Source organism: Phyllobates terribilis, unplaced genomic scaffold, assembly GCF_046119375.1.
Source record: "Phyllobates terribilis strain yellow unplaced genomic scaffold, ASM4611937v1 Scaffold_33__1_contigs__length_13283291, whole genome shotgun sequence".
Lineage (NCBI taxonomy): Eukaryota > Metazoa > Chordata > Amphibia > Anura > Dendrobatidae > Phyllobates > Phyllobates terribilis.
In genome coordinates, this window is record NW_027362793.1 from 5,819,413 (window position 1) to 5,891,501 (window position 72,089).

The 72,089-nt window shown below is 43.5% G+C and overlaps 1 protein-coding gene and 1 pseudogene across 1 annotated transcript; both read left to right on the top strand.

Annotated features, from left to right (window-relative positions):
- The first annotated feature begins 3,974 nt into the window (after positions 1-3,974).
- Positions 3,975-33,256, top strand: LOC141180580 (olfactory receptor 2A14-like). The gene is made up of 3 exons (XM_073660676.1): positions 3,975-4,154; positions 4,256-4,319; positions 32,322-33,256. The coding sequence occupies exons 1-3, from the start codon at positions 3,975-3,977 to the stop codon at positions 33,254-33,256; spliced, it is 1,179 nt and encodes a 392-aa protein (XP_073516777.1).
- A 260-nt stretch (positions 33,257-33,516) lies between these two features.
- Positions 33,517-43,636, top strand: LOC141180581 (olfactory receptor 2A14-like; annotated as a pseudogene).
- Positions 43,637-72,089: the final 28,453 nt, after the last annotated feature.

The following is a 72,089-nucleotide window of genomic DNA, read 5'->3' on the forward strand; positions in this document are numbered from 1 at the left end:
TTGGACAACCAAGGAGTACAGGCGAGAGAAACACAACTTCAATCCAGCAGAGGCAGGGGAACACTGTCAAAGTTCTGGGAGAGTTTTCTCAGACACTCCCATCGGACAGGCCCTGAGGCGCGGAGTACTCTCACAAGAAGTGCAAAGTTTGGGAAGATGCTGAGGGAGTACCTTGCTGACCATAACAACGTCTGCCGTGATTCCGCTGTACCTTATAATTATTGGGTATCCAAGATGGATACGTGGAATGAACTGGCTCTCTATGCCTTGGAAGTCCTGGCCTGCCCTGCCGCCAGTGTTTTATCAGAGCGGGTTTTAGTGCCGCTGGTGGAATTATAACTGATAAGCGCATCCACCTGTCAACTGAAAATGCTGACAGGCTGACTCTTATAAAAATGAACAAGGGCTGGATTGGGCCAGACTTCTCAACACCAAAGAATGATAGCAGCGTAACATAAACTCCAATCCAGTGTCTTTTCTTGAGAAGTGTATTCCCATGCACCTTTTCACAACCACAAATGGGTATACGCTTTATGATTATGGCTATTTGCTCTTGTCCTCCTCCTTCTCCTCATCCTCCACCACCATATCAATGCAACACCCACCTAATTTTTTTAAAGGGTGCTTATAATGGCAGTAAAAAAAATTTTCATGTATACCCCCAGGGGTAAATGCTTGTCAGCCCATACAATTAGTGCATGTGCATTACAAGTATAGGAGGCCCGTTCCTTTCTAATGGGAACTTTTTTTCATGAGGCCCTTCTCCAAGTCTCTTCCAAGGGGCATTGAAGTGCCTCCAAATTTTTGGCAGCCCTTGCATTCACTGCATAGGCCAACACTATGGGAGACTCTCTCCTTTCTAATGGGAATTTGTTGTTACTGTGGCCCTGCTCTATGTGCCTTTAAATTCTTAGTGGGGTTTTTCCTAAAATTAGTCAGCTCTTGGACTCACTGCATACCCTATAACTGTATAGCAGAACCTCTCCTTTCTAATGGGAACATGTCATACCTTGTTACTGTGGCCCTGCTCCCTGTGTCTTTAAATTCTTTATGAGGTTTTTCCCAAATTTTGCCAGCCCTTGCAGTCACAGCATGGGCATTACCACTATAGGAGACCCGCTCCTTTATAATGGGAACATTTTTTTTACTGAGACCCTCCTTTATGTCTCTTCAAAGGGGTATTGGGTTGCGTCCAAATTTTTGGCAGCCCTTGCAGTCACTGGATACGCAATAACAATATAGGAGACCCACTTGTTAATAATGAGAACAACAAAGCATAGTCGGTTGATGGCTCTCTAACAATAGCTAGGGCCGACTGCTGGCCTTTTAAGAATAGTAAGGGCCATCTGATATCCCTATAAAAATAGGCTTTATGACTTTCAGAGTCCCTCCATCATAAATAAAACAGGATGTGTCTGATGATGTGTCACACACCACTTTGCCAGCTAAGTTTGTAAAATGTTAAAATGACATTTCACGGTGAATGCATTTGTCTTAAAAAAAAAACGCAAAAGAAACAAAACAATAGGATCTTTCTTTAGTATAAAAAACAGCGTCACCAATTTAACAACAATGTAATCACATTGTTCAGCTCATGCACCTCCTCCTCCATCTCCGAAATGACCACATCAGTCACAAGCTGACAGCACTGCAGCATGGCCTTGGCCAAGCGGCAACAGGCTGTGCTGAAGATAACATGCTTAATGCTTAATTGACAAACCGCCCAGCGCTGCAGAGTTGTTGAAAGCTGTAACACAGCAGCCTTATCTGTGGCTCTCACCGCTGAACATACAGCCAGGCATGGTCGTGTGTGACGGAGAAATGACAGCCGGGGTAGATACGGTTTCCCTCTATGCCAGTCCTTTTACCGAGCTAAAGAAATACAACTGTGGTGAAATACAACTACCACTAAGAAGCTGTTTCAGATTGAAAAACATTGTGCCCACCAGAGGATTTGATTCTGAGGGCTAACCTTTCTCCCCAGCTCAAGAGCCCCATAGCAGCTGCAAAGTTAGCGGTATCATGAACTCTCCTGAGGTAGAAGCCAAGAAACACCAGAGGACTCTCTGGTGGGACCGTCCAACCCTGCCGAGTAGCAGTCCTGGCTAAGAAAAGTGTGTGGGAAGGTTCCCGGACACTCTATGGCTGCTTTTTTACTGAGGTGGAAACCCACGCAAACACGGGGAGAACATACAAAGTCCTTGCAGATGTTGTCCTTGCTGGGATTTGAACCCAGGATCCCAGCACTGCAAGTCTTCAGTGTTAACCACTGATCCAATGTGCTGCCGTTCACCCTCTAATATCTAATAGGCTGGAGAAACTTGCACCTGCTGCCACTCTATCTTTAGCTCCTTTGTGAGAAAATGTATTTGGGCAGCCGATCAGTCTACCAAATAAAATTCCTGAGAAGGAAATTGGGGATGACATCGCTACTGGTACTGGGGGCAGTGCTAATACCATGGCGTCATACCATAGTTTGTTGGAAATATTCCAGGCTGGTAGGAGGCAAGCAAATTCCCACAGAAAATTACCAGCAGTAATGTTCAGGGACCCGCGCTTGTAGAAGACGGAGACAACACAGGGAGAAATAGTGACAGCTGGGGACCGAGTATGGACACGAGGCATGAGGCATGTAGTTGTGAAAAGCTTCCACCTCCACGAGCCTATAAGGCCACATTTCAAGTGCAAGCAGCTTTACTGGACATCCTGTGAGAAATTACATGCAGGCCAGATAGGGTTTCCCTCTATGCCAGTCCTTTCACCAAGCTAAATACAACTGTCTGCAAAAAAAGTTGTGCACTGGCTCTGCACCGTCCCTGGCCACATGCACCTGTCCACGTGTTTGTGGTTAGGCGGTCCTTCCCAGTAAGTGCGCTGGGGAGGGCACGGGTAATGTTGTGGGACCCGTGCTTGTGGAAGGCGGAGACGATACCGGGAAATATAGTGGCGGCTGGGGACCGAGTATGGACACCCGGCCGCCGCCGGCTTGAGGTTGTGAAAAGCTTCCGCCTCCACGAGCTTAATAGGCCACATTTCAAGTGCAAGCAGCTGTCAAAAATGTGGCAGTTTAGTATTGCAGCCTGTAGGTGGGTGGGTGACTGGCTGTCTGCATACTTGCGCTTGCATTCCAAGGAATGGGGTAGGGAGAACAGAACGCTGCAGTGGGACAAGGTCATGGACGGTGATTATTGCAAGTATGCAATGACAGGTGCATGGCGGGAGTCATCTTCACATGCGCCAAGGATCACTTATGATAGGCACACTTTTAGGCAGTGACCTGGAAGTCAGAGATGCTTCCAGAGGTCTTCCCCATGCTGTTCCCATGTCTTTTCAGCACTGTATGCATGTGTCTGATGATGTGTCACACACCACATGGCCAGATAAGGTTGTAAAATGTTAAAATTACATTTCCTGGTGAATGCATTTGTCTTGGTTGAAAGCAATGCAAAAGTGCAAAAACGCATCAAAAACGCAACGTATGAACATAGCCCAAGGTGTGGAGAAGTGTTTTTGGTTTTGGTTATTTATTTTGTCTTCTATACAAGTCATTACCCTGGAAAGGATATTCCATAACATATTTCCCAGGAAAATCCATTTTGATTTCGTTTTTGTATGTATTATTGTGAGTCCGTAAAAGTGGCATAATACTCTGACAACATTGTTAACAGCAGTGACCTGGGAGTCATAAATGCTTCCAGGGGTCTTCCCCCTGCTGTTCCCATGTCATTTGAGCACTGTTCCCATCGATTTGGGCAATTTTTAGGCCCTCTGCAGACCGCCGGGGTGAGCCGCCTGAAAAATGCTCGAGTTTCCCATAGACTTACATTGGGCTCATTGCTCGGGTCGAGCACCCGTGTATTCCAATTTGCTCGACTCGAGTAACGAGTACCCGAGCATTTTAGTGCTCACTCATCACTAGATATGACCGATACGATGCGATTTGTCATTCCTTGCATTACCACCGTATTCTGAGCATGAGGAACTCTACACTTATTATAGTCATCATGTGGGTTTGTGCCTTCATAAACTCATCGTTCTTCATCATCCCTCTGTTGAACTTGACATATGATCGGGTGGTGACTCTTCATCAGTTCTTCTGTGATGCTTTAACTGTATTTAATGCATCCTATGGTGGATCCAATGAGCTTTACATTGTAATTTGTGCAGAATGTATTCTGTTTGGACTTTGCCCCTTCTTTTGCAACTCGGTATCATACATTAACATTTTTCATGTAATTATGTGCATTAAATCTAGGGAAGGAAGAAGAAAAACCTTCTCTACCTGCTCATCCCACCTCATGATGATCTACTACTCTACAGTAGGATCACACTTCATGTCCTCATTCCACCCCACAGATGGTCTTCTCAACCAAGTCTTTTCCATGTTCTATTCTACAGTTGTACCTATGATAAATCCAATTATATATAGCCTACGTAACAGTGAAATCAAGAAAACTCTTCAAAAGTTGTTGAAGGTAAAATAACTATCCTAACTGTATTCTTTGAGGAAACACAAATAGATAAAAAATACCATATATACGTGGGTATAAGCTGAGTTTTTCAGCACATTTTTGTGTTGAGAAAGCCCCCCTCGGCTTATACTTGTGTATATACTCGAGTGTGTAGAAATTCCGATGGTGGATAGTGGTGGTGGGGGGTTGCAGCGGCGGAGGAGCAGGGCACACACAGTAGCAGTTGCTGCAGCTAGCTACCACATGTGCCTGCTGCTAAAGGGAAATGAATATTCACTCTTCTCCACTCCTATGGGCGTGGAGAAGAATGAATATTCATTCTCTTTAGTATCGGGCACAGAGGATCGCTGAGCCGCACCTCCTGCTGACCGTGCCTGCTGCTAAAGAGAATGCATATTCACTCTTCTCCCCGCCCATAGTCCTGGCGTGGAAAGGAGTGAATATGCTGGCAGCACATATCAGTGTCTGAGAGCGCATGGCAGTGATGCCATGCGCTGCTCAGATGCTGACATGAGCTTCTGCAGCAGAACAGGACACAGTGCTGGAGCAGAGGTGAGGAGGGAAGGTGAGTATAAGTGTTTATTTTTTTATATGAGCAGTGATAGGGCCATGCATACCAGGATTGGGGATAAGGGGGCCATGCACACCAGGATTGAGGGATGAGGGGACCATGCATACCAGGATTTGGATGAAGGTGCCATACATACCAGGATTGGAGATGAGAGTGCCATACATACCAGGATTGGGGATAAGGGGGCCATGCATACCAGGATTGAGGATGAGGGAGCAACGTGTACCAGGATGGGGAAATTTACCAGTAGCTGCTGCATTTCCCACCCTAGGCTTATACTCGAGTTAGTAAGTTTTAGTTGGTAAAATTAGGTACCTTGGCTTATACTCAGGTCGGCTTATACTCAAGTATATATCATAATTCAATTTGCAGTTTTTGGTCATTATTGTTAAATATTTACTGCTGAAAGTGCAAAAAAAGGGGAAATAATTCCCTCCATAAACCCTCAAAAATGGGATTCCAAAGGCCAATGTCTCTGCCAGGGATGAGCAAATAAATTTTTGACTAATCAAATTTGTTACAAATTTGTCAAAAAATTTTGGATTCCTGTAAAGAATTTTGAGATTTGATGCAAAAGAATATAGCAAGCTGCCATTTTTGCGGTCTTCTCTTAAGGGCCATGAAGGAGTTAATAATAATAATATATTATGTACTTGCTTGTCCTTTGCCTACGCCTAACCTATCCTTATGCTGCCACAGCTTTTCAGATCTTCAGTTCTTCATATCGTCTGACATTTCCTTCCAGTGCTGAGGCCATATTTATTATTTTTAAACCTCTTCCCTCTTCCCTTTTTATAATGTGTTGGGGTCTGGAGAGACGTCAGAAACATCTTCAGCCCTTGTTCTCTCTTTAAATGAAGCATCTCTGTGACTCTAATCTCTAGCCCAAGAGAATCTTCTTCAATATCAACAGTGTATCCGGATCCTATATCTCCCCCACGTCTTAGCCTGGAGTCCTATCTTCCTCTGCTACCTGCAGACTGAAACTGCTTCGGGTACGCAATACTAGAGATGAGCGTTGTTCTACTCGAACTGTTCGCCAATCTCAAATTCGAGCTGTTTTGGGCGGTGTTCGAGCCGGTCGGCAAACACGAACAATTTGAGAAAAATTCGGCTGTTCGAGGTTATGTTCGATAACTGTTCGTGCACCAAAATCATAACTGGATTTTTTCTCAGTAATGATGAAAATTAATGTTAATATGCAGTTTGAGTGTACAGCGGGGCGGGGGGAGGGGCAGGGGATGGATCTCTGCAGGAACAATGAAGATCTCCATTTTTTTTTCTCTTTCCCGCATTTGCAGTGGGGAGGTGCAATCTGTCAGCCTATCAGCAGCGCACACACGGAGCGAAGTGCTTTTTTTCACACAAGCAAGGGCATGTGTGATTGGCAGTGTATGTCACATGTCCTTGCCCTATAAGACCAAGCCATTTTCCCCGTCGCCACCATTTTCTCACTGCTGCAGCTGCGTGTTAGACGGCACCGCTGTTGCTGTGTGCGCTATACCTTGTTAATTTCAAGCCAATTTTCGCACAAATATACAGATAGCTTGGGAGTAGGGAATAGTTGTGATTGCAGTCCTTTTAAGGACTAGGTTACAGCATTTCCTACGACTTTTATCAAGCAGGTCTGTGCTCTTAAATAGATAGATTTTGGGAGTAAAGACTAATTGTAATTGGAGTCCTTTTCAGGACTAGGTTACATCAGTTCCTATCAGTTTTTGCCAGGCAGGTCTGTGCCAGTGCTGTGCAAGTTTTTATCACAGCATTTGGCTGAATCTAGCAAAGCTAATCCTTTTTGGCCTATTGCAGAGTGTGTTAGTCAGTGGAGTAGCCTATCTGTGTTGCAAGATATACCACCTGTGTATAGAATACCAATTTTTTTACTGCACCTAGTGAAGTAAAATCTTTTGGGCATAGCATCATTCTATTAGTCCATCTATACTGACCTCCATCAGGTTGCAAACTGAATATAATTTTTTTCTGCATCTAGCTCTGAAATAATATTTGGGCTTCTAGCAGTGTGTGGGACTTGGTCTATTAGTCCATCTATACTGACCTCCATCAGGTTGCAAATTAAAAATAATTTTTTTCTTCATTTAGCTCTGAAAAAATATTTGGGCTTCTAGCAGTGTGTGGGACTTGTTCTATTAGTACTTCTATACTGACCTCCAGCAGGTTGCAAATTGACTATAATTTTTTTCTGCATCTAGCTCTGAAAAAATATTTGGGCTTCTAGCGGTGTGTGGGACTTGGTCTATTAGTCCATCTATACTGACCTCCATCAGGTTGCAAATTAAAAATATTTTTTTTCTGCATCTAGCTCTGAAAAAATATTTGGGCTTCTAGCAGTGTGTGGGACTTGGTCTATTAGTCCATCTATACTGACCTCCATCAGGTTGCAAATTAAAAATAATTTTTTTCTTCATTTATCTCTGAAAAAATATTTGGTCTTCTAGCAGCGTGTGCGACTTGTTCTATTAGTCCATCTATACTGACCTCCATCAGGTTGCAAATTAAAAATAATTTTTTTCTTCATTTAGCTCTGAAAAAATATTTGGGCTTCTAGCAGTGTGTGGGACTTGTTCTATTAGTCCTTCTATACTGACCTCCAGCAGGTTGCAAATTGAATATAATTTTTTTCTGCATCTAGCTCTGAAAAAATATTTGGGCTTCTAGCGGTGTGTGGGACTTGGTCTATTAGTCCATCTATACTGACCTCCATCAGGTTGCAAATTAAAAATAATTTTTTTCTGCATCTAGCTCTGAAAAAATATTTGGGCTTCTAGCAGTGTGTGGGACTTGGTCTATTAGTCCATCTATACTGACCTCCATCAGGTTGCAAATTAAAAATAATTTTTTTCTGCATCTAGCTCTGAAAAAATATTTGGGCTTCTAGCAGTGTGTGGGACTTGGTCTATTAGTCCATCTATACTGACCTCCATCAGGTTGCAAATTGAATAAAAAAATTTTCTGCATCTAGCTCTGAAAAAATATTTGGGCTTCTAGCGGTGTGTGGGACTTGGTCTATTAGTCCATCTATACTGACCTCCATCAGGTTGCAAATTAAAAATAATTTTTTTCTGCATCTAACCCAGCCAATAGTTTTGGCCTAATACCACAGTTTGGCCACTCAGCTCTGCTCGGTTACCATCCATTGTTTTTTTGTGCAAACAACTCCAGAGTTGTGAATTAGTTAACCACCAAAATGAGTGGAAAAAGGCCTGCTGCTGGTGGAAAGGGGAATAGGCGTGTTGGGAAGGGGAAAAAAGGTTGTGTCCGTGGGGTAGGTGCAGAAGAAAGACCATCTTCCAGCCAAACTAAAATGTCTACTTCTTTTAGCGGACAATGTGATAAGATCCCTTTCTTACGGCCACGCCAATCGCTACAAATTCCAGATGAGGCACAAAAACAGCAGGTGCTTCAACGGATATCAAGTGCTCCTTTAAGTGGGCTCTCCTCCACATCAACTTCAACATCACAAATACTCCAGTCCTCAAAGGTGTCACCCAAATCGCACTTGCTTCCTCACAGCTCCCAAATCTCCAGCTGCCCGTCTGAGTATGAGGTAGAACAGATGGTTGAGTCTGCAGAGCTGTTTACTCATACTATAGCCTGGGAATCAGAGGTCGACTCCAGCGCTTCTGTGAATCCAGACGAGGAAATGATCTGCACTGATGCCCAGAATCTTTATGAGTCGGATCCAGGACCAGACGCAGAAGGTTCTGACCATAATGTAGACCCTCATTCCCAAACTGTAACTCCTGTTGGTGGAGACAATGAGGAAGACGATGATAAGACTCAAATACCTGATTGGAGCGACAACTTTAGTTTTTTGTCAGGGCAGGAACAGGTTGGCTCTGAGGACGACGGGTGTGATAACGCACAGGGTGATGATGATGAGGTCGGAGATCCCACTTACTGTCAACCCACAGTCAGCCAAGAGATGAGGTCAGCAGAGGAGGTGGAGGAAGATGCTAGTGACGACGAGGTCAGGTTGCGCCTTCCTGGACAGAGACGTAGTACTGGAAGCACGTCAACAACTGCATCCTCAAACACAACTCTGCCTCTCACCACAAGTCGTGGTGGCTCTTCAGGTCGCATGGGTGCTAAGCCTTGCATAGCCTGGGCATTTTTTCAGATCGATAAAGATGACCCAACTCGTGTTATCTGTAACATTTGTCAGCAAAAGCTAAGTAGAGGCCAAAAAATACATAGTTTGAGTACTTCATGCATGAACCGGCACATGGACATGAAGCATAAGTTGCAGAGGGAAGCTCAGTGTGCTACAATGCGGCCTAGCCGGCCGGGCCAACCACCGTCTGCCATATCTTGTGCATCCGCGGCCTCTTCATCCTCTGTGACTGGGGGGACAGCAGTCACACCTGTTTTGGGGCGCAGACCTGCCACCTCTTTACCCGCAACAGCCAGCGTGATTGGCAGGTCATCATTTTCTTTGGAGGTGGTAACACCAGCTGGTCTTGAGCGCTGTCCGACATCGATAGCACCACCTTTGGATCAAGGCAACCTAACATGTCCGCCTGCATCTTCCTCACAGACCGGCAGTTTGCCGGGGACACCCTTATCAACCCCGTCTAAGCACAATAGCCAGCCCTCGGTCCCTCAGATGTGGACAAGTAAAAGACCATTTCCTCCTAGCCATGAGAAAGCTAAGAGGTTGAATTTCACCATCTGCAAGCTCTTGGCTACAGAAATGCTGCCTTTCCGCCTGGTGGACACAGAGGATTTTCGAGACCTTATGTCCGTCGCAGTGCCCCAGTACCAGATGCCCAGTCGGCACTACTTCTCAAAGAAAGGTGTGCCTGCGCTCCACTAGCATGTCGCACACAACATCACCGCTTCTTTGAGAAACTCTGTGTGTGACAGGGTGCATTTCACCACAGACACTTGGACGAGTAGGCATGGACAGGGGCGTTACATGTCGCTGACTGGGCACTGGGTAACTATGGTGACAGCAGGACAAGGGGCTGCTGTCCAAGTCTTGCCGTCCCCACGAGTTGTGCGTCAATCCTCTTTATGTCAAAGTTCCTCCACTGCTTCTACCTCCTCAACCTCCTCTCGGTCTTCCACCTGCACCCAAAGCCTGTCTGGTCATGCCACAAGCTTTCTAACTGCGCAGAAGGGATCCTGCACACCTCCTTACTATGCTGGCAGTAGGGCTCAACGTCATCAGGCGGTTTTTACATTGAAATGTCTGGGAAATGTGAGTCACACAGCTGAGGAGTTGTGGTCAGCTCTGGAGAACCAATTTCATGAATGGTTGTCTCCACTGGACCTGAAACCAGGGAAGGCCGTGTGCGACAATGCTGCAAACCTGGGTGCGGCCCTTCGCCGGGGCAATGTCACACACGTGCCTTGTATGGCTCACGTGTTGAACCTGGTTGTCCAGCAATTTTTAGCCCACTATCCCAGACTAGATGGCCTTCTGCAGAGGGCACGGTCGCTGTGTGCCCACTTCCGCCGTTCGCATCCCGCAGCTCAGCGACTTACATCTCTACAGAAGTCGTTGGGCCTGCCACTTCACCGGCTAAAATGCGATGTGCCTACCCGGTGGAATTCAACTCTGCACATGTTGCAGCGACTGTGGCAGCACCGACAAGCCCTGGTGCAATACGTTCTGACGTATAGCCTGGGCCAACGAGATTCAGAGGTGGGGCAAATCACGCTGGAGGAGTGGTCTCAGATCAGGGACCTATGCACCCTTCTGCACAGTTTTGAAATGGCGACGAAGATGTTTAGTGCTGACGATGCCATTATCAGCATGACTATTCCGGTGATTTACATGCTGGAGCACATGTTAAACAGAATTCGGAGTCAGGTGGTGGCACAAGAGGAGGTGGAGGAAGTAGAGGAGGAGGAGTTGTATGCGGAAGGGCTAACATCTGCAAGGTCCAGACGGTCGGCAGCACCAAGGCGGCAGGCATGTGAGGGTGGGGGAGATGATTTTACCAGGGCGCATGGTAGCAGCCAAACTAGTGAGGAAGGAGCAGGAGCCCAGGAAGAAGTGGAGGACGAACTGATGGAAGACTCATCAGATGAGGGAGACCTTGATCACATTTCTGTTGTGCGAGGTTGGGGGGAGAGGACAGAGGAAGGAAGCATGATTGTTACCTCGCCACCAACACAACAGGGACTTGGTGCTCCTGGATGCGCAACACACATGAGTGCCTTCTTGCTGCACTACCTGCAACATGACCCTCGAATTGTGAGAATTAGAAATAATCCTGACTACTGGGTTGCCACACTGTTAGATCCCCGGTACAAAAGTAAATTTGCAGAAATTATTCCTGCCATAGAAAGGGATGCACGCATGCAGGAGTATCAGCAGAGACTGTTGCAGAATCTTACATGTGCTTTTCCACAAAATACCAGTGGTGCACGTAGTGAATCTCACAGTTCCAACTTGCCAACCGTGGGACCGTCAAGTGTTCAGCACTCAAACCGTAACAGAACCACAGTATCTGCTGGTAACATCAATTTTGCGGAATCATTTCACCACTTTTTTAGCCCATCCTTTGCAAGGCCACAGGAGACAAGAAGTCTGACACATAGTCAACGCCTAGAGACGATGGTACAGGAGTATCTCCAAGTAAACATTGAAGCCACGACTGTGTCACTGGACCCTTGCTCTTTTTGGGCTTCCAATCTGGATAAATGGCCGGAGCTAGCCACTTATGCCTTGGAGATCTTGTCATGCCCCGCAGCCAGCGTTCTGTCTGAACGTGTGTTCAGCGCTGCTGGTGGTGTGCTGACAGATAAGTGCACGCGGCTCTCCACTGATAATGTAGACAGACTCACGTTCATAAAGATGAACAAATCATGGATCCGAAACGACTTTTCTACCCCTGTGTCATCCTGGGGAGAGTAAAAGCTTGATGATTGGTTAAAATCACCCTACCAACCGTTTTAAGCTTTCAAATTACTAATCATGTTTATCTGTATCTTGACTGGAAAATAATTTGGGCTTTGTAGCAGTGTGCAGCACTGATCCTATTAGGCCATCTATAATAAGCTTCACCAGATTTAAAATTAAAAATAATTTTTAGCTGCATCTAGCCCGGAAAATAATTTTGGGGCTCCGAGATGCGCAAGACACATAAGTGCCTTCTTGCTGCACTACCTGCAGCATGACCCTCATATTGTCAGAATTCGAAGTAATCATGACTACTGGGTTGCCACACTCTTAGATCCCCCAAACTTTTCGATCAACCTTTTCATTTTAATAAAGACCAAAAAAATGGTCATTTTTGAAATTATAAGCATTAGCAGGTTGTTAGAAACTGAAATCAAACAGTTTTCAACTCAAAACTTTATTCTAGGTGATGTTACATTTTCACATAGGACCCCTTGTTCGAAAGGAGCTTCTGAACTCTCTCGTCCATTGAATTTGTCAGGTTTTGGATGGTTTCTGCTTCAATTGTTTTGCATGAGGACAGAATACCCTCCCAGAGCTGTTGCTTAGATGTGAACTGCCTCCCGCCATCATAGACACTCCTTTTAATGATGCTCCAAAGGTTCTGAATGGGGTAGAGGTCAGGGGAGCATGGGGGTCACACCATAAGTTTGTCCCCTTTTATGCCCATATCAGCCAGAGATGCAGATGTTTTATGTGCAGCATGAGATGGTGCATTATCATGCAGAAAAATGATCTTGCTGTGAAATACACGGTTCTTCTTCTTGAACCATGGCAGGAAGTGCTGTTTGAGAAAATCCACACACATTATGGAGTTCATCTTTAGCGCCTTCAGGGATCCTAAAGGGGCCGACAATCTCTCTCCCCATGATTCCAGCCCAAAACATTACTCCACCTCCTCCTTGTTGGCGCTGTAGCCGTGTTTGCGTGGGGTGTCCATCAACCAGCCATCCTCCACTCCATTCATCTGGACCATCGAGCGCTGCACGGCACTCATCCGTGAACAAAACAGTTTTGAAATCAGTCTTCATGTAATATTTGGCCCACTGGAGCCGTTTCTGCTTGTGTAAAGTGGATAGAGGAGGTCGACAGGATGGCGTATGCACAGCTGCAAACCTCTGAAGGACCCTGCATCTTGTTGTTCGGGGGACGTTGGAGGCACAAGCAGCTTCAAAAACTTGTCTGCTGCTATGACAAGGCTTTTTTGCCGCTGCTCTTTCAACCTGACGTAATTGCCTGTAGGAAAGAGTCCTCAATTTGCCCTTATCAGCACGCACACGTGTGTACTGTGAATCAGCTACATACTTCTTGATTGCCAAGACACTTCATCCTGATCATCGCACAATGTTGATTGTAGTCATGCCTTGACCTAAACACTCCACAATTTGTTGCTTCTCAGCAGCCGACACATCCTTTTTCTTTCCCATTTTGGCAGAAAATGTAGGCTGCTTAATAATGTGAGAGAGCCTTCTTAAGTAGTCTTGCCTTTCATTGGACACACCTGCCAAACTAATTAGCACAGGTGTCTGCAATTGCTTACAGTGATATAAAGAGCCCTGACACACATCACCATCAATGAGTTTAACTGACAAACAAACAAATTCTTCCCTTATCACTCCTAAACACTTTTTGCATAATAATTTGGAACGCGGTGTACATGTGCTTTTCCACAAAACACCAGTGGTTCACGTAGTGAATCTTACAGTTCTAACTTGCCAACCGTGGTCTGTATGGAATTGTTCAATAAAGGGCCCAAAATTAAGATAACATAGATGGGAGAGGTCTCTATGAATAGGAATTCCTAAGTATTTGATACCCTGTGAGGGCCAGGTAAAGGGAAAGTTGGACTGGATGGAATCCTATATGGATTTAGGGAGGGAGACATCGAGGGCCTCAGACTTCGCTGCATTGATTTTAAAATTTTACCATGTAACAAAGTGATCTATTTCAGCCATAACAGCAGGGATGGATATATGTGATTGAGTGATATATACTAGGACATCATCAGCAAATAGAGAGCACTTGTACTCGGTGCCTCCCACCTCAATCCACCTAATATTGGGGTTATGGCGAATTGATGAGAGCAGGTGCTCCGTCACTAGGATGTATAAGAGAGGGGACAGAGGACATCCCTGCCTTGTCCCATTGGTGATTGTGAAAGGTGATGAAAATGTTCTGACGCACCCCCTGGGCCTTGGGACACCCGGAGCCGGACCCTTTTTGGTGGATGCTGGTGGTTGTAGTCTTCGTGGCGGCGATCCGGTTCCGTGGCTCAGGGCGGTCAAACCAGTGGCGGAACTATTTATGTGGTTTTGATGTTTAAATGTCCGACTACGCCACCCGTGGATTGCGGTCAGAGTGAACCGCCGCTACAGGGCAGACCGCTAAGGCTGGTGTTGTGGGTGCAGCAGAGCGTAGCATAACTCCCCACGGGAGGAGTATAGCCTCAGGGCAGTGTATGCGGAGGATGGGGGTGATGGTGCAGGGCAGCAGCAGTAACGACACGGAGTCAGTGATGCAGTTCAGGGCCTTTACTCACAGTTCTTATTATCCAGACCACGTCTGCAGGTAACGGCTGCCCACGTCGTACTGTGCTCACCAGGTGAGGGGCTCAGACAACTCCCAGATAACTTTGGAGCGCTTCACAGGACCCCCTTTGTGTGTCCTTTGTCTGGCCTTTCTTACCAACACTTCTGTCCGGCTGCCTCGGGCCTCCTCTTGGTAAACTTGGCGCCAGTTTCCCTGACCCTATGTGGTGCCTTCCTAGCGGGTGGAGCAAGGGGCTGCGCCACATAAAATGTCAGAGCCTCCGGTTTCTAGCTGAGGGTCGTTTCCTGCCTCCACTAGTTCGGGGACCGGTCTCCCCCTTTGGCTTGACCCCTCCACGCAGGTGGATTCGGGCGTGCGGTGGCGACTCGCCCGTCCGCACCCCTGGGATCCCTTCATTCCTCGTTCCTGGAGCCTTCTCCGCTCCTCTTCCTTCCATCTCCCTCTTGCAGGCCTGGGCCTCTGTTACTAGGCCCGCCTCCGGAGCAGAGCTCATGCAGAGCCCCTGCTCCCTGCCACTTCTGCTCAGACTTCTCTGCACTGAACTAAGATGGTGCCCACCTTTTATACTCCCTTCTCAATGCACCCAGGAACTGCTTCCTCCCTGCTCCTGCACTGCAGGGTTCCCCTTCCTCAGTGTTCCCTCCCCCCACTCCAGCCAGGGACAGGGACTGTCGTGCCCATCTCAGGGGCATATTGGTCGCCCTGCCCCACGGCAATGTGGTGTAATGCATGCAGGTGTCGGGTCCTGATCCACACTCCATCCTTATCTGAGAGTGAGATATCACACCTCTGGGTGAGGTGCAATACGTCTGTAGCAACCGAGCCCTCGGTGCTACAGTTCCATTTATCTTCAGCCTAGGTGACGTATTGTGATACAGGGCCGTGATTTTGGCTATAAAAGGGTCCCCTAGACCCCTACCCCAAGCTTTTTAAGAGAATCATATATGGCGTCCCAGGAGACTCTATGGAATGCTTTCTCAGCATCCAACGAGAGTATCTACTTACAAATTTTTAACTGCATCTAGCCCAGGAAATACTTTGTGCCTAGTAGCAGTATCTGCTAGTCAGCGGATTATCCCGGCTGTTAAACAAGCTACACCACCTGTAGTTTGGACACTTAATTTTTTCAAAGGAAATGCTTCGGGACCACGGGATACTCAGTGAAGAGCATCAGGAGGCACCCCAAGGCATAGGGGCTGGGACTGGCACTAGGATGCCTTGCGGTGGACAGCCGAGCTCGATCCTTATAAAAGCTTTTTAACTGCAGCAGCTTTAGTGGACGCTACTGGAGCTGGAATTACGCGGCTGCTGGCATGAGACTTGCCCTCCAATAGATCCTTGTAAATGGATTTAAAGTGTATTCATTCAAATTAGAGGGACAATTTAAATTAAAAAGCTTAGAGCTGCCTCCACCACAGGGGGGCTCTCTCGACCCACCAGCGGACAGGCACCAGTATTGGGAGAGGGGGGCTGGCCGTCAGGGTTCACCGCGGCTCTGGCACAAACCCGGCGACACGGAGGTGGCACGGGCAGGAGCGGACTGGCCGTCTCGGCTTCTCACTTTTTGGATTTTAGAAGGGCATGACATGCCTATATCTGTGTCTCCCCCTCCTTTTACTCCTCCACCTCTTTTCTTTTCGCATGACTATATGTACTTGTCACTTTTCCATGTGTTAGTTGTGTCTTCTGAGCAGTTTGTCAGCTTTTGGACACCTTTGAAGGTGTTTTCTATGTGTTTCTATGTGTTTTTGTTTGCCTGCCATTGGTTTTAACGGTGTTCGAAGGTGTTCGACGAACAGTTCGACGAACAGTTCGGCGAACACACGGGTGTTCGACGAACCGAACCGAACTCGAACACTACGGGGGTGGCTCAACACTACTCAATACCTCCGTTGAGTTTCTCCGGCCAGCTAACAGGACTTTTGCGTAGGGAGATCTTCACACTGGTGATCCCACTGTCTGAGGGTACGGAGCTCTTGTCTACCCTAGCAGCCACCATATACTCAGGCTGCTGGTACGGTTCACTGTCCCAACTATCACTAACTCATCACTTCCTGCTTCTGGAAACTAAGCAGAGATTTTCCTAATGTGCCCACCCTCTGCGGGTTGTCATCACACACCATTCACCCCATCACTGTCTGCAATACTGCTGGCAGACCCAACCTGGCATCTGCACCCGTGACAGTGGCATCTTGTGGTTGGTTACCAATACTACAGCCCACAAGGAATTATATCAGAAACAAGCTTTATACACACTCTATGCTTGATCATGGCACTAAGTTCCCCCTCTACTCTGCTGGTTGGACCACTGCAGCTAACCCCTTAGCTTGGCCTAACAACAGTTCAGAGAGGTCTAACTCCGGGAACATTCTCTTTAACTACTTCAGTGATAAAGGAAGGTTACATCCTTCCTCACTATTACACCCAGAAAATAGGCAAAAAGTGGATATGAATTATGGGCCAGAGTAGCTTTGGATGAGGCTCATAACTAGGGCAGGAATCCTGCAAAAGCATTAGGATATCACTTTGGAGGATAATGAGACCAAGAACAAGATGTTGAGATTTCTTCCCCCAAGAATATTTTCCTCAAAATTTCTAGTTTATGAGACAGACTAGTGAGCAATTATGATACGCTACCACCTGCACTGGACTAAGGACTCATAAAACCCCTCAAATGTAGATGCAATAATTTTTTGACACAAGTCCATATCTGTCTCCAATACTTTTGCAGGTTTGACAATAGCCACTACTTAGTGACTTTGCGGAAAAATGCTTGTTCATCTTCCAAGCTGAAACTTGATGGACTCTACTATTGGTCATGTGCAGTTTGATATATTTTGTTTTATTTATTTACCTAATTCATACATACTTTTAATTAGGACCCCACCCCTAGAATTTAACTTTTAGCTCTCTTTTTCCTAAAAATAGTCCATTTACCCACATTTCCTTTGTATGTACCTGATAAAAAAGCCGGTCTGGCTTTAAAAAAGTGTCATGCGATTACATGTGAATAAAGAAAATTTTATCTAGACTTTTGTCATTAGTCCTGTTGGGCATCAGCATTTTGTAAATGGGTTGGTTTCTCTTTTTGACTTATTCTAAAAGTCTGGTCCATATTCACCAAAATAAAGAGGAGTACAAAAATGGCTAGGATAACATAAAATAATTTGTACTTTTAATTTTAGGTTCTCTTGGATGATCACACACCCCTGAACTGGAATTGACTACATACATTTAGATTGCATTAATATGATGACACTGAAATTATAAAGAATGTCTTTGTTAGTGTAGACTGTAGAGGAATTACTGTGATCATAACCACAGAAAATATGCCACCAATTGCCACGAAGACCAGAAGAGACCGGAGCCAAAAGAGTACTGGGTGGAGAGCTGTGGCAGCTGGACATGTGAACAACTAAGCTAGTATACTACTCTTTAAACCCTTTACCAACCCACCACATTGTCAAAATGGAAGATTTTGCTGGATTCACTTGCAATTAATCACAAAAATTATTTTGTTTTCTAAAATTCAAGGTGAATTCAATTCTCATTGAACCAATTTTCTCATTTCTACCAGTCACCCCTTCCTCGTCTCTTCTTTTTTCTCATGTTTACTGGTCAACTATTAATGGTCTATTCTAATGATCATGTAGGGTGTGAAAACTACCTCCCATGTCACCCATTGATGTGAGATTGAGAAAATGTTAATGTCATGTTGTAATCAAATGTTTAATACTAATTAGAGATGAGCGAATCTGGCAAAATTTGAATTCGACTGATCATGTGTGTTTTTTTTCTGGGAAATTCGATTTGCGGAAAAGTTATTCAAAATGTAAAAAAATTCCTTATACTCACCTCCATGCTCACCACTCTATCACCTACACTGCTCACAAACACAGATCCAGTTCTCGCCACATCTTCTGATCCCTCACCGCTTGCAATGGATTCCCTGGGCCTCTCACACTGGATGGAACTTCCAGCTGTCAAGACTCTGACTCTGCGCAAGTGCGCAAGCTTTATGATATCATGAGATGCACCATGACCTTCCTGCTTGCATGGGCAAAATGCTCCTGGGTGTCATAACAGCGGGAAGACCCACACAGTGTCAGAGGCACAAAGATTCTATCACAAGCGTTAGGAATCAGAAGATGCGGTAAGGAAAAAATGTTTGGCGTTGAGTTGCAGATGAGATAGAGAGGTGAGCAGTGACATGAGTATAACAAGTTTTTTAATCTATTGTGGTTCAGAGAACTGGAGGCCAACGTGAATTCCATGAAGCACCTGTGGGTTCAATATGCTCACCACAACTCTAGATGAACTCTTCAAAAAGTGTAATCTCCAAAATGGGGTACTTTGTGAGGGGGTTACTGTTGTTCTGGCAGTACAAGGGCATTACAAATGCAGTATGGTGCAAAGTCTGCTTCCCAAAATGGCACTAATTTCTTTTGGAGCTCTCCCGTGAGCCCAAATAGTTGTTTTCCCCAACATATAGGACATCGGCATACTCAGGAGAAATTGCACAAGAAATTGGATGGTCCATTTTTTTGTTATCCTTATGAAAATGATAAATTTGGGGCAAACGCAACATTTTTGGGGAAAAAACAATATTTTTAATTTTCATGGCCCAATGTTTTATAATTCTGTGAAGCAATTGTAGGTTCAAGATACTCACCACTCTTCTAGATTAGTGATGAGCGAGCACTAAAATGCTCGGGTGCTCATTGCTCGGGTAAAGCAAATCGTAATGCTCGGCTTCTCGACCGGAGTAATGAGCCCAAAGAAAGTCAATGAGAAACTCAAGCATTTTTCCAGCATCTACCCCCGGAGGTCTGGAGGGGGTCTAAAAATTGGTCAAGTCAATGGAAACAGTGCTCAAATGACATGGGAACAGCATGGGAAAGACCCCTGGAAGCACCTCTGACTAGCAACGAAGCAAGAATGGATTTTCCTGGAAAAAATGGTGAGATACATTCTTTCCAGGGTAATGACTTATATATAAGGCAAAATAAATAACCAAAAACAAAATGCTCCTCCACACCCTGGGCTATATTCACACATAGACTTTTTGATGTGATTTTGCACTTTTGCATTTCTTTCAACGGTGAAAAATACATTCACCTGTAAATTTAATTTTAACATTTTACTACCATGTGGTGTGTGAGGCATACTGATAATACAATCTAGCACGTGTCCCTACTTTAGAAACAGCTAACAGTGTTGTCAATAGGGAATAGAATTTGTTTTTTTCAGCACAGGGTATAATACAATAATCCCTGACTAGATGCCTGTAAGACGCTATCCTAACCGCTATAGGTCACCAGTACACGAATGTCAGATAAGAGAGGTAATATAGTACAATACAAAATAGAATTTAACCGGCTCCAAAGAGGTTTTTTTTGCTTCGTTGCACCACCAAACTGTGAAGGTATGCAAGCAATCCTGTCCGCTTTCATCATTTTCTAATTACAGATTAAAAATTATGAATCGGTCAACGAGCGCATGGAAACTATCAAGTAATTCACTGTAGAAGAGATGTATTCGACAATAATGAACAACACTCATCTCCAGCTGATGACACCTTACACCTGACCCTATTGTAAATGCAGCTAACAACGGTATCAATAGGGAATAGAATAGATTTTTTTTTTGCAGCAGCATCAATACACAGTATAAGGCAATAATACCTGGCTGGATTGGAGTAATATGCTATCTATACTGCGATAGCTCACCCGTAAACAAATTTCAGATAAGGGAGGTAATATTGTAAAATATAGAATCGATTTGAATTTGCCTTCCCATTATTTAGGAATGGGTCTCCTATACTGTTATTGAGTATCTGTTTTAAAACCCCCATGGCACTAAAAACCATCTCTGTCAAAATGCTAGCGGCCATGACCTCCAAGGTGTAGAGAGACAGTTCATGCCAACTGTTCAACTTGGATACCCAATAGTTGAAAGGCACAGAGGAATCACCGAGGATGCTGGTACAATCAGCAAGGTAGTCCTTCAGCATCTTCCAAAACGTTTCCCTCCTTGTCAGAGTAACCCGTGCCTGGGCACTAGAAGGGTCTGAGGAAACGGTCCCAGACCTTTGACAGCGTTCCTCTGCCTCTGCTGCATCTGTTTTGTTTCTCCCTTAACTATTCTCCTTGATTGTCCAAGACACTGTGACCTCTGCCACCAGCGTTGTCAGATGGGATTTTTTTAAATAATTCTTCAACAAGAGCCATCTGGTACTGCAACATACAACATAGGAGTGGGTCTCATATACTGTTATATGCAGCAAGTTTAAGGGCTGCTCAAAATTAGGACGCACTCCAATACCCCTTTGAAGAGACGTAAAGGAGAGCCTCATTAAAAAAATGTTCCCATTATAAAGGAGTGGTTCTCCTATACTCTTATTGCATATGCAGTGACTGCAAGGGCTGCCAAAAATTAGGACGCACTCCAATACCCCTTTGTAGAGACTTAGAGAAGAGCCTCATTAAAAAAATGTTCCCATTATAAAGAAGTGGGTCTTCTATACTGTTATTGCATATGCAGTGACTGCAAGGGATGCCAAAAATTAGGATGCACTCCAATACCCCCTTGAACAGACATAGAGGAAGGCCTCATTAAAAATAAGTGTTCCCGTTATTAATGAGTGGGTCTCCTCTACTGGAATTCCCATGTACTAAGTGCATGGGCTGGAGAACATTTACCCCTGGGTGTATACATGAACATACTGTGTACATGAACATAATGTATAACATACAGAATGTTAGAGGTAGGCCTCGAAAAATAGATCCTACGTGCATCATAAAAACACCTTTAAAAAAAAATTATGTGCATATTGCATGATGGTCACCCTGTTGACATGGTGGTGGAGGATAAGGAGAAGGAGAATGAGGAGGGTGACATAAAATAGACAAAATTATGAAGCATATACCCATGTCTGGGTGTGAAGAGGTGCATGGGAATAAACCCCCAAAAAATAACCGCCAGATTTGACTTTATGTTCCGCTGCTATCATCCGGTGGTGTTGAGAAGTCTGGCTCAATCCAGCCCATGTTCATTTTGATAAGAGTCAGCCTGTCAGCATTTCCAGTTGTTAGACAGATGCCCCTATCAGTTATAATACCCCCGATGGCACTAAAAACCTGCTCTGACAAATGCTAGTGGCAGGGCAGGCCAGGACCTTAAAGGTGTAGAGCAGTGTTTCTCAACTCCAGTCCTCAGGACCCCGCAACAGGCCATGTTTTCAGGATTTTCTTAGCATTGCACAGGTGATGGAAGTTCTCTCACCTGTGCAATACTAAGGAGATCCTGAAAACATGATCTGTTGTGGGGTCCTGAGGACTGGAGTTGAGAAACACTGATGTAGAGAGCCAGTTCATGCCATGTGTCCATCTTGCATACCCAATAGTTATAAGGCACAGAGGAATAATGGAGGACACTGGTACGGTCGGCAAGGTACTCCTTCAGAATCTTCCAAAACTTTTCCCTCCTTGGAAGAGTACCCCACGCATCATGACCTTGGCACTGAGAGGGGCTGAGGACACTGTCCCAGACTTTTAACAGTGTTCCACCATCTCTACTGCATCTGGTTTGTTTCTCCCTCGCCTGTACTCCTTGGTTGTCCAAGGAACTCTGACCTCTGCCGCCAGCGTTGTCAGCTGTGAATTTTTTGAATAATTCTTCAACAAGGACCTTCTGGTACTGCAACATTTTATTAGACCTCTCCGCCACGAGAAGGAGAGATAGAAAGTTCTCCTTGTAGCGTGGGTCTAGAAGTGTGACCAACCAGTAATTACTGTCGCCCAAAATGTGTACAATGCGAGGGTCACGGGAAAGGCAGCGGAACATAAAGTCAGCCATGTGTGCCAGACTGCCAAAAGCCGAGACTTCCCTGTTCTGACCAAGAACACGACTGTGCATGCTCTTTTCCTCATTCTCTTCCTGGTCCTCCTCCTCATTCTTCCTCTCCTCAGGCCATCCACGCTGAACAGACGGTATGAATGTTGTGTGGGTAGTACTGTCTGTAGTGCAGGAAACCAACTCCTGTTCCTTCCTCTCCTCCTCTTCCTCATTATCACCGAGTCCATGTTGAGATGGGATGAGGCTGTGCTCTGTAGCATCACCCTGTATAGTTCCTTGCTCCATCTCATCTTACTCCGCCTGCAATGCCTCCTTTTTAATTGTGGGCAGCAAACATTTCAGTAGACAGTGAAGCAGGATGGTGACGCTAATTATGGCATCATCGCCGCTCACCATCTTGGTGGAGTCCTCAAAGTTTTGGAGGATGGTACAGATGTCTGATATGCATGCCCACTCATCAGCTTTTATGTGCGGAGGCTGACCTGAATAATGATGGGCATGTTGAAGCTGGTGCTTAACAACTGCCCTCTGTTGCTCACAAATCCTTCCCAACATATGCAACGTTGAGTTCTAACGCGTGGTGACATCACACACCAGTCGGTGAGCTGGAAGCTGCAAACGCTGTTGAAGCATAGCGAAGGCGGCGGAAGCTGTAGCTGACTTTCTGAAACAGGCACACACGTGCCGTACTTTCACAAACAGCTCAGGCAGATCCGGGTAGGTTTTGAGAAACCCCTGAACCACTAGTTGAGCACATGGGCAAGGCATGGTACGTGTGCAAGGTTGCCAAGCTTCAGAGCCGCCACCAGATTCTAGCCATTGTCACACACCATTGTGCCTGGCTGTAGTTTTAGCGGTGACAGCCACAGATTTGCCTTCTCTGTTACAGCTTTCAACAACTCTGCAGCTGAGTGCGGTTTGTCACCTAAGCATATTAGCTTCAGCACAGCTTGTTGCCGCTTGACCGAGGCAGTGTTGCAGTGCTTTCAGCTTCCAACTGATGTGGTCATGTCAGAGATGGAGGCTGAAGAGGAGGTGGAGGTGCAGTAGCTGTAGAATGTGGGGGCAACCCTGATTAACCCAGGGCCCGCATTCCTCGATATTGGGAGGACGTGTTCCATCCCAGGATCTGACTGAGTCCTGGCTTCCACAATATTAACCCAGTGTGCCATCAATGAGATGTACCGTCCCTGGCTACAAGCACTTGTCCATCTGTCGGTGGTTAAGTGGGCCATCCCAGTAACTGCGCTGTTGAGGGCACCGCTAATATTGTGGGACACATGCTCCTGTAATGCAGGGAGAAATAGTGGCGGCTGGGGACCGAGTACAGAGGGAGGGCCGCCACCGTGAAGATGCGGAAAGCTTGCGTCTCCACAAGCCTAAAAGGCAACATTTCCAGTGCAAGCAGTTGAGAAATGTGGCAGTTTAGTACTGTGGATGGTTGACTGAGTATTTGCACTTGTGTTCAAAGGACTGGGGTAGGGACAACTGAACGATGCACTGGGACAAGGGTGTGGATGTGGTTGCTGATGGTGATGGTTGCAAGTGTGCAATGACAGGTGCAGGTTGGGAAGCATCTTCACCTGCATCATGGACAAAGACTTGGCATGCAAGTACAACAGGGGGAGAGCCAGTGGTGTCACCTGCATACACTGTTTCTGGACCCTGGCGTTCGGCCCAACTAGTAGGGTGCTTAGGTTTCATGTGCCTGAGCATGCTGGTGGTGGTCAGGCTGCTAGTCTTGCTGCCCCTGCTGATTCTGGCATAGCAGATGTTGCAAATGGCCTTTTTGGGTTAACTGGACAGTCTTTAAAAAAGAGCCAGACTTGGGAAGACCTAGAAGTTGGACTGGCAACTTCCCTCGTATTGGTGTTTTGAGGAACAGTTGCCTGCCTTATGCCTGTGGCCACCCCACTGCTTCTTCCTACCTGTTATGGTGCTATGCCTCCCTCCTCCTGTGTGCTGCTGTCCTCGCTCTGCATGTTCCCCTGCCAGGTTGGGTCAATGATTATATTGTCCACCACCTCATCTTCCACGTACGTACCCTGGGCCTCCTCCTGACTTGCTGGCAATTGTGTAGCATCATCATCCACCTCTTGCGAAAGTAATTGCAGTTTCCCACCATCGCCTTCATGTGACTGTGGCTGCTCAAATATTTGGGCATCGCTACATGTGATCTCCTCTTGCCCCGCTTGAGGCAAGAGGCCAGAATCAATAAATGGAAAAGTGAACAGCTCTTCAGAGTGTCCAATTGTGGGATCAGTTGTCTCCGGGTGCTCGGCATGGTGGGAGGAAGGAGGATCAGAATGAGGAATTTGTGGTCCAGATTCATGGCTACTGAGACTTGACCATGTAGATGACAGGGTGGTGGTGGTGGCAAACTGACTGGAAGCATTATCTGCTATCCAACCAACAACCTTTTCACACTGCTCTGGCTTCAAGAGTGGTGTTCTGCAGCCCCTATAAATTGGGACAGGAAGGTAGGTCGACATGATGTGGGTGTTTGTTGTGCTCCCTCAGCAAGCACAGTTTCATCTTGCCCATGGCCTCAGCCTCTGCATGCCCCATCAGCATAACGTCCACTTCGCCATCCCTTGCCATGCACCTTGTCCATTGTAAATGGACTATAATATTTTTCAAACAAACTTAGACTAGAGACGCCAGCTCATCTTTACTTGCAGCACATTGCAATATTGGAGCACGGAAACCGTCATGACCCAGACGTAAACTTGTGATAGGAAAAGAGTAGATTTTCCAGCTCCAGTTAAAAACTTGAATTTATTTAAAGATCTTTAAAATGACATATCCACAGTGAAGGAGAGTGGAATGATTTAACGCATTTCGGATCAAAACCCTGTGTCCTTTATCAAGAGCTTTTGACAAAGGACACAGGGTTTGTTTCCAAAACGCGTCAAACCATTCCCCTCTCCTTCACTGTGGATATGTCATTTTAAAGATCATTTAAATAAATTAAAGTTTCTATCTGGAGCTGGAAAATCTACTCTCTTCCTAATATGATATTTTGCAGTTTGCAAAAAAAAATCAGGATTAATATCGCAGTATTTTATCACTCCTGATGACCAATTCTTTTGCCCAGTGAAGGTACAGCAATGCTTTTGGCCAGCAAACAAGTGTGGATATATTTTTGACACACAAGTAGCAGACTTTAAATGGAGTATAATCTTTTGCAGATTGCAAAAAAAAAAAAACAGGATTAATACTGCAGTAATATTTGACCACCTGAGATGATGGACAAGTTTCTCTGCTTCCACAATAATTAGGGCACTTGTTTCTATTATACCTATTCTCTGATTGTTTCTCACCTGGTTTTGTCTCCCTCTCCTGCGAAAAAATACTGATCGAATACTGACCAAATACTAATAGCGGGGCGGTGGTCTAACTGCTGTGCTCTGAATAGGCAGCGACTGAGATGACAAAGGCTGCACTGGACTCTCACAGTTCCTCGACTCTCCTCTTACTTCAGTTTTGTGAGAAGATATCGAGATCTGCTGGGGAAGCTGTCCCAAATGAAAAAAAAAGTGTCACCTGTTAAAAAAATAAAAAAAGGAATGCTTTAAATAAACTAATTTTTTCTACCCCAAGCTAGGGTCAGGAATAGGGTACGTTGAAGTGCTAAAGTTAAGGATTAGGTTAGGTTAAGGGATAGAAAATAGTTAAAAGCGCAAAAAGCAATAAAAGAGTAAAATGAATATAGCAATGTATTTTTATTTTTTAAAATGTTTTTCTTATGGTCCACAAGTTAAGTGGCACAAAATACTTGCCATACAGCTATAACTGTATGGTTTAAAGTAGAGATTCCCACCAAAAAAAAGAAAAATGAGGGATTAAACAGAAAGGGAATGGAGCATGCTAGGAGTTTCTTCTCATTCAATTAATATTAACCACTTTTAGTAAATGTGCCAAATTATTATTGCGAATTGGTTTACTAACGGAACCCTTAATCTTAATCTACACTGCTCAAAAAAATAAAGGGAGCACTCAAATAACACATCCTAGATCTGAATGAATGAAATATTCTCATTGAATACTTTGTTCTGTACAGAGTTGAATGTGCTGACAACAAAATCACACAAAAATCATCAATGGAAATCAAATTTATTAGTCAATGGAGGCCTGGATTTGGAGTCACCCCCAAAATTAAAGTGTAAAAACACACGAGAGGCTGATCCAATTTTCATGTAATGTCCTTAACCCCTTTAAAGCCCATGACATACTAATACGCGTCTGTGCCCTGGACTTTAATAGCCTGGAACATAATAGTACGTCATGGCGATTGCGCCCGTACAGACGCTGTGCGGGCGCAATCGCTGCCAGGTGTCTGCTGATTGTCACAGTTGACACCCGGTGCTATGTGCAGGGAGCGGTCTCGCACCGCTTCCGGCACATTAACCCCCGCAATGCTGCGATCGAAGTCGATCGCAACATTCCAGTGGCAAGGGGAGGTGATCGGGATACTCACCTCCTCTTCCGGCCTCCAGCGCTGTCTGTTGTGGCTTCCAGGATGTTGCCATGATGACCCAATGTCGTCATGACTACATCCGGGTCACCTGCAGCAGGAAGATTTTTTGGACATGCACAGTGCATGACCAAACTACGTATCTTCTCCCTGTCCAGCGCTGACAGCCTACATGCACAGGGATGGTGCTCCATTCCTGTGCAATGCAGGCGATCAGAGTAAAAAAAGTGAAAGTTCCATAGTGGGACAAAGTAAAAAAGTAAAAAAAGTGTCAGAAAGTGAAAACATTTTTTAAAAAAATTGTAAAAATATAAAAAAAAATAAAAAAAAGAATCCACCAAAAATAAAAATATAATGTACCCATCAATAAATATTACTATGAAAAAAAAAAAACAAAAAAACAATAAAAGTACACATATTTGGTATCGCTGCATCTGGAACGACCTGACTTGTAAAACTGTCCCACTAGTTAACCCCTTCAGTGAACACGGTAAAAAAAAACAACAAAAAAAAACAATGCTTTATCACCATACCGCCAAACAAAAAATGGAATAACACGCGATCAAAATAACGAATATAAATAAAAATGGTACCGCTGAAAACGTCATCTCGTCCTGCAAAAAACAAGCTGCCATACAGCTCCATCAGCCGAAAAATAGAAAAGTTATAGCTCTCAGAATAAATCGATGCTAAAAAATAATTTTTTCTATAAAATTGCTTGTATTATGTAAAAGCGCAAAACATAAAAAAAAACGATATAAATGTGGTACCTCTGTAAATGTAGTGATCCGAAGAATAAAGCTATCTGATCAATTTTACCACACGCTGAGCAGAATAAAAAAAAAAAAAAAACAATTCCTGAATTGTTGGTCTTTGTTTATTCTGCCTACCAAAAATCGGAATAGAAAGTGATCAAAAACTGTCACATGCCTGAAAATGGCACCAATAAAAACGGCAACTCATCCCGCAAAAAACAAGCTGTCACATGACTCTGTCGACCAAAATATGGAAAAATTATAGCTCTCAAAATATGGCGATGCAAAAGCTAGATTTTACAAAAAATGCGTCTTTTATTGTGTGACAGCTGTCAATCTTAAAAACCCGATATGATTCTGGTATCGCTGTAATCGCACCGGCCCGAAGAATAAAGTCATCTAATCACTTATTCCGCATGAGGAAGGCGTAAAAAATAAATTCTCGGGTTAAGGTTGTGTTAGGGTTAGGGTTGTGATGCGGTTGTGATTTTTTTCAAAAGTAAGAAAAAAAGATGACGATATGGCGACTAGTGTTGAGCGCAAGTGCTCGCTACTTGAGTTTTCATCGGGTGCTCGGGTATGCATTGAGTATCGTGGGTATTTGAGTGACATGCTCGTGTCTCCGCCCCATATGCTTCGCTGCCAAAAAAACTTTGCTGGGATTGCCTGCCATGCATGAGCGATCCCCGCATTTTTTTTGGGGGTGTCTAATAAGCGTGAAACATGCGGGGCGGGGACTCGAGCATGTCCCTCAAGCATGCACGATACATGGTGCATACTCATGCACCTGATGCAGACTCAAGTAGCGAGCACTTGCACTTAAGACTAATGACAACTTATTCAATATTATGACCTAATGTTATCAAATTCTGTGTCGTTCCTCTGGGTTCAAAATGTTCACTATACCCCTTGATAAAATCCTTGAGGGGTCTGGCTTCCAAAATGGTGTCACTTGTGGGGTGTCCACTGTTTAGGTGCATCAGGGGCTCTCCAAACGCGGCATGGCGTCCGCTTTCGATTCAAGCCGATTTTGAGTTCAAAAAGTAACACAGCGCTCCTTCCCTTCTGAACTCTGCCGTGCGCCCAAACACTGTATTTTCCCCACATATGAGGTATTGGCATACTCAGGAGAAATTGAACAAACGTTTTGGGGGTCCATTTTCTCCTCTTACCCTTGTGAAAATAAAAAAATTGGAGCTAAAACATAATTTTTGTGGAAAAAGTTTGATTTTTTTATTTTCACGGCTCCATGTTATAAACTTCTGTATAGCAGTTGGGGGTTCAGGGTGCCATCACACATCTAGATAAGTTCCCTGAGGGGTCTAGTTTCCAGAATGGGGTCACTTGTGGGGGGTTTCCACTGTTTAGGCACATCAGGGGCTCTCCAAACTCAACATGGCGTCCGCTAATTATTCAAGCAAATTTTACAATCTAAAAGTCAATTGGCGCTAATTCCCTTCCGAACCCTGCGGCGTGCCAAAACAGTGGTTTTCCCCCACATATGGGGTATCTGTTTACTCAGGAGAAATTGCACAACAAACTGCATGGTGCAGTTTCTCCTGTTACCCTTATGAAAATGCAAAATTGGGGGCTGAAAAACATGTTTGTGGGAAAAATGTGAAAATTTTATTTTTACGGCTCAATGTTATAAACTTCTGTGAAGTACCTGGGGATTCAAGGTGCTCACCACACATCTAGATAAGTTCCCTGAGGGGTCTAGTTTCCAGAATGTTGTCACTTGTGGGGGGTTTCCACTGTTTAGGCACATCAGGGGCTCTCCAAACGCAACATGGCGTCCGCTAATTATTCAAGCAAATTTTACAATCAAAAAGTCAAATGGCACTCCTTCCCTTCCGAGCCCTGCCGTGCGCCCAAACAGTGTTTTTTCCCCACATATGGGGTATCTGTGTGCCCAGGGGAAATTGCACAACAATTTTTTGGGGTGATTTTTTCCTGTTACCCCTGCAAAAATAAAAAAAATTGAGTCTAAAGTAACATTTTTGTGAAAAAAAGTTAAATGTTCATTTTTTTCTTCCACATTCCAAAAATTCCTGTGAAGGACCTGATGGGTTAATAAAGTTCTTGAATGTGGTTTTGAGCACCTTGATATGTGAAGTTTTTATAATGGTGTCACTTTTGGGTATTTTCTGTCATAAAGACCCCTCAAAGTCACTTCAAATGTGATGTGGTCCTAAAAAAAATGTTTTTGTACATTTTGTTGGAAAAATGAGAAATCGGTTGTCAACTTTTAACCCTTATAGCTCCCTAAGAAAAAAAAATGTTGGCTCCAAAATTGTGCTGATGTAAAATAGACATGGTGGAAATGTTATTTCTTAACTATTTTGTGTGACATATCTCTCTGATTTAAGGGCATAAAAATTTAAATTTTGAAAATTGCAAAATTTTCTAAATTTTCGCCATATTTCTGTTTTTTTCACAAATAAACGGAAGTGATATTGAAGAAATTTTACCACAATCATGATGTACAATATGTCACGAAAAAACATTCTCAGAATCAGGGGGATCCGTTGAAGCGTTCCAGAGTAATTATGTCATAAAGTGAAGTGACAATGGTCAGAATTGTAAACATTGGCCTGGTCATTAACGTGCAAACCACCTTGGGTTGTAAAGGGGTTAAAACAAGTCAAAATGCGTCTCAGTATTGTGTGTGGCTTCCACATGCCTGCATGACCTCCATACAATGCCTGGGCATGCTCCTGATGAGGTTGCAGATAATCTCCTGTGGGATCTCCTCCTTGACCTGGACTAAAGCATCCGCCAACTCCTGGAGAGTCTGTGGTGCAAAGTGACGTTGGCGGATGGAGCGAGACATGATGTCCCAGATGTGCTCAATCGGATTCAGGTTTTGGGAACGGGCGGGCCAGTCCATAGCTTCAATGCCTCCATCTTGCAGGAACTGCTGACACACTCCAGCCACATGAGGTCTGGCATTGTCCTGCATTAGGAGGAACCCAGAGCCAACCACACCAGCATATGGTCTCAAAAGGGGTCTGAGGATCTCATCTTGATACCTAGTGGCAGTCAGGCTACCTCTGGCGAGCACATGGAGGGCTGTGCGGCCCACCAAAGAAATGCCACCCCACACCATTACTGACCCACTGCCAAACTGGTCATGCTGAAGGATGAGGCAGGCAGCAGATCACTCTCCACGGCGTCTCCAGACTCTGTCACGTCTGTCACATGTGCTTTATGTGAACCTGCTTTCATCTGTGAAGAGCACAGGGCACCAGTGGCGACATTGCCAATCCTGGTGTTCTGTAGCAAATTCCAAGCATCCTGCATGGTGTTGCGCAGTGAGCACAACCCCATCTGTGGATGTCGGGCCCTCATACCACCCTCATGGAGTCAGTTTCTAAATGTTTGTGCAGACACATGCACATTTGTGGCCTGCTGGAGGTAAATTTGCAGGGCTCTGGCAGTGCTCATCCTGTTCCTGCTTGCACAAAGGCGGAGGTAGGCGTCCTGCTCATGGGTTCTCGTGGTGTACTGGCCTGTCTCCTGGTAGCACCTCCAGCCTCTGGACACTACGCAAACAGACACAGCAAACTTTCTTGTCACAGCTCGCATTGATGTGCCATCCTGGATGAGCTGATCTACCTGAGCAACTTCTGTAGGTTTTAGAGTCCGTCTCATGCTACCACGAGTGTGAAAGCACAACCAACATTCAAAAGTGACCAAAACATCAGCCAGAAAGCATTGGTACTGAGATGTGGTCTGTGGTACCCACCTGCAGAACCACTCCTTTATTGTTTGTGTCTTGATAATTGCCAATAATTTCCATCTATTGTCTATTCCATTTGCACAACAGCATGTGAATTTGATTGTCAATCAGTGTTGCTTCCTAAGTGGACAGTTTGATTTCACAGAAGTTTGATTTACTTGGAGTTATATTCTGTTGTTTAAGTGTTCCCTTTATTTTTTTGAGCAGTGTATTTACATCCTATCCATCATACTTCCCTCTTTCTTTTGGCTGTGGTGCAGACTGAGAATCAATGGTGTATAACTGTTCTAAGTATGGTTCATGAAATCTGGATTCAAACCTCTTGATTATATTAAATAATTTCTTTATTAGTCTAATGTAATTACTACTTCAATTCTTTTGGGACAACGACCTCTTGATGATATTTAATAATTTCTTTATCAGTCTGATGTAATTACTACAATCACACCAGTGGGGACATTTCCTCATGGGACACAATTACATATTTCTGTATTTTCATTTTCCCTGTGCTTCAGAACCGTGTATTACATAAGCTGAGCATAATGAACTCATCTATTCTATCAACTCTAAAATGTCTGTATCTGCTTTTCATTATGGCACAAATATTCAATTGATTCCATAGATGTTTGGTATTGGGATGTCCTGTTTTTGATTGGATTAGTCCTTTATGTATTTGATTTAGATGCCAAAAAGGTTATTTTTGGACAACCTCTTGAACCTCAGTAAGGATAATATCTATAGGTATTTTTTTCAATATTCTAAGTGTTTTTGAATTGTAGGTTCCACTCTGTGTTCTAAATTTAATGTTGAGTCTCTTGGATTAAAGCTGTAGACTTGTTGTACATAGAAGACTTTGCTGTTTTTGACTTTCAAGAAAAACATTGTCAAATTTATTCCCAAAGTGTTTTGAATTGGAAGAAAGTAAAAAATAATGATTTCATCTCTGATGTCTTTTTTCTTTTACAGATTGTTGTCAGCATCTCATGGACAACAACAAATATGTAACATTCCACATTCTACCGTTTTCCTCAAAAACCAATGAGAAGCTGATAATTTTGGGGATTTTTTCAGCCCTTTACTTGATTGATATAATTTTGAATTCAGTGGTTATTGCACTGATATGTCTGGATGTCCATCTACACACCCCCATGTATCTATTCTTCTGTAACTTATCCGTCATAGACATCTGCTACACCACAGTCGTCATCCCGAAATTTCTGTACATATTATTAACAGGGAATGACCTGATATCCTTCACCCAGTGCTTCACCCAGGTTTACTTCTTAATGATAGTAGCCAGTGCCGAGGTGCTACTTTTCTTTTTCATTGGATTTGATCGATACGTTGCTATTTGTCATCCTTTGTCCTACCACCAAATCTTAAGCAAGAAAATCTGTACCTTGATTATGGTGATGATCTGGGTCTCTGCCTTCCTAAATTCTTTAATAATCCTATATTCACTCTTACAATTGATTTTCTATGAGGTCAGTAGAATTAATAATTTTTTCTGTGCCGCCATAGACGTATTTCATGCATCCAGTGGTGGCTCCCGTGACTTTTATATCCTAGTTTGTTCTGAGCTTGTGTTGATTGGATTTATCCCACTTTTTTGCAACTTCTTGTCATATGTAAAAATAATCCGTGTGATTTTACGCATTAAGTCAAAGGAAGGAAGAAGAAAAACCTTCTCCGCCTGCTTGTCCCATCTCATTGTCATGATAACTTACTACTCGGCAGGTACAGTGGAGTACACGATGCCGTTCTCAGACCACACCATGGTCCTCAAGCAGATATTATCAGTCTTTTACTCCACGGTGGTGCCCATGGTCAACCCGCTCATATACAGCCTACGCAGCAGTGAAATTCTCAGAGCTTTTCGAAGGTTATTGAGGATTAAATGAAATACACGTAGGCTTTTTCCTTTGTGCAAAATTGACAATGAAAAATTTACAGTCCATCCATAGATTAATTCTTTTCAATGCAGAAATGGCTCTTATTATTGATCATGCTTCATTAATATCTAAGAAGATATTCAAATAATCCTTTTATGACATATATTACTCTTCCACCAAAAATCATTATTTCACACATATTTTGCCCAAAACATATGGATGAGAACAGGGCTCTCAGTTGTCCCTTTAGAATGGAACAGTGGTTATAAATGTGCACCAACCCTTCAATAATTTCTATAGGTCTGATGGAGATCACCAAGTACAGTGCTCAGCTATATTTCATCTCCATGAAACTACGAAATGCAGTGGGAAGTCTGCTCTTATCCCTGGGTCTGCGCGGCAGGAGCTTCCCCATGCTGTAAGCAACCAAAAAAGAGCAACAAAAATGCAAAATGACAAAAACATCAAAACAGACCATAAATTTTGAGGCCGCGTATTGTGCTTTATAGTATGTTAACTTTTACAGCATAAAACCCTATTGTTAGTTGTTGGGGCAAAAAAATTTCAAAGTTCAAAAATTGCTATTTTTTCTACACTTTAGTCAATTTTCATCACAATCATTGGGATGTTTGAAGCATCCCAGAGTAATTACTGCTTAAATTGATGCATGTCAGATTTGAAAAATTTGGCCTGGTCAGGAAGGTAAAGAATGACTACGTCAGGAATGGGTTGAAAAACAAATTTTAAACATTATTTTTGGCATTATGTTTTAACAATCACCACTAAATAAAGATGGTGAATTTAATTTGCTGTTTTTAACTATTATTCCATGTTAAAATGTAAAATGAAAAAGTTGAGGCTAAAGCAACATTATAATAGAACATTTTTTTTTTTTTAATTTTTCCCTTCCAATTTGAATTTAATTCCCGTAAAGCACCTGAATGGTTAACAAACTTCATATATACTATTTTAAATAGTATAAGGGTGCATTTTCAAAAAGGCACTTGAGGACTAAATCAGACATTAAAACAATCAATAGGATTTGAAAAGATTGTTGAAAATGTGAAAAACTATAAAAAAAATAACGTCCTCCAAAAAAAATGAATATATGAAAATTATACCATATGTCAAATAGTCACTTAGAAAATTTACATTGCTAACTATTATGAGTCATATTTTTAGGTGCTGTTTTTAGAGTAGACACATTAAAAGTTTGAAACATCTTTACAAAATGTCATGTTTTTTTTAATGAATTCAAAACCTTTGTACCTAAATTAAATGTGCTGCTAACATAGAATGCAATGTGTAGCGAAAAAACAATCTACTGCTAAGTAAAGTGACGTGTGAGATTTGAACAAGGGGGGATCGCTCTAACATCCCAAATAGATGTGCATTCTTAAGGGGTTAATATTTTTAGGGACTAAAAGCACCTGCTGGCATACACAATTCTGGTATATATAAACTTTGCACACCTTTATCTATCATTTTTACATTGTTTTAGTATATTAGTTTTAGGTGCAAATGTATGTTTTAATGCATTTTTTTTAGCAAATAATTGCTGTTTGTCACAAAGTTATATGGCTGTTAATAACAGGTTGCGACAACAGCAATCACCAGGCTGTCTGCTTCCAGGAAATATATAGGGTGTAGGGGTGCACTTACTTTTGAAAGTGAGTAATCTCTGTATTTTATAGTTAGTTAACTTTTTCCAGGATAAAACCAGATTGTTGGTCTTTCCAGGTGTAATTATTTTATAAAGTTATATAAAATGTAGACCTTGTACTCGTTAGTATATATGAACTCAGTACATGTGAAACATATTTTAAGGAGGTGAGGCATATTTAATTTTCTGTTTGAGTCACATTTTAACTAATGTCAATTTTTATGCATTTTTTATGAAAAATTCGATTTGACTGAAAATTGTATGATGATGGTTATGAGTATGAAGTTATTGAATGGCATTCTGACAATGTGGCTGGTGTCTAGTTTCAGAAAATATCTAGTTATATTGTTTTTATATACTTTTTATTTTCCTGTTTAGCTTTTATTTGTACACATTAAAAGGGGGGAAACTGTTCTTCCTACCAGAGGTGCAAAAATTATTATTATTTTTATATATATTTATTGTTTTCAGAAAAAAAATACAAAAACAATAAAAAAAAGAATCTACATATCATTTAGCAAGTCCATATTGTAGCTCGGAGAGCAGCTTACATAGAGTCACAGCCCAGATTTTCTTGAGGTGCAGTGGACATTCTCAAAAATTTGTTCTATAAGTGAAATATCCAAGTCTGATTCACATCCACCAGAATGAATGGCAGATACAAAAAAGATTGTGTAAAACAGAAAATGTCACTCGAAGCAAGGATCACAAAGCTACGACTTGCCTTCTTTGGACACACAATAAAAGAAAAAAGAATAGATCTACCTGTGGCCAAACATTTTTGTATCCCTGAAAACAGCATCATGGACATGAAGTTACTGGTATTAAAAGGTAATTTAAAATCTCAGAGAGACAGAAAAATTTGGGAATACAAACTTATGACGATCTTTTATACACTCAGTGCAGGAATGAATGTGTCGCAAGGATTAATGTCTTTCTACATCAACTAAGGAATGTGCTCCTCAGAATTTTTGGGGGGCATCACAACCATGGACTAGACCTCAATCACAGGACACTAAAACTTTCACGCTCCTTATCTATGAACTGTTCCAATGTTTACTGCCACAACTGTTTCTCCCCTTCCAATACTGATAGTTCTGCTTCACGTCACTCGTCTTATCTATTACATTACTCCTGTGTCCTGCTCTGCATAAATATGAGACTATTCAGATTTTGTGCTATTTTATACATGATGAAGAGACCTGAGTAGCCTCGAAAGCTTACAATTTGATACCATCTTTTCAGTTAGCCATTAAAAGGCATCAACCACTGAGAACTCTCAAATCTTAATATTTTTCTATTATTCTTATAGTAATTTTCTAGAAAAAAATATTTGTCTTTTGTTTTATTGTAATATATGTGTAAAGTGAAATTGTACTGACCCAAAAAATAAAGTTGCCTTACTACATTTATTGCATGGTGAACAGGGTAAAATGGCATTAAAATAATTAAAGAAAAATTCTGAATCACTCTTTATGTGTTCATTTAGTTTCTCAAAACTTAGAAAAAAAAATGTTATGTAGGGGGGTACACTGAAAAGAAATGTATAACATGTAATATATGTATCTTTACAATGGGTCCCTGCGTACACCTACAAGATGGCTCCCAGCCAATTTCTGGGAGGCATCTTGTATAAAAGACTCCTTTCCCTTTCTGGAGTCACTGAAGCAACAGATCTCATTAGTATATAGTCTCCTCTATTAGTGAGAGGTCCTCTGGTCCTGGTGTGGCCAGTTTCCTGAACCCTAAGCCGTGGTCCTGGTGTGGCCAGGTCCTGAACCTGTATCCATGGTCAGTATGCAGCCAGTGCCTGAAAATTGTCCCCTGGTCCTGGTGCAGCCAGTCTTTTCCCAAAGTCCCCTGGTCCCAGTGCAGCTAGTATCTGAATTTTGCTCTTATCTGAATCTACATGTCAGTATCGTTCTGCAGTGATCCTGAACTGAACCTATTAGTCTGAACAGAGCCCTAGTCTGTGTCATCTAAGACTTGTGGTCAGCTGCTGCAGTACAGGCATCTGCCTAGGAGTGGTATCTGGCAGCTACCTGTAGCTCAGCCTGTTTCCACCATGTGGAACAGCAGTGAACACCATGTAGCCACTTGTTTTGTTTTGTCATGACATATAACAAGAAGCTATTTATCCTTTAGGTGCTTCACAAGAATTAAAGCAATGTGGAAGGAATAAATGAAAATGTACTTTTTTTTCCCACAAAAATGTTTCTTTATCCCCACATTTTTCATTTTCACAAGGGTAACAAGAGAAAATGGACAATACAGTTTGTTGTGTAATATCTCCTGAGTACAACGATAGCCCATATGTGGTGGAAAACAACTGTATAGGCAGGTGGCAGGACTCAGAAGGGAAGGCGCACCATTTGAGTTTTCGAGCACTGAAATAAAACTGGTTGGAATAGAAAGCGAATGCCATGTCACATTTGCAAATCCCCTGATGTGCCTAAACAGTGGAAACCCCTCATAAGTGACCCCATTTTGGAAACTACACCACTCAAGAAATTTATTAGAGGTGTGTGGTGAGCAGTAGTGTTGAGTCACCCCGTAGTGTTCGGGTTCGGTTCGTCAAACACCGGCATGTTCGCCAAACGGTTCCTCGAACAGTTCGTCGAACAGCGATAAAACTAATGGCAGGCAAACAAAAACACATAGAAACACATAGAAAACACATAGAAAACACCTTCAAAGGTGTCCAAAAGCTGACAAACTGCTCAGAAGACACAACTAACACATGGAAAAGTGACAAGTACATATAGTCATGAGAAAAGAAAAGAGGTGGATGAGTAAAAGGAGGAGGAGACACAGATATAGGCATGTCATGCTCTTCTAAAATCAAGAAAGGCTGGAGTAAAAATATAAATCAGCTTACCAACACCCAGACATCGTGGGAAGAAAATTAAATAAATAAATATCTTTAGGTAGAATGGCGGTTCCATTCAGAACACTTTCCTTACAAGACGTAGTGGTATCCCCGTTGGGAGTCGTGTCAAAAATGGAACCCAAACCATTGGGACTTATCCATCATTTGTCATATCCAAGGGGCTGGTCAGTAAACGACAACATCGACACGGAACCAAGTACAGTAATATATACTGTACTTCCTTTGACAAGGCAATCAGGCGGGTTAAGAAGTTGGGAAGGGGCACCCTAATGGCCAAAACAGCCATTGAGGGGGCGTTCCGGTTACTTACTACCTGTCCACTTATTGGGCTGCTTCTGGGAAGGAGCATACTATATAGATCGCTGTTTACTCATGGGGTGCTCCATATCCTGCTCACTAATTCAGGCGTTTTGTTGCTTCCTCGAATGGGTCATCATGGACGTTTCTAAGGGGGCACCTATTATCCTTTACTTCGACGACTTCTTATGCCTGGGCCCAAAAGATTTGCCACAGTGTGAATACACGCAGTAGTCCACCTGTGAGAAGGAGAGAGCTAGATGGAGAGTGGACACCACAGAGCCGAGGGGTTAGATCGAGAACGGAAGAAGGAAAGAGGGCGAGGGAGCTAAGGGAGTATGGTGGAAATCCGACCTGGGCTCCACCACGTTCCTGCTGGGCAGGGAACAGCCCTGGGAAGAAAAGCCACTTGCGCATCCCTTTGAGGTTATGGGCGCAAGCGGGCAGAGGGACTACACTGGAGAGCAAAGCCGACACGGCTAGGCCATTCCTGCCCGTGCGACCTCGGTGTCGCCGGTTTTGTGCCAGAGCCACGGTGGACCCTGACGGCCAGCCCCCCTCTCCCAATACTGGTGCCTGTCCGCTGGTGGGTCGAGACCACCCGCGGTGGAGGCAGGTCTAAGCTCTGTAATTTAAATTGGCTCTGTAATTTGAATGAGTACACTTTAAATCCTTTTACAAGGATCTATTGGAGGGCAAGTCTGGTGCCAGCAGCCGCGGTAATTCCAGCTGCAGAAGCATCCAACTAAAGCTGCTGCAGTTAAAAAGCTTTTAAAAGGATCAAGCTTAGCAGTCCGCCGCATGGCATGCTACCGCCAGTCCCAGCCCCTTTGCCTTGGGGCGCCTCCCTGATGCTCTTGACTGAGTGTACCAGGGGCCCTAAGCATTTCCTTTGAAAAAATTAAGTGTCTAAAGCACAGGTGGTGTAGCTTGCTTAACAGCTGGGCTACTCCGCTGAATAGCAGCCACTGCTACTAGGCCCAAAGAATTGCATGGGCTAGATGCAGTTAAAAAATTGTAATTAGATCTACAAAGGATTTCCTGGGTTAGATGCAGTAAAAAATTAGAATTAGATACATAGGCGGTGTAGCTTCCTTCACAGGTGGGCTACTCCACTGACTACCAGACACTGCTACTAGGTCCAAAAAGAATTCCTGGGTTAGATGCAGTAAAAAATTCTGGTGAGGTGCCCATACTTATTCACCTGTCAAATTTTGTTTGAATGCAGATTGCACATTTTCTGTTAGTACAATAAACCTCATTTCAAGGCAGAAACATTACTGTGTCCAACAGTTATTACATATATCAAACTGAAATAGCTGTTACAAAAACACCAATTTTTATAAAACATTAAGCTTAAGTTTAATAGGGGTGCCCAAACTTTTTCATATAACAGTATATAGAGAAAGTTTTTTTATTGTTAGCATTGCACCTCCGTCTTTGGTGCCTCTCTACTGCACTGTTTTCAATTATTCCTTGTGTCTTGTGATTCATCACCTATGCTTGTTAAAAATAAAATAAATATTTTTCATTATATAATTGACCAGTTTGAAGCGTGTTTCTCTCGTTTCTCAATAGTCTTTTGCTTCAATGGTCATATTTTCTTCATATGTCCATGATTGGGTTACATAGATGATCCCTATATAGAGTATGTACTCACTTGTATGTCTCTCCTTAATGTTCTGGCTGGATAGGTGTAATACGCTATCCATACTGCGATACCTCTCCCTTGAAAGAATTTCAGATAAGACAGTTAATATTCTAGAATCTATTTGAATTATCCTTCCCATTATTATGAAGTGTGTCTCCTACACTGTTATTGCATATGCAACAATGTCAAGGGCTGTCAAAAATTAGGACAAACTCCAATACACATTTGAAGAGACGTAAAAAAATAAAAAAGATAAAAACACAGTAGGATCTTTCTTTAGTATAAAAACCAGATTCGCCAATGTAACTTCAATGTAATCACATTGTACAGCTCCTGCACCTCCTCCTCCAGTTCGGCCTCCATCTCCAAAATGACCACATCAGTCACATGCTGGAAGCACTGCAGTACTGCCTTGGCCAAGCGGAAACGGGCTGTGCTGAAGATAATATGCTTAATGCTTAGGTGACAAACCGTCCAGTGCTGCAGAGTTGTTGAAAGCTGTAACACAGCAGCCTGATCTGTGGCTCTCACCGCTGAACATACAGCCAGGCATGGTCATGTGTGACAATGGGCAGAACCTGGTGGCAGAGAAATGACAGCCGGTGTAGATACAGTTTCCCTCTATGACAGTCCTTTCACTGATCTAAAGAGTATGGCTGTGGTGAAATACAATTCTCACCGAGAAGCAGTGTCAGTGAAAAACAGTCCCCCACTCAAGAGCCCCATAGAAGCTTCAAAGTTTGCGCTATCAAGAACTCTCCTGATGGAGAAGCCAGGGCCCACTGGAGGATTCTCTGGTGGGCCCTTAAAACCCTGCTGAGAAGCAATCCTGGCTAAGAAAAGTGTGTGAGAAGGTTCCTGGACACTCTATGGCTGCTTTATTACTGTGTCTATAAGATTGCAATCTATGATCCCTTCACTGGCTCCCCATTGGCCAGAGACTTCAGTTGAAAACTATAACCATGACATGCAAAGCTATCCACAGCCTGTCTGCTCCATATATCTGTGACCTAGTCTCCCGGTACATAACTGCACGCAACCTCCAATCCTCACAAGATCTCCTTCTCTACTCCCGTCTTCTCTCCTCTTCCTACAATCGCATACAAGATTTCTCCAGTGCATCTCCCCTTCTCTGGAACTCTCTACCCCACCACTTCTGACTCTTACCCACTGTTGAAACCTTTAAAAGGAAGCTGAAGACCCACCTCTTGCGACATGCGTACAACCTGCATTAAACCTTACTCCACCATACCGCTGCAAGACCAGCTCTATCCTCACCTACTGTATCCTCACCCATGCCGTATAGACTGAGCCTTCGAGTGCAGGGTCCTCTCCTCTCCTGTATCAGTCACTGTCACATTTTTGTTCAAGATTATTGTACTTGCTTTTGCAATGTATACCCCTTTTTAACATGAAAAGTGCCATGGAATAAATGGCGATAAAGTAATAATAATAATGTGATCCAGACTCACATCTACTGAGACTGGACCATGTGGAACACCGAGAGGTGGTGATTGCAAACTGACTGGAAGCTTTATCTGCTATCCAAACAACAACCTTTACACACTGCTCTGGATTCAATAGTGGTGTTCCTCATCCCATTTTAAATGGAGTTTAAGATTTGTCTCGTTGCCAAAAATGTCTGTATTATTACTACTGTAATATAGGATTACGTCTGATGAGATGACCACAGTTTTAGGCAGTGCCCTGGGAGTCAGAGATGCTTCCAGCCCCAGGGGTGTTCCCCATGCTGTTTCCATGTCACACAGCACATGGCCAGATAAGGTTGTAAAATGTTAAAATTACATTTCCAAGTGAACGCAATTGTCTTGGTTGAAAGCAATGCAAAAGTGCAAAAATGAATCAAAAACGCTATGTGCGAACATAGCCCAAAGTGTGGAGGAGCATTCTTGGTTTTGTAAATTTATTTTGCCTTATATATAAGTCATTACCCTGGAAAGGATGTTCCTTAACATATTTCCCAGGAAAATCCATTTGGGGTCCCTTTTTGTATGTTTTATTGTGAGTCCGTAAAAATGGCGTAATACCTCTGACAACGTTGTTGACAGCAGTGACCTGGGAGTCAGAAATGTTTTCAGGCGTCTTCCCCATGCTGTTCCCATGCCATTTGAGCACTGTTCCCATCAATTTTGGCAATTTTTAGGCCCTCTGCTGACCGGGGGGGGGGAGCCACCGGAAAAATGCTCGAGTTTCCCATAGACTTACATTGGGCTCGTTGCACGGACCGAGCACCCGAGTATTCCAATTTGCTTGACTCGAACAACGTGTACCCGAGCATTTTAGTGCTCGCTTATTACTAGTAAGCATAATTCATTAAATATGGATTAAATTCTCTTGGGACACTGACCTCTTGATGATATAAAATAATTTCTTTATCAGTCTGATGTAATTACTACAATCACACCAGGGGGGACATTTCCTTATGAGACACAATTACATATTTCTATATTTGTATTTTCCCTGTGCTTCAGAACCATGTATTATATAAGCTGAGCATAATGAACTCATCTATTCTATCAACTCTAAAATGTCTGTATCTGCTTTTCATTATGACGCAAATATTCAATTGATTGCATAGATGTTTGGTATTGGGATGTCCTGTTTTTGAATGGATTAGACCTTTTTGTATTTTATTTAGATGCCACAAAGGTTATTTTTGGACAACCTCTTGAACCTCAGTTAGGATAATAGCAATAAGTACTTTTTTCAATATTCTAAGTGTTTTTGAATTGTAGGTTCCACTCGGTTTCCTAAATATAACGTTGAGTCTCTTGGATTAAAGCTGTAGACTTGTTGTACATAGAAGACTTTGCAGTTTTTGCCGATGCAGACTTACCAGAAAAACATGATCAAATTTACTCTCCAATTTTTTTAAATTGGTTGAAAGTAAAAAAATAATGATTTAATCTCTGATTTATTTTTTCCTTTACAGATTTATTGTCAACATCTCATGGACAACAAAACGTACGTAACATTCCACATTCTACCGTTCTCCTAAAAAAACAACGAGAAGCTGATGATTTTTGGGATTTTTTCAGCCCTTTACTTGATTGATATAATTTTGAATTCAGTGGTTATTGCACTGATATGTCTGGATTTCCATCTACACACCCCCATGTATCTATTCTTCTGTAACTTATCCGTCATAGACATCTGCTACACCACAGTCGTTATCCCAAAACTTCTGTACATATTATTATCAGGGAATGACCTGATATCCTTCACCCAGTGCTTCACCTAGGTTTACTTCTTAATTACATCAGCCAGTGCCGAGGTGATACTTTTCTTGTCAAGGGACTTGATCGATACGTTGCTATTTGTCATCCTTTGTCCTACCACCAAATCTTAAGTAAGAAAATCTGTACCTTGATTATGGTGATGATCTGGATCTCTGCCTTCCTAAATTCTTTAATAATCCTATATTCACTCTTACAATTGATTTTCTATGAGGTCAGTAGAATTAATAATTTCTTCTGTGGTGCCATAGACGTATTTCATGCATCCAGTGGTGGCTCCTGTGACTTTTATATCATAGTCTATGCTGAGCTTGTGTTGTTTGGATTTTTCCCATTTTTTTGCAACTTCTTGTCATATGTAAGAATATTCCATGTGATTTTATGCATTAAGTCAAAGGAAGGAAGAAGAAAAACCTTCTACGCCTGCTTGTCCCATCTCATTGTCATGATAACTTACTACTCGGCAGGTACAGTGGAGTACATGATGCTGTTCTCAGACCGCACAGTGACCATCAAGCAGATATTATCAGTGTTTTACTCCACGGAGGTGCCCATGGACAACCCGCTCATATACAGCCTACGCAGCAGTGAAATTCTCAGAGCTTTTCGAAGGTTATTGAGGATTAAATGAAATACATGTGGCTTTTTCCTTTGTGCATAATTGACAATGAATAATTTACAGTCCATCTATATATCAATTTTTTTCAATGCAGACATGACCCTTATTATTGATCATGTTTCATTAAAATCTAATTTTTCTCTCCAAATAATCTTTTTATGGCATATATTACTCTTCCACCAAGTTTCATTATTTGAAACCTATTTTTGACAAAACATATCGATGAGAACATGGCTCTGAGTTGTCCCTTTAGAATGGAACAGTGGTTATAAATGTGCACCAACCCTACATTCATTTCTATAGATTCCACCCAAAGAAATAATAGGGGCATGCAGTCTCTAAAATGTTTAAACTTTATTAAAAATCACCAATAAAAACATATATAAGCTCAACAGAGTAACAAAATGGAGGACCACATAATGCATTTACATAGTTATGTTTAGTTTCAATAGTGTTAAATCACAGACAGCCCAGGTACCTATTTTTAGATAATATTTAACAACATTCAAATATCAACGCCTCAATGGCTTCCTTATATGTATTGTATGGTGCAAGATCCTGGCTTGTTTAAACTGATAGTACTAATCACACTAAATGCACGCCCCCTAAAGAAGCAAAGGTGAAACGTACGTTGGGGCACTAGGACCACATATCACATCGGTCTGAAATTTATGTAAGTTATTTCATTGTCATTTTCCTGCATTCAATGTGATTAGTACTATCAGTTAAAACAAGACAGAATCTTGCACCATGCAATGCCAATAAGGTAGTTGTTACGGGTCCGGGAGGTGGAACCTCTGTGCTGCAATACAAGGGGGAAGTCCTTGTAGGGAAGCGGGTGACTCCCAGGGAAGGCAGGCAGGTAGTCACAGCAAGTGACAGGGGCAGTCTCTGGGTAAACGGGCAGGTGGTCACAGCAAGTGACAGGGGCAGTCTCTGGGTAAACGGGCAGGTGGTCACGGCAAGTGACCGGGACAGTCTCTGGGTAAATGGGCAGGTGGTCACGGCAAGTGACCGGGACAGTCTCTGGGTAAACGGGCAGGTGGTCACGGCAAGTGACTGGGACAGTCTCTGGGTAGACAGGCGAGGCGGACACCTGACAGGAAACTGGCGGGCGCTCCCAGGTGAGCGGACTGACGGAGACAGCAGGAAACAGGCAGGTAACTGGTGGCCACTCCAGGTGAGCGGGCTGACAGACGAGGCAGGAGACAGGCAGGTAACTGGTGGACGCTCCCAGGTGAGAAGTCTGACAGACGAGGCAGGAGACAGGCAGGTAACTGGTGGACGCTCTCAGGTGAGCAGTCTGACAGACGAGGCAGGAGACAGGCAGGTAACTGGTGGACGCTCCCAGGTGAGCGGTCAGACTGATGAGGCAGGTAACAGGCAGGTAATGGAAGGACGCTCCCAGGTGAGCGAACTGGCAGACAAGGCAGGTAACTAGTAGACGCTCCCAGGTGAGCGGTCTGGCGGACAAGGCAAGTAACAGGCTGGCAGGCAGGACGAGAAGTCCGGCTAGCAGCGGAACCTGAGGGCTGAAGCACAGGTGAGACACAGTGCAAACAACATTGCTCGGGCACCTCCATTTTGGAGGAGGTGCCTTATATATGGGAGGTCCTCCGGCAATTGTCCGGGGACTCCTTAGAACGGCGCGCGCGGTCCCTTTAAGAGAGGGGGAGCGCGCGCCCTAAGCACACTGCCGGGGAAGGAGCACATGCCGGAAGCAGCGGGGAGAGAAGCGCTGGAGGACGCCGCGCCAGGAGCGTGGAGGGGAGAGGGACGGTGTCTCTGCTTAGTACGGGGCAGAGACGCCGATGCTACAGTAGTCATTGAGGCATTGATATTTGAATGTTGTTGAATATTATCTAAAAATAGGTACTTGAACTGTTTGTGATTTAACACTATTAAAACTAGACATAGCTCTGTAAATGCATTATGTGGTCCTCCATTGCATTACTCTGCTTATATTTGTTTTCATTGGTGATTTTCATTAAAGGGAACCTGTCATGTCATTTGTAGCATGTAAACTGTCCCCAGTGCGTTGCTAGTTTCAGAGGCTGATGCTTTACCTTTGAGCCATCAGGTCAAGAGATTATGAGAATAACTATGAAAATACTCAGGGTGACTAAAAGTAATTGTGATTCAGATTCTGATGTTTGAAGAAAGTCACAAATCAGACTCACACAACAAAATCACACATCATTTGAATTTGACTTGGAGGAGGTATTTGTTAAAGTCCCAATGACTTTTTTTTATTATTATTATTACAGTTGTAAAAGTCTCTTATCAAAGTCACTTGTCAAAGTCACTTATCAAAGTCACTTCTCAAAGTCACTTCTCAAAGTCTCATATCAAAGTCACTTCTCAAAGTCACATATCAAAGTAACTTATCAAAGTCATTTATCAAAGTCAGTTCTCAGACACGGTATTTAGCCTCAAACTGACATCATTCTGCTGTTTGATTTTTATATCTGATCATGTCCTAAAATGGACACTGTACACTTTATACAGTTATATCGTACCTGCTCGTTTAGTCATAGGGGTGTGCTTCATTTCATTCAGTCACAGTTGTAGCCACCCACTCAATATGAATGATGTTCCCGGGGTTTGTCACTAAAATCTGCTTTGAAAAATCCCGTGCTTGCACAGTGTTGATCGAAGATCCGACTATGCGCCGTCACAAGGGGCTCCCCTTATTTGCGCCGTGACGAGCGGCTCCTGCCACACACAGTCAGTGAAGCTGAGAACTACACACAGTTTTACTGCGCACGTGCGGGGAGCCGTTCGTTACAGCTCATGCTTGACTCCCCTATCGACAATGCACGGCTCCTAATACACACTGCGCAAGTGCGGGATTTCAACCCGTATACTTAAGTGACCTCAGCGCAAACCTGGGGACATAATTCAAGCTGAGTGGGTGGTGACAAGCCTGACTGAATGCAATGAAGCACACTAAACAAGCAGGTACCAAATAACTATATAAAGTGCTTTTGCAAAGGATTATAGTGCCAATTTTAATAAAGTAAGCATGTTAGTGATGCAGATTGCATCACTAACAATGCACGGGGGACAGATTTCATGCTACAAATGACATGACAGGTTCCCTTTAAAGTTTAAGAATTTCAGAGACTTCATACACCTATTATTTCTTTGCACAGTATTTATAGTTCAGGTGTGTCTCCAATGATCATTATTTGAGAATTTATGCTCTTTATGTCAGTATTCATTCAATTCTATAGGTCTGATGGAGATCGCCAAGTGCTCAGCTATATCTGGTCTCCAAATGAGACTGTGAGATGCAGTGGGAAGTCTGCTCTCATCCCTGGCTCTGCATGGCTGTGGTTTCCCCATACTGAAAGCAACAGAAAAAGAGCAAGAAAAAATGTGAAATGACAAAAAAAACAGACTGCAGAAATTTTGAGGCTGCGTACAGTCAATTACAACAACAAACAGATGCGAAAATCAATCTGTTCTATCTGTGACACACACTTTGTAGCAGTCAGAAAGCATTTTTTTCCAGCAATCTAGGGTGACTATATGAACAAATTCAATAAAGGCTAAAAAATTTAGAGAATTAGTGCATTGATGTGCAAGTGCAGAGAGCAGACACTGATTAAATTAATTCAATTGAGGTCTATATAGTCGCAGTCAAAGAATAACATTTTTTTCTTTCATCAATATAGGTTGACTGACTATGAAAAAATACAAAAATGGAATAAAAAAGTGAGAAAATATGTGCACTGATACTTTTGTGCATTTTTGAATCAATTAAAAAACATAACTAAATATCAACAAGATCGAAAGTAGCCGCTAGGGAGACGTACGGCAATTGACAACAAAAAAATGATGCAAAAATCAGCCTTATGTGTTACACACACACTTTGTCACAATCAGAGAATAACATTCTTTTTTTCAACACAAATTCCCACTCAGAAGCAAAAACACTTAATACTAGGTAAGTGACAAAAAAATAAAAACAGAGTGGAGAAGTATTGGGGTGGTATACAACCTATTGTAACAACAAAATTGATGCAAAAATAAGTCTTGTGAGAGACATGCATGCTTCGTCACAATCAGGGAATATAATTGTATTTTTATATCTTCATTTTTTTTTTTAATACAAATCCCCCATCCAAACAGAAAAAAAATTATACTAGGTAATCGACAAAAGATAAAAAGAGTCAGCAGCCAATTACAACTAAACAGATGCAAAAATCAGTCCGTTCTGTGAGTGACACGCACACTTTGTTGGAGCAATATTGGGTGACAATATCAACAAATACAATGAAGCCTGTGTTTTATAGTTTGTTAATATTTTCCAGCATAAATCCATATTGTTGGTTGTTGGGGCAAAAAAAAATTTCAAAGCTCAAAAATTGCTAATTTTTCTACACTTTTGTCAAACTTCATCAGAATCATTGGGATATCTGAAGCATCCCAGAGTAGTTACTTCTTAAATTGATGAATGTCAGATTTGATATGCAAATTGCCCCTTCAGAGAAAAAGAGGACTTGCACTCTATAGCGCCACCTATTGGAAGCAGCAATCCTACAAGTCACAATCAACCCTTTAACGAGTCGTGCAATATGACTTAGGATAAAAGCCAAATCAGAATCTCAATTTGCAGACATGGTGTTTCAGGCTGTTGGCCCTCGTCAGTGCAAAGTATGAGAACTGATTTGGCTAGATGAGAGGCTCTGGACTGAGGTGTAAGGGGTAGCGTTTCTCCTTATGGAGAGTGACACACCAGCTCTGGCAGGTAAAGTTAAGGAGACTTATTCGCCATGCAATGCTCCATTGGGAAATTTAATATGCAAATTGCCTCTTCAGAGGAAAAGAGGACTTGTACTCTATAGCGCCACCTATTATATTAAAGTTCTCATACTTTGCACTGACGAGGGCCAACAGCCCGAAACACCGTGTCTGCAAATTGAGATTCTGATTTGGCTTTTATCCTAAGTCATTTTGCACGACTCGTTAAAGGGTTGATTGTGACTTGTAGTATTGCTGCTTCCAATAGGTGGCGCTATAGAGTACAAGTCCTCTTTTTCTCCGAAGAGGTAATTTGCATATTAAATTTCCCAGAGGAGCATTGCTTGTCAGATTTTAAAAATTTGGCCTGGTCAGGAAGGTAAAAAATGGATTTGGCAGGAAGGGGTTAAAAAAACAAATTTTAAACATTATTTTTGGCATTATGTTTTAACAATTACCAAAAAATAAAAATGGTGATTATAATGTGGTGTTTTCAACTATTACACCATGTTAAAATGTAAAATGAAAAATTTGGTGGTAATGCTAAAGTTATAATAGAAAAAAAAAATTTATATTTTTTTCTCTTCCAATTTGAGTTTAATGACTGTGACGCACATGAAGGCTTAACAAACTTCATATCTACTATTTTAAATACTGTAACATTACACCTTCAAAAAGGCATTTGAGGACTAAATCAGACCCTAAAACAATAGGTTTTGAAAAAATTGTTGAAAATGTGAAAGCTATAAAAAAAAAAACGTCCTCCAAAAAAATTAATATATAAAAATTATACCATATGTCAAATAGACACTTAGAAAATATAAATTGTTAACTATTTTGAATCATATTTTTAGGTGGTGTTTTTAAAAGTTTTAAAAGTTTGAAACATTTTTGTAAAATTTCATGTTTTGTTTTTTTTAACGAATTCAAAACTAGTGATGAGTGAGCACTAAAATGCTCGGGTACTCGTTGCTCGAGTCGAGCAAATTGGAATACTCCGGTGCTCGACCCGAGCAACGAGCCCAATGTAAGTCTATGGGAAACTTGAGCATTTTTCAGGCGGCTCCCCCGGCGGTCTGCAGATGACCTAAAAATTGCCCAAATCGATGGGAACAGTGCTCAAATGACATGGGAACAGCATGGGGAAGACCCCTGGAAGCATTTCTGACTCCCAGGACACTGCTGTTAATAATGTTGTCAGAGTATTACGCCACTTTTACGGACTCACAATAAAACATACAAAAACGAAACCAAAAGGGATTTTCCTGGGAAATATGTTAAGGAACATCCTTTCCAGGGTAATGACTTGTATAGAAGGCAAAATAAATAACCAAAACCAAAAATACTCCTACACACCTTGGGCTATGCTCACACATTGCGTTTTTGATGCGTTTTTACACTTTTGCATTGCTTTCAACCAAGACAAATGCATTCACCAGGAAATTTCATTTTAACATTTTACAACCTTATCTGGCCATGTGGTGTGTGACACATCATCAGACACATGCATACAGTGCAGAAAAGACATGGGAACAGCATGGGGAAGACCTCTGGAAGCATCTCTGACTTCCAGGTCACTGCCTAAAAGTGTGCCCATTATAAGTGATCCTTGGCGCATGCGAAGATGCCTCCCGCCATGCTCCTGTCATTGCAGACTTGCAACACTCACCGTCCATGTCCTTGTCCCACTGCAGCGTTCGGTTGTCCCTTCCCCATTCTTGGAATGCAAGTGCAAGTATGAAGGCAGCCAGCTACCCATGCACCCACAGGTTGCAATACTATACTGCCAAATTTTTGACAGCTACTTGCATTTGAAATGTGGCCTATTAAGCTCATGGAGGTGGGAGCTTTTCACAACCTCATGCTGGCGGCAGCCGGGTGTCCATACTCGGTCCCCAGCCGCCACTATATTTCCCGGTATTGCCTCCACCTTCCACAAGCACGGGTCCCACAACATTACCTGTGCCCTCCCCAGTGCACTTACGGGGAAGGACCGCCTAACCACAAACAAGTGGACAGGCGAATGTGGCCAGGGACGGTATGGAGCCAGTGCACAACTTTTTTTGCTGACAGTTGTATTTAGCTCGGTGAAAGGACTGGCATAGAGGGAAACCCTATCTAGCCTGCATGTCATTCCTCACAGGAAGTCCTGTAAAGCTGCTTGCACTTGAAATGTGGCCTTTTAGGCTCGTGGAGGCGGAGGCTTTTCACAACCAAATGCCTCATGCCTCATGTTCATACTCGGTCCCCAGCCGTAACTATTTCTCCCGGTGTTGTCTCCATCTTCTACAATCGCGGGCCCTGAACATTACTGCTGGTACTTTTCTGGGGGAATTTGCTTGCCTCCTACCAGCCTTGAATATTTCCAGCAAACTATGGTACGACGCCATGGTATTAGCACTGCCCCCAGTACCAGTAGCGAAGCCGTCTCCAATTTCCTTCTCAGGAATTTTATTTGGTAGACTGAGTGGCTGCCCAAATACATTTTCTCACAAAGGAGCTGAAGATAGAGTTGCAGCAGGTGCAAGTTTCTCCAGCCTGTTAGATATTAGAGGGTGAACAGCAGCACATTGGATCAGTGGTTAGCACTGAAGACTTGAAGCGCTGGGATCCTGGGTTCAAATCCCAGCAAGGACAACATCTGAAAGGACTTTGTATGTTCTCCCCATGTTTGTGTGGGTTTCTACCTCAGTAAAAAAGCAGCTATAGAGTGTCCAGGAACCTTTCCACACACTTTTCTTAGCCAGGACTGCTACTCGGCAGGGTTGGACGGTCCCACCAGAGAATCCTCTGGTGTGCCTTGGCTTCAACCTCAGGAAAGTTCATGATAGCGCTAACTTTGCAGCTGCTAAGGGGCTCTTGAGCAGGGTGTAAGGTTAGCCCTCAGAATCAAATCCTCTTGTGGGCACAATCTTTTTAAATCTGAAACAGCTTCTCAGTGGGAGTTGTATTTCACCACAGCCATATTCTTTAGCTCGGTGAAAGGACTGACATAGAGGGAAACCGTATCTACCCCGGCTGTCATTTCTCTGACACCAGGTTCCGCCCATTGTCACACACGACCATGCCTGGCTGTATGTTCAGTGGTGAGAGCCACAGATCAGGCTGCTGTGTTACAGCTTTCAACAACTGTGCTGCGCTGGGCGGTTTGTCAATTAAGCCTTAAGCATGTTATCTTCAGCACAGTCTGTTGCCGCTTGGCCAAGGCAGTGCTGCAGTGCTGTCAGCTTGTGACTGATGTGGTAATTTCGGAGATGGAGGAGGAGGTGTATGAGCTGAACAATGTGATTACATTGTTGTTAAATTGGTGACGCTGTTTTTTATACTAAAGAAAGATCCTAATGTTTAGTTTTTTTTAAGGTTTTTTTTTAAATAAATGAATTCACCCGGAAATATCATTTTAACATTTTACAACCTTAGCTGGCAATGTGGTGTGTGACACATCATCAGACACTTCCTGTTTTATTTTTGATGGAGGGACACTGAAAGTCATAAAGCCTTTTTTTATAGGGACATCAGACGGCCCTTACTATTCTTAAAAGGCCAGCAGTCGGCCCTAGCTATTGCTAGAGAGCCATCCGCCGGCTATGCTTTGTTGTTCCCATTATTAACTAGTGGGTTTCCTATACTGTTATTGTGTATTCAGTGACTGCAAGGGCTGCCAAAAATTTGGATGCAACCCAATACCCCTTTGAAGAGACATAGAGGAGGGTCTCAGTAAAAGAAAATGTTCCATTATAAAGGAGCGGGTCTCCTATAGTGGTAATGCCCATTCTGTGACTGCAAGGGCTGCCAAAATTTGGGAAAAACCCCACTAAGAATTTAAAGACACATAGAGCAGGGCCACAGTAACAAGGTACAACATGTTCCCATTAGAAAGGAGAGGGTCTGCTATACAGTTATAGGGTATGCTGTGAGTCCAATGGCTGACAATTTTAGGAATAACCCCGCTAAGAATTTAAAGACACATGCAGCAGGACCACAGTAACGAGTACGACATGATCCCATTAGAAAGGAGAGAGTCTGTTATACAGTTATAGGGTATTCAGTGAGTCCAACGGCTGACAATTTTAGGAAAAACCCCACTAAGAATTTAAAGACACACAGAGCAGGGCCACAGTACCAAGGTATGACATGTTCCCATTAGAAAGGAGAGGGTCTGCTATACAGTTATAGGGTATGCAGTGAGTCTAACGGCTGATCAATTTTAGGTAAAACCCCAATAAGAATTCAAAGACACACGGAGCAAGACCACAGCAACAAGTACCACATGTTCCTATTAGAAAGGAGAGGGTCTGCTATACAGTTAAAGGGTATGCAGTGAGTCCAATGGCTGAACAATTTTAAGAAAAACACCACTAAGAATTTAAAGACACACAGAGAAGGGCCACAGTAACAATGTATGACATATTCCCATTGGAAAGGAGAGGGTCTACTATACAGTTATAGGGTATGCAGTGCGTCCAACGGCTGACAATTTTAGGAGAAACCCCACTAAGAATTTAAAGACATATGGAGCAGGGCCACAGTAACAAGGTATGACATGTTCCGATTGGAAAGGAGAGGGTCTGCTATACAGTTATAGGGTATGCAGTGAGTTCAACGGCTGACAATTTTAGGAAAAACCCCACTAAGAAATTAAAGACACATGGAGCAGGGCCACAGCAACTAGTACGACATGTTCCCATTAGAAAGGAGAGAGTCTGATATACAGTTATAGGGTATGCAGTGAGTCCAAAGGCTGACAATTTTAGGAAAAACCCCACTAAGAATTCAAAGACACACAGAGCAGGGCCACAGTAACAAGGTGCGACATGTTCCCATTGGAAAGGAGAGAGTCTGCTATACAGTTATAGGGTATGCAGTGAGTCCAACGGCTGACCAAATTTATGATAAACCCCACTTAGAATTTAAAGACACATACAGTAGAGTAAGGCCAGAGTGACAAGGTACGACATGTTCCCATTAGAAAGGAGAGGGTCTGCTATACAGTTATAGGGTATGCAGTGAGTCCAACGGTTGACAATTTTAGGAAAAACCCCAATAAGAATTCAAAGATACATGGAGCAGGGCAACAGTAACAAGGTACAACATGTTCCCATTGGAAAGGAGAGGCTCTGCTATACAGTTATAGGGTATGCAGTGAGTCCAACGGCTGACAATTTTAGGAAAAACCCCAATAAGAATTCAAAGACACATAGAGCAGGGCCACAGTAACAAGGTACGACATGTTGCCATTGGAAAGGAGAGGGTCTGCTATACAGTTATAGGTTAGGCAGTGAGTCCAACGGCTGACCAATTTGAGCAAAAACACCACTAAGAATTTAAAGACACATAGAGCAGGGCCACAGAAACAAGGTACGACATGTTCCCATTAGAAAGGAGAGGGTCTGCTATACAGTTATAGGGTATGCAGTGAGTCCAACGGCTGACAATTTTAGGAGAAACCCCCCTAAGAATTTAAGGGCACATGGAGCAGGGCCACAGTAACAAGGTACGACATGTTCCCATTAGAAAGGAGAGAGTCTGCTATACAGTTATAGGGTATGCAGTGCTTCCAACGGCTGACCAGTTTTAGGATTATCCCCACTAAGAATTTAAAGACACATGGAGCAGGGCCACAGTAATGACAAATTCCCAATAGAAAGAAGAGAGTCTCCAATAGTGTTGGCCTTTGCAGTGAATGCAAGGGCTTCCAAAAATTTGGAGGCACTTCAATGTCCCTTGGAAGAGATGTGGAGGAGGGCCTCATAAAAAAATATTCCCATTAGAAAGGAGCGGGCCTCCTATACTTGTAATGCCCATGCACTAAGTGTATGGGCTGACAAACATTTATCCCTGGGGGGTATACATGAACATACTGAATCAAAAAATTTTTTATGGGCATCATAAACACCCTTTAAAAAAATTAGGTGGGTGTTGCATCAAGGACCACGGTCACCGTGGTGATACAATGGTGGAGGATGAGGAGAAGGAGGAGGACAACAGCAAATAGCCAAAATCAGGAAGCGTATACACATGTGTGGGTGTGAAAAGGTGAATGGGAATACACTTATCAAGAAAAGACACTGGATTGGAGTTTATGTTACGCTGCTATCATTTGGTGGTGTTGAAAAGTCTGGCCCAATCCAGCACTTGTTCATTTTTATAAGAGTCAGCCTGTCAGCATTTTCAGTTGACAGGCGGATGTGCTTATCAGTTATAATTCCACAAGCGGCACTAAAAACCCGCTCTGATAAAACGCTGGTGGCAGGGCAGATCAGGACCTCCAAGGAATAGAGAGCCAGTTCATTCCACGTATCCAGCTTGGATACCCAATAATTATAAGGCACAGCGGAATCATGGAGGACGTTGGTACGGTCGGCAAGGTACTCCCTCAGCATTTTCCCAAACTTTGAACTCCTTGTGAGAGTACCCCGCGCCTCAGGGCCTGTCCGATGGGAGGGTCTGAGAAAACTCTCCCAGAACTTTGACAGTGTTCCCCTGCCACTGCTGGATTGAAGTTCTGTCTCTCTCGTCTGTACTCCTTGGTTGTCCCACGAATTGTGCCCTCTGCCACCACCGTTTTCAGATGGGAATTTTTTAATAGTTCCGCAACAAGGGCCTTCTGGTACAGCCCCATTTTTTAGACCTGTCCGCCTCAGGAATAAGAGATATAACGTTCTCCTTGTAGCGTGGGTCTAGAAGTGTCTCCAACCAGTAATGGCTGTCACCAAAAATTTTGAGAACGCGAGGGTCAAGGGAAAGGCAGCGCAACATAAACTCAGCCATGCGTGCCAGACTACTAACAGGCAAGACTTCCATGTCCTCACCAAGAGGATGACTGACCATGCTCTCCTCCTCCTCCTCTCTGTCCTCTGGCCATCCACGCTGAAGCGACGGTATGACAGCTGTGCAGGTAGTACCGTCTATAGTGCATGAACTAGCTCCTGTCCTTCCTCCTCCTCCTTCTCCTCTTCCTCATTGTCACCCAAGCCACGTTGGGTTGAGATGAGGCTTGGCTGTGTGTAATCACCCTGTATGGTTTCTTGCTCCATATCATCGTACTTCGCCTGCAATGCATCCTCTTTGATTGTGAGCAGAGAGTATTTTGGAAGACAGAGAAGCGGGATGGTGATGCTAAATATGGTGTCATCATTAGAGATGAGCGTTGTTCTACTCGAACTGTTCGCCAATCTCAAATTCGAGCTGTTTTGGGCGGTGTTCGAGCCGTTCGGCGAACACGAACAATTTGAGAAAAATTCGGCTGTTCGAGGTTATGTTCGATAACTGTTCGTGCACCAAAATCATAACTGGATTTTTTCTCAGTAATGATGAAAATTAATGTTAATACGCAGTTTGAGTGTACAGCGGGGTGGGGGGAGGGGCAGGGGATGGATCTCTGCAGGAACAATGAAGATCTCCATTTTTTTTTCTCTTTCCCGCATTTGCAGTGGGGAGGTGCAATCTGTCAGCCTATCAGCAGCACACACACGGAGCGAAGTGCTTTTTTTCACACAAGCAAGGGCATGTGTCATTGGCAGTGTATGTCACATGTCCTTGCCCTATAAGACCAAGCCATTTTCCCCGTCGCCACCATTTTCTCACTGCTGCAGCTGCGTGTTAGATGGCACCGCTGTTGCTGTGTGCGCTATACCTTGTTAATTTCAAGCCAATTTTCGCACAAATATACAGATAGCTTGGGAGTAGGGAATAGTTGTGATTGCAGTCCTTTTAAGGACTAGGTTACAGCATTTCCTACGACTTTTATCAGGGAGGTCTGTGCTCTTAAATAGATAGGTTGTGGGAGTAAAGACTAATTGTAATTGGAGTCCTTTTCAGGACTAGGTTACATGAGTTCCTATCAGTTTTTGCCAGGCAGGTCTGTGCCAGTGCTGTGCAAGTTTTTTTCACAGCATTTGGCTGAATCTAGCAAAGCTAATCCTTTTTGGCCTATTGCAGAGAGTGTTAGTCAGTGGAGTAGCCTATCTGTGTTGCAAGATATAACACCTGTGTATAGAATACCAATTTTTTTAATGCACCTAGTGAAGTAAAATCTTTTGGGCATAGCATCATTCTATTAGTCCATCTATACTGACCTCCATCAGGTTGCAAACTGAATATAATTTTTTTCTGCATCTAGCTCTGAAAAAATATTTGGGCTTCTAGCAGTGTGTGGGACTTGGTCTATTAGTCCATCTATACTGACCTCCATCAGTTTGCAAATTAAAAATAATTTTTTTCTTCATTTAGCTCTGAAAAAATATTTGGGCTTCTAGCAGTGTGTGGGACTTGTTCTATTAGTCCTTCTATACTGACCTCCAGCAGGTTGCAAATTGAATATAATTTTTTTCTGCATCTAGCTCTGAAAAAATAGTTGGGCTTCTAGCGGTGTGTGGGACTTGGTCTATTAGTCCATCTATACTGACCTCCATCAGGTTGCAAATTAAAAATATTTTTTTTCTGCATCTAGCTCTGAAAAAATATTTGGGCTTCTAGCAGTGTGTGGGACTTGGTCTATTAGTCCATCTATACTGACCTCCATCAGGTTGCAAATTAAAAATAATTTTTTTCTGCATCTAGCTCTGAAAAAATATTTGGGCTTCTAGCAGTGTGTGGGACTTGGTCTATTAGACCATCTATACTGACCTCCATCAGGTTGCAAATTAAAAATAATTTTTTTCTGCATCTAGCTCTGAAAAAATATTTGGGCTTCTAGCAGTGTGTGGGACTTGGTCTATTAGTCCATCTATACTGACCTCCATCAGGTTGCAAATTAAAAATAATTTTTTTCTTCATTTAGCTCTGAAAAAATATTTGGGCTTCTAGCAGTGTGTGGGACTTGTTCTATTAGTCCTTCTATACTGACCTCCAGCAGGTTGCAAATTGAATATAATTTTTTTCTGCATCTAGCTCTGAAAAAATAGTTGGGCTTCTAGCGGTGTGTGGGACTTGGTCTATTAGTCCATCTATACTGACCTCCATCAGGTTGCAAATTAAAAATAATTTTTTTCTGCATCTAGCTCTGAAAAAATATTTGGGCTTCTAGCAGTGTGTGGGACTTGGTCTATTAGTCCATCTATACTGACCTCCATCAGGTTGCAAATTAAAAATATTTTTTTTCTGCATCTAGCTCTGAAAAAATATTTGGGCTTCTAGCAGTGTGTGGGACTTGGTCTATTAGTCCATCTATACTGACCTCCATCAGGTTGCAAATTAAAAATAATTTTTTTCTGCATCTAGCTCTGAAAAAATATTTGGGCTTCTAGCGGTGTGTGGGACTTGGTCTATTAGTCCATCTATACTGACCTCCATCAGGTTGCAAATTAAAAATATTTTTTTTCTGCATCTAGCTCTGAAAAAATATTTGGGCTTCTAGCAGTGTGTGGGACTTGGTCTATTAGTCCATCTATACTGACCTCCATCAGGTTGCAAATTAAAAATAATTTTTTTCTGCATCTAGCTCTGAAAAAATATTTGGGCTTCTAGCGGTGTGTGGGACTTGGTCTATTAGTCCATCTATACTGACCTCCATCAGGTTGCAAATTAAAAATAATTTTTTTCTGCATCTAGCTCTGAAAAAATATTTGGGCTTCTAGCAGTGTGTGGGACTTGGTCTATTAGTCCATCTATACTGACCTCCATCAGGTTGCAAATTAAAAATAATTTTTTTCTTCATTTAGCTCTGAAAAAATATTTGGGCTTCTAGCAGTGTGTGGGACTTGTTCTATTAGTCCTTCTATACTGACCTCCAGCAGGTTGCAAATTAAAAATAATTTTTTTCTTCATTTAGCTCTGAAAAAATATTTGGGCTTCTAGCAGTGTGTGGGACTTGGTCTATTAGTCCATCTATACTGACCTCCATCAGGTTGCAAATTAAAAATAATTTTTATCTGCATCTACAGTACCTCTGAAAAAATATTTGGGCTTCTAGCAGTGTGTGGGACTATTTGTATTAGTCCATCTATACTGACCTCCTTCAGGTTGCAAATTAAAAATAATTTTTTTCTGCATCTAACCCAGCCAATAGTTTTGGCCTAATACCACAGTTTGGCCACTCAGCTCTGCTCGGTTACCATCCATTGTTTTTTTGTGCAAACAACTCCAGAGTTGTGAATTAGTTAACCACCAAAATGAGTGGAAAAAGGCCTGCTGCTGGTGGAAAGGGGAATAGGCGTGTTGGGAAGGGGAAAAAAGGTTGTGTCCGTGGGGTAGGTGTTAAAGCAACAGTAACATCTGCAGAAGAAAGACCATCTTCCAGCCAAACTAAAATGTCTACTTCTTTTAGCGGACAATGTGATAAGATCCCTTTCTTACGGCCACGCCAATCGCTACAAATTCCAGATGAGGCACAAAAACAGCAGGTGCTTCAACGGATATCAAGTGCTCCTTTAAGTGGGCTCTCCTCCACATCAACTTCAACATCACAAATACTCCAGTCCTCAAAGGTGTCACCCAAATCGCACTTGCTTCCTCACAGCTCCCAAATCTCCAGCTGCCCGTCTGAGTATGAGGTAGAACAGATGGTTGAGTCTGCAGAGCTGTTTACTCATACTATAGCCTGGGAATCAGAGGTCGACTCCAGCGCTTCTGTGAATCCAGACGAGGAAATGATCTGCACTGATGCCCAGAATCTTTATGAGTCGGATCCAGGACCAGACGCAGAAGGTTCTGACCATAATGTAGACCCTCATTCCCAAACTGTAACTCCTGTTGGTGGAGACAATGAGGAAGACGATGATAAGACTCAAATACCTGATTGGAGCGACAACTTTAGTTTTTTGTCAGGGCAGGAACAGGTTGGCTCTGAGGACGACGGGTGTGATAACGCACAGGGTGATGATGATGAGGTCGGAGATCCCACTTACTGTCAACCCACAGTCAGCCAAGAGATGAGGTCAGCAGAGGAGGTGGAGGAAGATGCTAGTGACGACTAGAGATGAGCGTTGTTCTACTCGAACTGTTCGCCAATCTCAAATTCGAGCTGTTTTGGGTGGTGTTCGAGCCGGTCGGCGAACACGAACAATTTGAGAAAAATTCGGCTGTTCGAGGTTATGTTCGATAACTGTTCGTGCACCAAAATCATAACTGGATTTTTTCTCAGTAATGATGAAAATTAATGTTAATACGCAGTTTGAGTGTACAGCGGGGCGGGGGGAGGGGCAGGGGATGGATCTCTGCAGGAACAATGAAGATCTCCATTTTTTTTTCTCTTTCCCGCATTTGCAGTGGGGAGGTGCAATCTGTCAGCCTATCAGCAGCGCACACACGGAGCGAAGTGCTTTTTTTCACACAAGCAAGGGCATGTGTGATTGGCAGTGTATGTCACATGTCCTTGCCCTATAAGACCAAGCCATTTTCCCCGTCGCCACCATTTTCTCACTGCTGCAGCTGCGTGTTAGACGGCACCGCTGTTGCTGTGTGCGCTATACCTTGTTAATTTCAAGCCAATTTTCGCACAAATATACAGATAGCTTGGGAGTAGGGAATAGTTGTGATTGCAGTCCTTTTAAGGACTAGGTTACAGCATTTCCTACGACTTTTATCAGGCAGGTCTGTGCTCTTAAATAGATAGATTGTGGGAGTAAAGACTAATTGTAATTGGAGTCCTTTTCAGGACTAGGTTACATCAGTTCCTATCAGTTTTTGCCAGGCAGGTCTGTGCCAGTGCTGTGCAAGTTTTTTTCACAGCATTTGGCTGAATCTAGCAAAGCTAATCCTTTTTGGCCTATTGCAGAGTGTGTTAGTCAGTGGAGTAGCCTATCTGTGTTGCAAGATATACCACCTGTGTATAGAATACCAATTTTTTTACTGCACCTAGTGAAGTAAAATCTTTTGGGCATAGCATCATTCTATTAGTCCATCTATACTGACCTCCATCAGGTTGCAAACTGAATATAATTTTTTTCTGCATCTAGCTCTGAAAAAATATTTGGGCTTCTAGCAGTGTGTGGGACTTGTTCTATTAGTCCTTCTATACTGACCTCCAGCAGGTTGCAAATTGAATATAATTTTTTTCTGCATCTAGCTCTGAAAAAATATTTGGGCTTCTAGCGGTGTGAGGGACTTGGTCTATTAGTCCATCTATACTGACCTCCATCAGGTTGCAAATTAAAAATAATTTTTTTCTGCATCTAGCTCTGAAAAAATATTTGGGCTTCTAGCAGTGTGTGGGACTTGGTCTATTAGTCCATCTATACTGACCTCCATCAGGTTGCAAATTAAAAATAATTTTTTTCTTCATTTATCTCTGAAAAAATATTTGGGCTTCTAGCAGCGTGTGGGACTTGTTCTATTAGTCCATCTATACTGACCTCCATCAGGTTGCAAATTAAAAATAATTTTTTTCTGCATCTAGCTCTGAAAAAATATTTGGGCTTCTAGCAGTGTGTGGGACTTGGTCTATTAGTCCATCTATACTGACCTCCAGCAGGTTGCAAATCAAAAATAATTTTTTTCTGCATCTAGCTCTGAAAAAATATTTGGGCTTCTAGCAGTGTGTGGGACTTGGTCTATTAGTCCATCTATACTGACCTCCATCAGGTTGCAAATTGAATAAAAAAAATTTCTGCATCTAGCTTTGAAAAAATATTTGGGCTTCTAGCGGTGTGTGGGACTTGGTCTATTAGTCCATCTATACTGACCTCCATCAGGTTGCAAATTAAAAATAATTTTTTTCTGCATCTAGCTCTGAAAAAATATTTGGGCTTCTAGCAGTGTGTGGGACTTGGTCTATTAGTCCATCTATACTGACCTCCATCAGGTTGCAAATTAAAAATAATTTTTTTCTTCATTTAGCTCTGAAAAAATATTTGGGCTTCTAGCAGTGTGTGGGACTTGTTCTATTAGTCCTTCTATACTGACGTCCAGCAGGTTGCAAATTGAATATAATTTTTTTCTGCATCTAGCTCTGAAAAAATATTTGGGCTTCTAGCGGTGTGTGGGACTTGGTCTATTAGTCCATCTATACAGACCTCCATCAGGTTGCAAATTAAAAATAATTTTTTTCTGCATCTAGCTCTGAAAAAATATCTGGGCTTCTAGCAGTGTGTGGGACTTGGTCTATTAGTCCATCTATACTGACCTCCATCAGGTTGCAAATTAAAAATAATTTTTTTCTTCATTTAGCTCTGAAAAAATATTTTCGCTTCTAGCAGTGTGTGGGACTTGTTCTATTAGTCCTTCTATACTGACTTCCAGCAGGTTGCAAATTGAATATAATTTTTTTCTGCATCTAGCTCTGAAAAAATATTTGGGCTTCTAGCGGTGTGTGGGACTTGGTCTATTAGTCCATCTATACTGACCTCCATCAGGTTGCAAATTAAAAATAATTTTTTTCTGCATCTAGCTCTGAAAAAATATTTGGGCTTCTAGCGGTGTGTGGGACTTGGGCTATTAGTCCATCTATACTGACCTCCATCAGGTTGCAAATTAAAAATAATTTTTTTCTGCATCTAGCTCTGAAAAAATATTTGGGCTTCTAGCAGTGTGTGGGACTTGGTCTATTAGTCCATCTATACTGACCTCCATCAGGTTGCAAATTGAATAAAAAAAATTTCTGCATCTAGCTCTGAAAAAATATTTGGGCTTCTAGCGGTGTGTGGGACTTGGTCTATTAGTCCATCTATACTGACCTCCATCAGGTTGCAAATTAAAAATAATTTTTTTCTGCATCTAACCCAGCCAATAGTTTTGGCCTAATACCACAGTTTGGCCACTCAGCTCTGCTCGGTTACCATCCATTGTTTTTTTGTGCAAACAACTCCAGAGTTGTGAATTAGTTAACCACCAAAATGAGTGGAAAAAGGCCTGCTGCTGGTGGAAAGGGGAATAGGCGTGTTGGGAAGGGGAAAAAAGGTTGTGTCCGTGGGGTAGGTGCAGAAGAAAGACCATCTTCCAGCCAAACTAAAATGTCTACTTCTTTTTGCGGACAATGTGATAAGATCCCTTTCTTACGGCCACGCCAATCGCTACAAATTCCAGATGAGGCACAAAAACAGCAGGTGCTTCAACGGATATCAAGTGCTCCTTTAAGTGGGCTCTCCTCCACATCAACTTCAACATCACAAATACTCCAGTCCTCAAAGGTGTCACCCAAATCGCACTTGCTTCCTCACAGCTCCCAAATCTCCAGCTGCCCGTCTGAGTATGAGGTAGAACAGATGGTTGAGTCTGCAGAGCTGTTTACTCATACTATAGCCTGGGAATCAGAGGTCGACTCCAGCGCTTCTGTGAATCCAGACGAGGAAATGATCTGCACTGATGCCCAGAATCTTTATGAGTCGGATCCAGGACCAGACGCAGAAGGTTCTGACCATAATGTAGACCCTCATTCCCAAACTGTAACTCCTGTTGGTGGAGACAATGAGGAAGACGATGATAAGACTCAAATACCTGATTGGAGCGACAACTTTAGTTTTTTGTCAGGGCAGGAACAGGTTGGCTCTGAGGACGACGGGTGTGATAACGCACAGGGTGATGATGATGAGGTCGGAGATCCCACTTACTGTCAACCCACAGTCAGCCAAGAGATGAGGTCAGCAGAGGAGGTGGAGGAAGTAGAGGAGGAGGAGTTGTATGCGGAAGGGCTAACATCTGCAAGGTCCAGACGGTCGGCAGCACCAGGGCGGCAGGCATGTGAGGGTGGGGGAGATGATTTTACCAGGGCGCATGGTAGCAGCCAAACTAGTGAGGAAGGTGCAGGAGCCCAGGAAGAAGTGGAGGACGAACTGATGGAAGACTCATCAGATGAGGGAGACCTTGATCACATTTCTGTTGTGCGAGGTTGGGGGGAGAGGACAGAGGAAGGAAGCATGATTGTTACCTCGCCACCAACACAACAGGGACTTGGTGCTCCTGGATGCGCAACACACATGAGTGCCTTCTTGCTGCACTACCTGCAACATGACCCTCGAATTGTGAGAATTAGAAATAATCCTGACTACTGGGTTGCCACACTGTTAGATCCCCGGTACAAAAGTAAATTTGCAGAAATTATTCCTGCCATAGAAAGGGATGCACGCATGCAGGAGTATCAGCAGAGACTGTTGCAGAATCTTACATGTGCTTTTCCACAAAATACCAGTGGTGCACGTAGTGAATCTCACAGTTCCAACTTGCCAACCGTGGGACCGTCAAGTGTTCAGCACTCAAACCGTAACAGAACCACAGTATCTGCTGGTAACATCAATTTTGCGGAATCATTTCACCACTTTTTTAGCCCATCCTTTGCAAGGCCACAGGAGACAAGAAGTCTGACACATAGTCAACGCCTAGAGACGATGGTACAGGAGTATCTCCAAGTAAACATTGAAGCCACGACTGTGTCACTGGACCCTTGCTCTTTTTGGGCTTCCAATCTGGATAAATGGCCGGAGCTAGCCACTTACGCCTTGGAGATCTTGTCATGCCCCGCAGCCAGCGTTCTGTCTGAACGTGTGTTCAGCGCTGCTGGTGGTGTGCTGACAGATAAGCGCACGCGGCTCTCCACTGATAATGTAGACAGACTCACGTTCATAAAGATGAACAAATCATGAATCCGAAACGACTTTTCTACCCCTGTGTCATCCTGGGGAGAGTAAAAGCTTGATGATTGGTTAAAATCACCCTACCAACCGTTTTAAGCTTTCAAATTACTAATCATGTTTATCTGTATCTTGACTGGAAAATAATTTGGGCTTTGTAGCAGTGTGCAGCACTGATCCTATTAGGCCATCTATAATAAGCTTCACCAGATTTAAAATTAAAAATAATTTTTAGCTGCATCTAGCCCGGAAAATAATTTTGGGGCTCCGAGATGCGCAAGACACATAAGTGCCTTCTTGCTGCACTACCTGCAGCATGACCCTCATATTGTCAGAATTCGAAGTAATCATGACTACTGGGTTGCCACACTCTTAGATCCCCCAAACTTTTCGATCAACCTTTTCATTTTAATAAAGACCAAAAAAATGGTCATTTTTGAAATTATAAGCATTAGCAGGTTGTTAGAAACTGAAATCAAACAGTTTTCAACTCAAAACTTTATTCTAGGTGATGTTACATTTTCACATAGGACCCCTTGTTCGAAAGGAGCTTCTGAACTCTCTCGTCCATTGAATTTGTCAGGTTTTGGATGGTTTCTGCTTCAATTGTTTTGCATGAGGACAGAATACCCTCCCAGAGCTGTTGCTTAGATGTGAACTGCCTCCCGCCATCATAGACACTCCTTTTAATGATGCTCCAAAGGTTCTGAATGGGGTAGAGGTCAGGGGAGCATGGGGGTCACTCCATAAGTTTGTCCCCTTTTATGCCCATATCAGCCAGAGATGCAGATGTTTTATGTGCAGCATGAGATGGTGCATTATCATGCAGAAAAATGATCTTGCTGTGAAATACACGGTTCTTCTTCTTGAACCATGGCAGGAAGTGCTGTTTGAGAAAATCCACATACATTATGGAGTTCATCTTTAGCGCCTTCAGGGATCCTAAAGGGGCCGACAATCTCTCTCCCCATGATTCCAGCCCAAAACATTACTCCACCTCCTCCTTGTTGGCGCTGTAGCCGTGTTTGCGTGGGGTGTCCATCAACCAGCCATCCTCCACTCCATTCATCTGGACCATCGAGCGCTGCACGGCACTCATCCGTGAACAAAACAGTTTTGAAATCAGTCTTCATGTAATGTTTGGCCCACTGGAGCCGTTTCTGCTTGTGTGAAGTGGATAGAGGAGGTCGACAGGATGGCGTATGCACAGCTGCAAACCTCTGAAGGACCCTGCATCTTGTTGTTCGGGGGACGTTGGAGGCACAAGCAGCTTCAAAAACTTGTCTGCTGCTATGACAAGGCTTTTTTGCCGCTGCTCTTTCAACCTGACGTAATTGCCTGTAGGAAAGAGTCCTCAATTTGCCCTTATCAGCACGCACACGTGTGTACTGTGAATCAGCTACATACTTCTTGATTGCCAAGACACTTCATCCTGATCATCGCACAATGTTGATTGTAGTCATGCCTTGACCTAAACACTCCACAATTTGTTGCTTCTCAGCAGCCGACACATCCTTTTTCTTTCCCATTTTGGCAGAAAATGTAGGCTGCTTAATAATGTGAGAGAGCCTTCTTAAGTAGTCTTGCCTTTCATTGGACACACCTGCCAAACTAATTAGCACAGGTGTCTGCAATTGCTTACAGTGATATAAAGAGCCCTGACACACATCACCATCAATGAGTTTAACTGACAAACAAACAAATTCTTCCCTTATCACTCCTAAACACTTTTTGCATAATAATTTGGAACGCGGTGTACATGTGCTTTTCCACAAAACACCAGTGGTTCACGTAGTGAATCTTACAGTTCTAACTTGCCAACCGTGGTCTGTATGGAATTGTTCAATAAAGGGCCCAAAATTAAGATAACATAGATGGGAGAGGTCTCTATGAATAGGAATTCCTAAGTATTTGATACCCTGTGAGGGCCAGGCAAAGGGAAAGTTGGACTGGATGGAATCCTATATGGATTTAGGGAGAGAGACATCGAGGGCCTCAGACTTCGCTGCATTGATTTTAAAATTTTACCATGTAACAAAGTGATCTATTTCAGCCATAACAGCAGGGATGGATATATGTGATTGAGTGATATATACTAGGACATCATCAGCAAATAGAGAGCACTTGTACTCGGTGCCTCCCACCTCAATCCACCTAATATTGGGGTTATGGCGAATTGATGAGAGCAGGTGCTCCGTCACTAGGATGTATAAGAGAGGGGACAGAGGACATCCCTGCCTTGTCCCATTGGTGATTGTGAAAGGTGATGAAAATGTTCTGACGCACCCCCTGGGCCTTGGGACACCCGGAGCCGGACCCTTTTTGGTGGATGCTGGTGGTTGTAGTCTTCGTGGCGGCGATCCGGTTCCGTGGCTCAGGGCGGTCAAACCAGTGGCGGAACTATTTATGTGGTTTTGATGTTTAAATGTCCGACTACGCCACCCGTGGATTGCGGTCAGAGTGAACCGCCGCTACAGGGCAGACCGCTAAGGTTGGTGTTGTGGGTGCAGCAGAGCGTAGCATAACTCCCCACGGGAGGAGTATAGCCTCAGGGCAGTGTATGCGGAGGATGGTGGTGATGGTGCAGGGCAGCAGCAGTAACGACACGGAGTCAGTGATGCAGTTCAGGGCCTTTACTCACAGTTCTTATTATCCAGACCACGTCTGCAGGTAACGGCTGCCCACGTCGTACTGTGCTCACCAGGTGAGGGGCTCAGACAACTCCCAGATAACTTTGGAGCGCTTCACAGGACCCCCTTTGTGTGTCCTTTGTCTGGCCTTTCTTACCAACACTTCTGTCCGGCTGCCTCGGACCTCCTCTTGGTAAACTTGGCGCCAGTTTCCCTGACCCTATGTGGTGCCTTCCTAGCGGGTGGAGCAAGGGGCTGCGCCACATAAAATGTCAGAGCCTCCGGTTTCTAGCTGAGGGTCGTTTCCTGCCTCCACTAGTTCGGGGACCGGTCTCCCCCTTTGGCCTGACCCCTCCACGCAGGTGGATTCGGGCGTGCGGTGGCGACTCGCCCGTCCGCACCCCTGGGATCCCCTCATTCCTCGTTCCTGGAGCCTTCTCCGCTCCTCTTCCTTCCTTCTCCCTCTTGCAGGCCTGGGCCTCTGTTACTAGGCCCGCCTCCGGAGCAGAGCTCATGCAGAGCCCCTGCTCCCTGCCACTTCTGCTCAGACTTCTCTGCACTGAACTAAGATGGTGCCCACCTTTTATACTCCCTTCTCAATGCACCCAGGAACTGCTTCCTCCCTGCTCCTGCACTGCAGGGTTCCCCTTCCTCAGTGTTCCCTCCCCGCACTCCAGCCAGGGACAGGGACTGTCGTGCCCATCTCAGGGGCATATTGGTCGCCCTGCCCCACGGCAATGTGGTGTAATGCATGCAGGTGTCGGGTCCTGATCCACACTCCATCCTTATCTGAGAGTGAGATATCACACCTCTGGGTGAGGTGCAATACGTCTGTAGCAACCGAGCCCTCGGTGCTACAGTTCCATTTATCTTCAGCCTAGGTGACGTATTGTGATACAGGGCCGTGATTTTGGCTATAAAAGGGTCCCCTAGATCCCTACCCCAAGCTTTTTAAGAGAATCATATATGGCGTGCCAGGAGACTCTATGGAATGCTTTCTCAGCATCCAACGAGAGTATCTACTTACAAATTTTTAACTGCATCTAGCCCAGGAAATACTTTGTGCCTAGTAGCAGTGTCTGCTAGTCAGCGGATTATCCCGGCTGTTAAGCAAGCTGCACCACCTGTAGTTTGGACACTTAATTTTTTCAAAGGAAATGCTTCGGGACCACGGGATACTTAGTGAAGAGCATCAGGAGGCACCCCAAGGCATAGGGGCTGGGACTGGCACTAGGATGCCTTGCGGTGGACAGCCGAGCTCGATCCTTATAAAAGCTTTTTAACTGCAGCAGCTTTAGTGGACGCTACTGGAGCTGGAATTACGCGGCTGCTGGCATGAGACTTGCCCTCCAATAGATCCTTGTAAATGGATTTAAAGTGTATTCATTCAAATTAGAGGGACAATTTAAATTAAAAAGCTTAGAGCTGCCTCCACCACAGGGGGGCTCTCTCGACCCACCAGCGGACAGGCACCAGTATTGGGAGAGGGGGGCTGGCCGTCAGGGTTCACCGCGGCTCTGGCACAAATCCGGCGACACGGAGGTGGCACGGGCAGGAGCGGACTGGCCGTCTCGGCTTCTCACTTTTTGGATTTTAGAAGGGCATGACATGCCTATATCTGTGTCTCCCCCTCCTTTTACTCCTCCACCTCTTTTCTTTTCGCATGACTATATGTACTTGTCACTTTTCCATGTGTTAGTTGTGTCTTCTGAGCAGTTTGTCAGCTTTTGGACACCTTTGAAGGTGTTTTCTATGTGTTTCTATGTGTTTTTGTTTGCCTGCCATTGGTTTTAACGGTGTTCGAAGGTGTTCGACGAACAGTTCGACGAACAGTTCGGCGAACACACGGGTGTTCGACGAACCGAACCGAACTCGAACACTACGGGGGTGGCTCAACACTAACTGTGATGCACATGAAGGCTTAACAAACTTCATATCTACTATTTTAAATACTGTAACATTACACCTTCAAAAAGGCATTTGAGGACTAAATCAGACCCTAAAACAATAGGTTTTGAAAAAATTGTTGAAAATGTGAAAGCTATAAAAAAAAAAACGTCCTCCAAAAAAATTAATATATAAAAATTATACCATATGTCAAATAGACACTTAGAAAATATAAATTGTTAACTATTTTGAATCATATTTTTAGGTGGTGTTTTTAAAAGTTTTAAAAGTTTGAAACATTTTTGTAAAATTTCATGTTTTGTTTTTTTTAACGAATTCAAAACTAGTGATGAGTGAGCACTAAAATGCTCGGGTACTCGTTGCTCGAGTCGAGCAAATTGGAACACTCCGGTGCTCGACCCGAGCAACGAGCCCAATGTAAGTCTATGGGAAACTTGAGCATTTTTCAGGCGGCTCCCCCGGCGGTCTGCAGATGACCTAAAAATTGCCCAAATCGATGGGAACAGTGCTCAAATGACATGGGAACAGCATGGGGAAGACCCCTGGAAGCATTTCTGACTCCCAGGTCACTGCTGTTAATAATGTTGTCAGAGTATTACGCCACTTTTACGGACTCACAATAAAACATACAAAAACGAAACCAAAAGGGATTTTCCTGGGAAATATGTTAAGGAACATCCTTTCCAGGGTAATGACTTGTATAGAAGGCAAAATAAATAACCAAAACCAAAAATACTCCTACACACCTTGGGCTATGCTCACACATTGCGTTTTTGATGCGTTTTTGCACTTTTGCATTGCTTTCAACCAAGACAAATGCATTCACCAGGAAATTTCATTTTAACATTTTACAACCTTATCTGGCCATGTGGTGTGTGACACATCATCAGACACATGCATACAGTGCAGAAAAGACATGGGAACAGCATGGGGAAGACCTCTGGAAGCATCTCTGACTTCCAGGTCACTGCCTAAAAGTGTGCCCATCATAAGTGATCCTTGGCGCATGCGAAGATGCCTCCCGCCATGCTCCTGTCATTGCAGACTTGCAACACTCACCGTCCATGTCCTTGTCCCACTGCAGCGTTCGGTTGTCCCTTCCCCATTCTTGGAATGCAAGTGCAAGTATGAAGGCAGCCAGCTACCCATGCACCCACAGGTTGCAATACTATACTGCCAAATTTTTGACAGCTACTTGCATTTGAAATGTGGCCTATTAAGCTCATGGAGGTGGGAGCTTTTCACAACCTCATGCTGGCGGCAGCCGGGTGTCCATACTTGGTCCCCAGCCGCCACTATATTTCCCGGTATTGCCTCCACCTTCCACAAGCACGGGTCCCACAACATTACCTGTGCCCTCCCCAGTGCACTTACGGGGAAGGACCGCCTAACCACAAACAAGTGGACAGGCGAATGTGGCCAGGGACGGTATGGAGCCAGTGCACAACTTTTTTTGCTGACAGTTGTATTTAGCTCGGTGAAAGGACTGGCATAGAGGGAAACCCTATCTAGCCTGCATGTCATTCCTCACAGGAAGTCCTGTAAAGCTGCTTGCACTTGAAATGTGGCCTTTTAGGCTTGTGGAGGCGGAGGCTTTTCACAACCAAATGCCTCATGCCTCATGTTCATACTCGGTCCCCAGCCGTAACTATTTCTCCCGGTGTTGTCTCCATCTTCTACAATCGCGGGCCCTAAACATTACTGCTGGTACTTTTCTGGGGGAATTTGCTTGCCTCCTACCAGCCTTGAATATTTCCAGCAAACTATGGTACGACGCCATGGTATTAGCACTGCCCCCAGTACCAGTAGCGAAGCCGTCTCCAATTTCCTTCTCAGGAATTTTATTTGGTAGACTGAGTGGCTGCCCAAATACATTTTCTCACAAAGGAGCTGAAGATAGAGTTGCAGCAGGTGCAAGTTTCTCCAGCCTGTTAGATATTAGAGGGTGAACAGCAGCACATTGGATCAGTGGTTAGCACTGAAGACTTGAAGCGCTGGGATCCTGGGTTCAAATCCCAGCAAGGACAACATCTGAAAGGACTTTGTATGTTCTCCCCATGTTTGTGTGGGTTTCTACCTCAGTAAAAAAGCAGCTATAGAGTGTCCAGGAACCTTTCCACACACTTTTCTTAGCCAGGACTGCTTCTCGGCAGGGTTGGACGGTCCCACCAGAGAATCCTCTGGTGTGCCTTGGCTTCAACCTCAGGAAAGTTCATGATAGCGCTAACTTTGCAGCTGCTAAGGGGCTCTTGAGCAGGGTGTAAGGTTAGCCCTCAGAATCAAATCCTCTGGTGGGCACAATCTTTTTAAATCTGAAACAGCTTCTCAGTGGGAGTTGTATTTCACCACAGCCATATTCTTTAGCTCGGTGAATGGACTGACATAGAGGGAAACCGTATCTACCCCGGCTGTCATTTCTCTGACACCAGGTTCCGCCCATTGTCACACACGACCATGCCTGGCTGTATGTTCAGTGGTGAGAGCCACAGATCAGGCTGCTGTGTTACAGCTTTCAACAACTGTGCAGCGCTGGGCGGTTTGTCAATTAAGCCTTAAGCATGTTATCTTCAGCATAGTCTGTTGCCGCTTGGCCAAGGCAGTGCTGCAGTGCTGTCAGCTTGTGACTGATGTGGTAATTTCGGAGATGGAGGAGGAGGTGTATGAGCTGAACAATGTGATTACATTGTTGTTAAATTGGTGATGCTGTTTTTTATACTAAAGAAAGATCCTAATGTTTAGTTTTTTTTAAGGTTTTTTTTAAGATAAATGAATTCACCCGGAAATATCATTTTAACATTTTACAACCTTAGCTGGCAATGTGGTGTGTGACACATCATCAGACACTTCCTGTTTTATTTTTGATGGAGGGACACTGAAAGTCATAAAGCCTTTTTTTATAGGGACATCAGACGGCCCTTACTATTCTTAAAAGGCCAGCAGTCGGCCCTAGCTATTGCTAGAGAGCCATCCGCCGGCTATGCTTTGTTGTTCCCATTATTAACTAGTGGGTTTCCTATACTGTTATTGTGTATTCAGTGACTGCAAGGGCTGCCAAAAATTTGGATGCAACCCAATACCCCTTTGAAGAGACATAGAGGAGGGTCTCAGTAAAAGAAAATGTTCCATTATAAAGGAGCTGGTCTCCTATAGTGGTAATGCCCATTCTGTGACTGCAAGGGCTGCCAAAATTTGGGAAAAACCCCACTAAGAATTTAAAGACACATAGAGCAGGGCCACAGTAACAAGGTACAACATGTTCCCATTAGAAAGGAGAGGGTCTGCCATACAGTTATAGGGTATGCAGTGAGTCCAATGGCTGACAATTTTAGGAATAACCCCGCTAAGAATTTAAAGACACATGCAGCAGGACCACAGTAACGAGTACAACATGATCCCATTAGAAAGGAGAGAGTCTGTTATACAGTTATAGGGTATTCAGTGAGTCCAACGGCTGACAATTTTAGGAAAAACCCCACTAAGAATTTAAAGACACACAGAGCAGGGCCACAGTACCAAGGTATGACATGTTCCCATTAGAAAGGAGAGGGTCTGCTATACAGTTATAGGGTATGCAGTGAGTCCAACGGCTGATCAATTTTAGGTAAAACCCCAATAAGAATTCAAAGACACACGGAGCAAGACCACAGCAACAAGTACGACATGTTCCTATTAGAA

Excerpts from the sequence above, each read along its gene's own strand:
- LOC141180580 (XM_073660676.1), top strand. The coding sequence starts at position 3,975 with ATGAGGAACTCTACACTTATTATAGTCATCATGTGGGTTTGTGCCTTC. Across the intron at positions 4,155-4,255 it reads GATCCAATGAGCTTTACATT|GGAAGGAAGAAGAAAAACCT; the intron begins GTAATTTGTGCA and ends CATTAAATCTAG. Across the intron at positions 4,320-32,321 it reads TGATGATCTACTACTCTACA|ATTGTTGTCAGCATCTCATG; the intron begins GTAGGATCACAC and ends TTTCTTTTACAG.